We start from the raw sequence: 72089 nt of genomic DNA, 5'->3' as shown, positions 1-72089 counted from the left end.
TGTCTTAGAGATTCTAGTCAGAATGGTTACGAGGGATCCTATCATTCTTCTATCAAGAAGTTGTTTCACCCTTACTGGAGGTTTTTGATACACACGTTCTTTACTTGTGTGTCAGGACGAAAAAGTGGATCTGATGTGATTAGCCATATTCAGATGTCAGCTGTAGTTACTCTGATCATGGATTGGAACTACAACTATCCCAAGTTCGTGTTTGATGAGATGATGAGAAACCTGAAAGGAAAGAAGAAGGAAATGTTTCTTATGTATCCTCGGTTCTTACAGATGATCTTTGATTTGCATTACACTAATCTTGTTAAATATGTCGAGACATTGGATATGAAGTCGATGGGACCCAATACCTTTGAATTGATGAAGCAGTCCAGGAAGGGGTCAAAGGTCGCCTATCAAGGCCTTCACGAGCTAGTTAAGTTTGGTCAGTTTGCTAAAACTGAGACTTTACCAGTCATTGCTCAGTTTGCTGAAGAGCATGTGGCGCTGGTTCAGGGGCGTACTGCTACATTTGAAGTCATTTCAGATGACGAAGAAACAGAACATCATGAAATGGAAACTGCTCCGTCTGCTGAGAAATTACAAGATTTTGAGAAGTTCAAAGAATTACTTCAGTAAACTACTTTGAAGCCTCCTCAAACAGTTGCTGAAACTCAAGAGGAAAAAACTCCAGAAAATTAGATGCTGATCTTATTCCCCGCAAAAGGAGAAAGAAAGATCCAAGATCAGGCGATCTAATTCCTGAAACCACAACTGCAACAACACCAAGCCAACAAGAACGTGATTTGGACACTACTGAGACTCACGTTGATCCAAGCCCACCTATAACTTAGGGTCAAACTCAAGAACAGATTTTTGATGGCTTTGCTCAAGAATTTGACTTCGAGGCTGACATTCCTGATTTTGATGAGCCATCAGGATCATCAAACCCGACTTGTCAGTCAAGCTCCAGCGCCTCAGAGAATATTGCTCGAGTTCTTGCTATACAAGACACTTATGTGCATAGTAAAGGAAATGGGGTTGTACTTGAAAATGCTCATGTGGACGTGCAAGCTTTACAACGTCGAGTCTTTGAACTCGAACAAGATTCAGTAGTAAAAGATGTACGTATCCAAGAACTTGAAGCTGGAAACTCAGACAAAGATTCCAAGATTAAAGAGCTTCGGTCCAGTATGGGTGGCTTTACTGCTATGTATTTGGATCTCCAATAGAAACTCGTCCAAAAATTTGGAGACAAGTTCAAAAGCAGTGAAGACCCAATTATGAAGTCAACCTCTGTCGATCAAGGTGGGAGCTCCAGTGCACACACCTCTGCACATGTTGATGCATCCGAGTCACTGGAGCACTATCTCTCAATCCCACCTAAATCTGCTGAACAATCTGATCGACTACAAAAGAAGATCCTCGTTATTAAGAATTTTAACCAGAACGTTGAATCGTTTGATCATCCCGATAAGTTTATTGAAAGAACCGAGCCCCGACGCGGAAGCGTGAATAATCAATATTAAACAACGGTGTGGAGCTCGGATCTAGGGTTAGGATCGAATCTCACTCAGATTCACTCTTGAAAGATGTTTGGACGGATGAGGTGTATTGGGAGAGAGCCTGATTTGATTAACAATCAATAATAGGCTGAACAGTTGTAATCAAAACATAAAAGATAGAAATGGTAGTATGAAATATTAGCCGAATGATTCTCATTAAGATGAAACACTCATACATACATTTATACATACATTCGATTAAGAAATATCAGCCGCCACCAGGAGAGCTCATCCTGGAGGCGGAGACTCTCTCAAAGTGATAAAACCCTAGATCTCACACATCCACAATACAAACACTCATTCATACTAGACAAATGAATAAATACATCTATTTATACTAGTCTAGCATGACTTGGTCTTCAAGACATTCACCCTGTGTTGAGACCAAATAATATATTTTTCACCCACAAATTAATTCGATTCGTCGGTCTAAAACATAAGTTCCAACAATCTCCCACTTAGACTGATGCCATCGAATTTCTTCCATGATTACCTCATAACTCGTTGTCTTTCGCTGAAATTCTCCCCCTCACGTTAAGCCTCTCCCATTGTTCATTTCGAATTATCACTCTTATACCACTTCTGGATATAGTTGTATGGGCATATGAACAGGCTTTGAACTTCAAAGATCAACTGCAAGTAACAAGGTTATCACAAAAAGAAATAAACTCAATGTAATCATTTCTTCAAATTTGTCTATTCCCTTGTAAATCATCTTCAAAACATTCCAAATATGAACCATCTTTGAAAAACCTTGGATTATTGATCATGATCAACTTTTTGTTAACTTGAGTCTTTTACTTGATTTGAAGCATGCCATTTGCAATGAAATTCAAATATTTTTACTCCCCTAATTTCGTTGCAATTGTATTTAATAAATGTGTCTTCAAATCAAGTGTGGGTGAAGCAATCTTGACTATCCTTATCAAGATTGTAAAAATTTGAAAATAAACATATTCATATGTTGGTTGACACTAAAAGTGATTAAATCCTTAAGCTTGGTCAACACTTGTTCTTGTAAAGCTTTTGATGAAGTCGTGAAATTGGATAAGGTTTGAATCCATAAGCTTGTTGATGATTGGAGAAAAATTATCAAAATACCCGTGAATATATATCTTCCGTAGAGAACAGCTTGGTCAAACGGTCAACGGCACCAAAAATCTCAAAAGTTTCTTCAAAACTTTGAAATGTTTCAAAAACTCTGTTTCCTAGCACACAGTGTGCTTGGGATCACTTTCCTAGCACAAAGTGTGCTCGGAAACACTTTCCTAGCACAAAGTGTGCTCGGAAACACTTTCCTAGCACAAAGTGTGCCCGGAAAGCAAAATACTTGTGATTTTTTATTTTTTTCACTAGCACACAGTGTGCTCGGAAGCACTTTCACTAGCACTAAGTGTGCTATGGAACCTTACAAAAATAGTTTTCTTGAGAAGACAAAGATATGCAAGGGGTTACTTGACACTGGAACTTGATGTGACCGAGATAAGATGTGTTTTCGAGATAAAGTGTGCTCGAATCAAAAATTGTGCTTGGGCAAAACACAATCTGTGCTCGAAGCAACACTTAACCATTATCATTACTCGAGATCAATCATATATGTTCATTGTATGTCCGGTACATCAAAAATTCATTTCTGCATCATCAATCACTGATTTGCCCTTGCAGAACCTGCTTGAATATCACTTTGCATTTGCTACAACAAAAAATGATAATATTGCCTTTAGTACCTGTTCATTCTTCACTTGTACATTTTCCTTATCAGTTTGTACCAACGGCAACGTTTTCCAGCATACCATATCCTATTTGTGCAGCACACATATCAAAATCAGTATCGAGCAAACAAAACCCTAATTCTTTCAGATCGAAAAAGTAGTTCCGAAATCTGAAAAGAATCGTTGAGCAATATCCAGGTCATTTCGAAATAAATTAAAGAAATCTATCTTCAATCTTATCCACAGCCTTTTCAGATCTGGAAATCATCAAATGAACAGTGTTGCCACAAAACGAGCCAAATAACATCGTTACATCAGATCTGAACCATTCTGACCAAATAAACATTGAATTGATGTTGGATCTCCAAACGAGTCATCAACCCAAACATCAATCCATAAACTTTTCTCCAGATCATCAAATAATTTCAAAACCCCCAAAAATAATTTCAACGAACTTCATCGTTTAACATCCATGGTGGATTCAAGAGCGAAATGAATCTGTTCTGCGGTTAGTCTGAACGATTCGGTAACCCCGCTCTGATACCAATTGAAAGAACCGAGCCCCGGTGCGGAAGCGTGAATAATCGATATTAAACAACGGTGGGGAGCTCGGATCTAGGGTTAGGATTGAATCTCACTCAGATTCACTCATGAAAGATGTTTGGACGGATGAGGTGTATTGGGAGAGAGCCTGATTTGATTAACAATCAATAATAGGATGAACAGTTGTAATCAAAACACAAAAGATAGAAATGGTAATATGAAATATTAGCCGAATGATTCTCATTAAGATGAAACACTCATACATACATTTATACATACATTCGATTAAGAAATATCAGCCGCCACCAGGAGAGCTCTTTCTGGAGGTGGAGACTCTCTCAAAGGGATAAAACCCTAGATCTCACACATACACAATACAAACACTCATTCATACTAGACAAATGAATAAAAACATCTATTTATACTAGTCTAGCATGACTTGGTCTTCAAGCCATTCACCCTTGGTTGAGACCAAATAATATATTTTTCACACACAAATTAATTCGATGCGTAGGTCTAACACATAAGTTCCAACATTTATTCTAATTTTCAACATGGTTTTTCTAAGAAGTATGGTGACAGGTACGGGATCATGTCATGGGGATTTGATATTGACAAGTCTATGTGGTGGGTGAAATGAAATTTCGGGACCACTGAGTACTACTAGAAGATGAAGGACTTCGGATCCTGGACAAAGGTGGATCTCACAGATCTCATCAATGCTCCCTTTCATAATCCAAATCATGACAAAAAGGCCACAGACTTCTGGAACTTCTTGAAAAGACAAGTCGAAAAAGGATTTCCTAACATGACCACTGCTGAGTCGTTCTTAAAGAAAGCTAAAGGTGTTCGAGATCCAAAAACTGGGAAAACAATGGTGAATGTAGTAATGTGGCCCGCTACCAACAAAGCGACTCACATTCCACTATCTACTTCAATTCTTGAATGGTCACTGGATAAGATGCAATTTTGGGCATACGATAGTGAGACTGCGACTGTTGTCATTCGAATGAAGAAAGGGCGGTATCGTTATGTTGATCCATGAGATTTATTGAAGTTTCGTGAATGAGACATCAAGACGTTGAGCAATTTTCAGCTTATTACTGAACCACTATTTGAGGTTGCTGCCAAAGAATATACAAGAATTGTGGCTTCCATTATCAGAACGGGTCTGTGGTATGTGGATATAGACAGGCTGAAGCGAACATTTTGAAGCACGATTAAAGGAAAAAGCTACAAACCAAGGGGGAGATTGTTGGGTCTATATTTAGTGGTTTGTACTTAGTTTTTGTTATGGGTGTCGTGTTTAAGTGTTTGTGTATGTAAGCCGAGATCACATTGTGATCTTGGTGGGCTTGGGCTTGGTTGGGCTAGGTTGTTTTCTTTCCCTATATATAGATAACTTGTATAGGGTTTAAGGTTGGCGTTCATAGGGAGTATAGCCATGAACGAGTTTGTGTAACATTGTGCTTAAGCATTCAACGTTTATACAACGTGTGTTTTGAAGAAAGATCTCATGTTCGTATCATATTGTCTTTGCTTGTCTTGAATCACTTAACATTATATTCCGCAATATCATCAGGTTTGTTGATATCATATTGAAAGATCCTAGCTTCGGACTTACACATATATTGTTTTCATAATAGAACATGAAAAAAGAAACCGAAAAAATTAAGTTTTATCAAGTTTTAGTTTATGTATTTTGACTCGATTCCAGATTTAGAAAAAACATAAAGAACTGATTAATCAACATCACTCTGATGCCACATGTTGATCAGTTCTTCATGTGGATAATATAAAACATGATAAATGTTAAAACTATGAACCTGTTACAGCATAGAGAGTAGTAACCACAGCTGAGTATGATGTAGTCGACATGTTTGTCATCTTGATCGAGTTTCCCTTTAAGATGTATAGATAAGGATGGTGTTGGCGTTCTTGAGAGGAACCAGGTTTATGAGAGATGAGACACACAAAATTGTTAGGTGTGTGTGATTAGGTTATGATATTAATATTTCGTTCTCTTTATATGCACCTAACGGAAACCCTTATTAGTTAATTAAATGTAATATGGTCCATCAACAATTAACAACCTAATATATAATAAGGTATAACTAATATTTTGATCCAATATTATATACATGATAATAATGGCCATATATATATATATATATATATATATATATATATATATATATATGGGTAAAATTAAAATACAAAGTACAACAAATATAAGAAGGGTGAGAAGGAATCTAATCCATAATCTTAAATTTGGATGGTGGAGATTAATTTAAAAATAAAAATTGATGAAAAGTGCATGAAGATAGTAATCCACTTATGATTACTTTCTCTCTCCACATGCAAGGCACATGTCAATTCTCCCATCATTTTGAAACTTTATTGTTATATAAGAATATCATATTGTTATATAAGAATTTAAAAAAAAATTGTGAGTTTCTTCATATTGTGTTATTTGGTTGTTCATTGTGTTTTTTAATTAAGTTTTTCTATGTATTGTGTTATAAATTTTGGTCATTGTGTTTTTCAATTTTTACTCATATTAAAAATAAAAAATTAAAACAAAGATTACATCATCGTGTCTTTATGCTCAATATTTATCTTTTTACTTATCATTGTGTTTTAGTCATTGTGATTAACATTCACTTAAGTTGAGACAAATAGTATTATGTTCATTGTGTATTAAGTTCAAGTCATTGTGTAATATGTAGATTCCATTGTGTTTTAAGTATTTTCAATTGTGTCTTACATTTCAGGCCATTGTGTTATATGTATTCATTATTGTGTTTTACGTTTCAGGTTATTGTGTGATATGTATTTATCATTGTGTCTTATGTATTAGATAATTTGTTGGTATTTTCATTATATTTACATATTATTACACAATGGTGTTATTAGAGTTTAAAAAACACAATGATCAGTTGAAAGACACAATGGCGAAAAAAACACATTGACAAACAGAAAGACACGATGACGAAAAAAGACACAATGGTAAGAAAAAAACACAATGACGTAATTTTTTTTTTTACTTTTATATAACAAAATCATACTTATATTAAAGATAAAAAAACGCTTGTTATTATGGTGAATTTTAATTTTAAAAAAATATCATATGAAAAAGTTATATACGTTTAAAAATGACGAGAGAATTAACATGTGACTTGCATGTGGAGAGAGAATATGTGTACTACTACTTTTATACCCTTTTTTCTTTGTTCTCTACTTGACACATGTCAATTAATTATGGCTTCTCATACTTCTCCTTTTTGTTGCACTTTGTAGAATAACTCAACCTATATATATATATATATATATATATATATATATATATATATATATAGGGGTGGGATCTAGAGAGAACTCTTCTAAATGAGAGAACTAGATAACTCTATTATTTCCATTGATTTCACCTAATCAAAATTGAAAAAAAAAAAATGATAACAAAACCCGTTTTTATTAGGAAATGAGCAATTAAGGAATTACCAAAATATAACAAAAACCCGCCCAAAACCATCGCTTTCTATCTCTCCCCTCTCTCTCCAGATCTCACGCAGATCAATCGTTCATCCCAACCTAGGGTTTCTTCAAACCAGACAAACGCAATTAAAACCAGCCGATTAAACGCGAAGAACACAAAATCGAAGCCGAAGAACACTACCAGGTAATCATTCAATAGCCTATTCTCTGTTTTTCATGATTTATATGTCAAAGTCGGGTAACAATATGTTGTTAATAGCTCGTATACGTGTAATTGCACATATGTATTGCTTGAGTCATTAGTATATTACACATGATCGAAGCAAACATACGATATTATTGTGCGTTTTGGTTGCGAGTCAAATATTATTTTGTGTATACCACTACAAATACGCATTATTCTCTGTTTTTCGTGCTTTATATTTGTCGAGTAACAATATGTTGTTAATAGCTCGTATATGTGTGATTGCACATATGTATTAATGAGTAATTATTATATTACACATAATCGAAGCAAGCATATGATATTATTGTGCGTTTTTGGTTTTGAATCAAACATTATTTTGTCTATACCACTACACATACGCATTATACTTTGTTTTTCATGCTCTCTCTCTCTCTGAAAATCGGGTAACAATATGTTGTTAATCACTCGTATACTGTGATTGCACATATGTATTACATGAGTCATTGGTGTATTACACATAATCGAAGTAAAAACATATGATATTATTGTGCGTTTTTTGTTGTGAATCAAACATTATTTTGTGTATACCACTCCACATACGCATTATACTCTGTTTTTCATGCTTTAACTCTGAAAATCGAGTAACAATATGTTGATAATATATCGTATACATGTGATTGCACATATGTATTACATGAGTCATTGGTATATTACATATAATTTAATCAAACATATGATACTATTGTGCGTTTTGGTTGTAAATCAAGCATTATTTTGTGTATACCACTTCACATACGCATTATACGATGTTTTTCATGCTTTATTTTTGGTAAATCGAGTAACAATATGTTGATAATATATCGTATACATGTGATTGCACATATGTATTACATGGATCATTGGTATATTACACTTAAATCAAATCAAACATATGCCATTATTGTGCGTTTCGGTTGTAGATCGAACATTATTTTGCATATACCGCTGCACATAGGCATTATACTCTATCATATATGTATATATTTTTTTAACCAAGCAATAAAACGTTGAAGAAAATTTACTATTTTTTTTATTGCATATAGGCAGCATATAATTACTGTGACTTATTGAGTGTTTTATAGATAAGTTTGTAAAAATACTTTAATGTTGTCTTACATGGTCATAAAATGCATAGGTGTGTTACATTATAACATGAATAAAGTAAGGAATTGTATGGTGTTTGTTTAGGTATATGTACATGAAAATATATGAAACTTTTATCATGTTACTAACACGTGGACATACTTTATACAAGTATTATAAAGAAAAAGATGACAGTTTTAAAACTTACAAAGAAAGGCAAACGAAACGAAACAGAATCTGAAACCAGAAGGCCAATACAAGTACCTATAATGGATAACGACGAGCAGACGGATCATGTGGTAAAAAAGATAAGAGTTGTATATAGCAAAAAAAAAGTAAAACACAGTCGGCTGCTGATACAGAAACAGGTAAGTTATAATGTTTATTTATTTTTTTCGTTATTTTAAAAGCATGAAATGGTCAACTATATATTTTTTTTTTAATTTTATATGTTTATTTATTTCTTTCAAAAATATAGAAAAATCAAAGAAGTCACGGTCATCAGGGCATGAAAGGAGCAGGACATCGAATCAAGGAATATCGTCGGACGTTGAGGATGCAAGTCCAGGTAAAAAACTCTCAAACGCACACATACTTGTTAACACATATTATATACATATATGATATTTCATATATTTTACAGCAAAAGTTGTATCAGGACCATCAAAACGTGCATGCGTTTTGAGACGTGGAAAACTGGATGTTGACGTATCTAAAAGCAATGAAGGTGAGTATATGAGCATCATATGATGTATTACACCTATGCACTACCAATTTATGTAGACACAGTATTAATTCGTCTTTTACGTTTACGCATATAGCACATACGCAATATCGATGAGTCGAACGTTTACGCGTATATGGTGTATTAAACATTAATGTGGACTTCATGTAGTGCGCATATGCATTGTTTACACATTATTTGTATCGTTAGTGCAATACGTATATGCATTACATGATTTAATGTGTCTTATACGTTTACGCGTATAACACATACGCACTACAGATGTGTTAGACATTTACGCGTATATGGTGTATTAAATGTTGATGCAGATATCATGTATTGCGTGTATGCAATGCATATGTAATGTATGCATCATTATTGCAATACGTATATGCATTACAGTAAGAAATGCACATGTGTAGTACTGTTTTATTTCACGTTTAAGCGGATTCATTGTATTACGTGTACGAAAGCGCATGCATATTACGACATGTTAGATGTATGCCCTAATAATGTAAGACACGTGTTTTAGATATGTATACATATTTGCGTTATTAGTGTATTAAACATACGTGTTAATTGTGTTTTACCATGTAGAAAGAAAACCGCCAAGGGAAAGAGAATAGTGGCAAAACAGTATGAACGTGGTGGGTTACGGAATCGCTCATCACCAAAACAGCTATTTTCATGCATCGAAGGGCTGTCAAAGACACAATGCGATGCCGTTCAAATCATATGGTTTGGGAAAATGCAAAAATTTAAAGTAAATGGTATACCGGCTGGGCTAGGGCATTTTGTGGTTGACAAGTTCAACGCGGCTAATATGGAGATTGATTTGGGTGCCAATAAGCTCAACATAGACAACGACACAATCCACCAACTGCTCGGGATACCAAATAGCAGTATACAGTTATCGTCGATTGAGTGTACCAAGAAGTTTGTAGGAATACAAAATACTTGGAAAAAGAGGTATCCGGGAGTATATGTCACACCAACCAAGATAGCTGAAAAGATTGAAGATAATCGTGATGACGGTGGGATGATGTTCAAGCTTGACTTTTTGGCGATGTTCCTTAGCGTGATGGGGGAGATTCAACGGACAGGGAAGTGCAAGCTTGAATTCATTCATCACATACGAGACGACACAAATATCTGTGACATTGATCGGTGCTCCTTCATCGTCGATTCAATGAAAAAATGCAAGTCTGGTTGGAGAAGATGTGATCTGAAATCAATATTCACTAGCCCGTTGACGATACTCATGGTACGAATTTCATTAAATAAATAATTGTATTTTTTGTAGCATTATTAAACGTGCGTATATCTAACGGTTGTAAAAAAATAACAGTTAACCTATGTGGATAGAGTAGCATCTCCCGGGTTTAATGTGGAACGTAGCATGAGCCCGATAAAATTTTGGAGCATGGTAAATCTGGAAAAAAAAAAAGGAAAGGTTAGAAAAGAAACATCGAGGTTTTGGACAGGGTGAGATTAGGGACATGTATTTGGGCGTGGATGGAGATGAAAGCAAGGATGAAATAAAGATTACCACGTCTGCAAATTTGTATAGCCCGAATGATCTGACGGTACGAGTTACAACCGTCACACGTATATATATTTAGTATAATGGGACTATTAACATTAATAACTTATGATGTGCTTTTTTATTAACTGGGACATGTGACCAAGCTTGACAAGCTATTCGAATCTACCATCAAAGACAAAAAAAAAAATAATCGAATGAGCTCTGCGTGAAGCACATTCGGATTTTCCAAAAATTAGCGAGATAAAGACTTTTGTTGACAGGTATAGAAATTTCTACAAAGATGTTATGAACGTTGAGGGTGAAAATGCGAACATTGATGGTGAGAAGATTGAAGACGAGGCTGAAGAGGAGGAGGGTGACAATGCGAACGTTGATGGTGAGAAGATTGAAGACGATGCTGGAGAGGAGGAGGGTGGTTTGAAGCTGGATGACGTGATAAAGAATATCACAGCTAAAACAAAAGAAGTCGATTATGAAAAACCAAGTTTCAGTCTCGGTTTCAGCTCCCAAGAATCAGGTGGCATGGACAACGACACGATTGCTAATGATAACACGGGTATAGTGTCGTGCCAACCGGTTGACATAGAACAGGTGATGAGTGATGAAGAAATGATGGTTTGTCGGTATCTAAGAGGACTGATAGAGTTTAAAAAAATAAGGAAAGAAAGAGCACAAGGTTGAAATCTACAAAACTTTCGGAGAAGGAAGAAGACGGGATTGTTGAACATTCAGGTAAAAATGTTTTATTAAATTATTATACACGTATTATGTTTATAATTACATATGAAAACACAGTAGTGCGTGTATGTAGCAATATGCACATATATTAATGCATATACGTAATACGTTAATATGGCGGCAGCATGTATGTGTACGGTTCATGAAACATTATGTAAGTATTGAAGTTTCATGCATACACGTTATTAAGCTGGTGCATATATATATAGTTACTATATTACTGCATATACGCATTAAAGTGCGTATACGTGCTGTTATTATACATGCGTGAATAATACATATATATACTATATAAACATATATATAATGTTAGTATTTGTTATCAATTTAATATTATACAAAAAGGATATGTTTGACGCCGACTATGGTGTTTTCACGAGAGCTTATTTGTTGGAATCTCTGTTGCCGGGTAATCCAGTTCAGCGAAGCGTGGTTGACTGTTGGGTCACGGTTTTAAACTATCAAGAATAGTTTAGAAGCCCGGGATCAATAAACCGTTTATTTTGTCGCGCATCAACGATTGTAAGTTTACAGTATATATCGCCTTAAAATAATTTGAATAACACTTATTTAAATTAATGTTGAAGTGGCATTAATTAAATGTGCAAGATTGGATGGATGCTTACAGAAAAGAAATCAACATATGTACAAAGAGTAGACGCGTTTCAATAAAACTTGTTGTATGTGCTAAATAATGATAAAAGCAAGATGGGTTTAAGAGAATATGATGCGGTGTTGTTGCCAATTTTTGAAAAAAAAAATCACTTTTATGTAATCGCGTTCGACATGAGGGAAGCTGATGTTTATATTTTCGACAACATGGCGAAGACCATGGATGTAGATAGAAAAAACACCGTTTACGCAGAAAAAAGTACGCCGTACAAAGTGGTAAGTCAAAGCACAATATAAAAATATTATTAGCGATGAATATAAGTAGGCAGTCGGTGATACACATGCGTAGTATGTTAACAAATTGAACGTGTAATACATGATAAATATATACTGTTGTCATACACATTTGTTATAATGATTTTTTTTTTCATTTACACAGATTGGCATATTCAGCAGGTACCTGACATGGTTGGACACCCAAAGGCTAAAGAGATTAGGCGTACATGGTCGCCAAAAAGAGTGAAGTTACCATGGAAAACATCAAGAAACGTAACAGATTGTGTTGTATTCGCGATGCTACACATGGAGTGCTATAGAGGAGGAGATCTTGTCGAATGTGACTTCATCGTGGAAGAAGACAGAAAGGTAGAGCGATCGATATTCTTAGGATGAAGTACATAGCTCGCATATTGCTGTCGAGAGTAAACAATGTAAGGGATAGCATGTTGGCGGATGCTAGAGATTGGGAAAGCAAAAAACCAAAGCAGGTTGTGGTTAAAAGGTTCGTTTTAAGGAGGGTTGATGGATGAATATTGATACTTGGTAGTTAAGAATGAAATAAACGGTAATCGTATAAAACATATGGTGCCATGTAGTTTATGACATGCTTATTTTGTTTGTTTTGACACGCGTAATTGAATTAGACAGTCGGATGGTATGGTTTTAAGCATTTGTCTTGATTGTTTTGTTTGTTTTGATATTTTCAAGTGAATGGAACAGTTGAATGGTATGGATGCATGTGTTTGTGTTAGTTGAATGTGTGTAAAAATGCATTGGGAATGTGCAACTAATACGTAGAAGGCACGCATACGATGTTCGACATGTAAATAGAATGTGTGACTGGTACAATATACATGGAAAGTGAGATGCACACGTGTAATATGAAAACATAACAAGGATATATACAGGTACCAACGTTTGATGCACATGTGTAATATGAAAAAAGGATAGATAAGGACCAATGTGTGATGCACACATGTAACACGAAAACATAGTAAGGATAGATAGTGACCATACATTACATTATACATTTTGGAGATTAAAAAACACTTATAGTTATATTAAATAAGAGGTGCAAATAAAAAAGAATGAAAATGCGTATACGCATTATAATGCGTACACACAACCTGATAATCAGTGTAACATCAAAAAGCGTGTGTAAATGCGTATACGCAATACAGTATTCAGATTGTAGAATGTAAAAAAACACAGGTATATAAACCATACAACACACAAATGATAATGCACGGGTCAAAAAACATGCACAAACGATATATACCACGCAAGTGCACCCATCTAAAACGGTTTAAACACAAGTATAAAAATCAAAATATTAATCAGTATTACACAAACATAAGTTTCATTGGGCTGTACCAGCAGTCATTTCAAAAATTATTAAAAGGCATAATCGTCTAATACAAAAACGTGATATGTGCTTATTGAATATGTAACAATGCATTGTGCGTATGTAATAAAAATGCATAAAATAAAGCATGCATGTAATATAAAATGCATAAAATCAAGTAGAAGCAACGCGGTTGGACCGTGTTGCATAACGGTTGACAGATTGGTTGGTGGATGACCCGGCAACAGTAGTATCAGCTAAAACAGCGGCGGCGGCGGCTGCCGCGACGGCTTCTTTAGCAGCTTTGTCCTTTTAAGAGTTACGGGAGTCATGATCGGTCACGTATTTGTTGCATTTGTGACACAGCCTTGGGTTTTTGTTACAATTTTCTAGCAGTTTTTCAACTACGCCGACCTGACGTTTAGTACCCGACCCCTTATTTTTAATACCAGTCGGTGGCTTGATAGTCGAATCAACCGTGTCGAGCTGTCCAACAAGCTCACTTATAATCGAATGTGGATCAGTGTAAGGCCCTGTTACCGGTGCCCTACTTTGGAGTTGGATTTACTCATAAACACAGTTCTAAATATCAGAGTTAATTAAAACTTTCGCGGAATAATATAAAACATCAACCATTCATTACAAATATCCATAATTTGTCTTTTAAAACATAACATAAATTATAGCATTCAAAACATCATGACAATCTTCGGATGCCAGTCTCTTCAATCCTGCCATGTGTCCATCTCAAACCAGCTGTCTCAATCTGTTAACCTGCGTGCATACTAAAAGCCAGCTACGCTGAGTGAGTTCTAGTTAATCACATAACTTACTTTACATACACATATACATGTCCGAAGGTACGTATTACATACATAACCTGTACTTCATTCGTCCATACTCATTTATTGCTAGCCTTACATTATAAAGGGCATTTCACCCTACATACCTCGGATATTATTAGGGTCCGGTACCCTCCATCCTTGGATATTATTAGGGTCCGGTCTCCCTTCATCCTCGGATATTATTAAGGTCCGGTCTCCCTTCATCCTCGGATATTATTAGGGTCCGGTCTCCCTTTCTTCCATACCTTCATACCATACCTGTTCTTACATACTTTTCTTGAAAATACGTGCAATCTCCGAAGAGAGTTCACGTACCATCAACATATCATACATACATTATGCATACATCATATATATATTCATACATACATATTATCTTACATCATACATATCAATCACATCTTTAGCTACCACCTGACGGTACATGCAATATCCAAAGATCGTTCAAGCATCGTCAAGCAATCATCATACATAAATCATACAAGGAATACACTTACCACTTAAGGTAAGTGTATTAACTATCACGTCGAGTATGCACACAGCCCCGAAAACATAACAAGGAAGTGGCGCTAGAAACTCACCTGAACTCGATTACGTTCACCGTTAATAGTTATTCCCTTCTTTAGTTGTGCACGACTAACTGTATAACAATTACATGTATCAATTAACTATCACTACGCATATCGCATTTCTAGTCTAATTATAACCCAAAACGGACGGGGGGTCCGGGGGCAGCGCCCCTGGCAGCGGGGTCTAGGGGCGGCAGCCCCTAGCAGGGTCCAAGGGGCAGAGCCCTGGCTGGGGTCGAGCTGCCAGGTCAGCTTGGAAAAATTTTATTTCCATTAACTGTCATATCACATTTTCCATTAGGATTTTAAATCATTAATTAATTTACTAACTTAAAAGGTCAAGGGTTAATCTGTAAGTATTTCATTCTTTACCAAGTCCAGGGACTGTTCTTGTCATTTATTAGACTTCTAATTCGTTACTGGTTCATAACGAATTGGCTTATCCTAGCGAACTGGAATCTGTAACGAATTGAACCCTTTAACGAACTGGACTCCTTAACGAATCAATCCATAGTGAACCAATCTATATAATGAATTAGTCCATCTAATTCGTTATCTCTTCTAACGAACTGGCTATAAAGAATCAAGGGTGATTCGTCATCCTTTCCCCTTAACGACATGAACACGAACTGTAGCTAGTTCGTTATGCTCCCAAAGACGAATCAGCTAGCGAATCACCTTTAATTCGTTAAATCCCCGCTAACGAATCACCTCTAATTTGTTAACTTCCCGTTAACGAATTAGGGTTAGGTCAGAATGTCAGGGAACATTCCCTGACATCCTTACCTCGTACACCTTTTCCGGCGCCGCCTTTCCGGCGCCGTCGCCGGAAAACCGCGGTTTCGCCGGAAAAAACGAGTTTTGACTCGTTTTTCACCGTTTTTTGCCCCGTTCGATCCAGATCTGAGCTAGGGTGTTCCCTAAGCTCATATTAGATTCGGTTTATACCGAATCCACTCGGATCTAGTGACTTAAACTGTTTAACGGTGTCGGCTCGTCGTTTCACGAATATATCTAACGGGTTTAAGCTTATACAATATCATACTATCATTACTTTAGGTCGGAATCGGTTCTTCTTCTATCTTTCGGTTAGAGAGAGAGAGAGCGCTTAAGTGTGTGTTTTGGAAGGTGTATGGAATGTGTGTGAAATGAATTAAATGGGTGATTAATGGTTTATATAATTATGGATCATGGGCTTAAGCCCATGGTCTTTCCCTCTTTCCTTCATAGCCCAAGTCCATAACCCCATTCCATTTAACCCAACACTAGCCCGACTCATAATAACTCATACTTTCATTTATTAGCCAAAACCAGAAACGAGATGTTACAATCAAACGAGAACTCTTTAAACACCTTGTCTTTTATATCTTTAAGCTGGACAAAGAGGGAATTGAGGCTATCCGGTTTGTGTCTCAATCGGTCAGCACATTCGGTTAATAATTCAAACATGTTGCGTCTAATAACGGACTCCTCGTCATCTTCAGCCGAATATCTGTTCGAGATGTCATGAACCCTGTCCGGAAGCACGTTTCTCATCCATCGAGCAGGCAGGTATTTGTCAGGTATCATTTCGACCTCGTTGTACCTAAACACGCAAAAAGCATGTCTGTACATATATCCAACACCCGTGAAACCCATGCACGAGAAAGAAACAGTTGTATCGTGTGCATCAAAGTCTACCTACATATTTAACCAACAAAAAATATAAAATGAAAAAATAAGATGAATGCCGATGAATGTAAGCGTTAACATGTAAACATAAAATTAACCAAAAACGTAAACAAACGTACCACGTAACTGTTGACTACTTTGAATCTTTTGTTAGTATGTGCAATGTTGAATTTCTTAATGTCGTCTAATTCTGAAGAACTTGTAATATAACACTGCCTCATTCCTCTGTAAATTTCTTTTTGAACCTCCAGAAATATTTTGCGTGTATATATCTTGGACGCGTGTATTTCCAAAGGCAGTTTTTCGGGCATTTTTGGTGTTGTTGTACTAGTTTTAATGTCAAGCTCAAGTTGAGTTTTTCGTTGTCTATCAAGAGCAGTGCCAAAACACAATAGAAACTGTACAAGCGTGTGGCATGACTGGTGTTGACCTTAAAAAGAGAATTGGAGCTCTCACATCTTGATGTGGTTTTCATAAGGCAACACCATTGTATTTCTCTGATATAACAAGGGACCCACTGCTCCCTAATTGCATAAATCTCGGTAAGCCAATGATGATCACTCAAGTTAAGGTCATCAATAAGCAATTTCCACTACTCTTCAAATGTAGAAGGTGTTATAAAAAATTTCCACACCAATTTATGTATGGAAACTCGCAAATCCGTATTTGCTAATAAGTAACCTGAAATCTGTTAGAAAATGTACGAGCGTTACATACGTGCATCGTATATAACAAAAAATAAAAAATTAAAACAAAAATTAAAATAATCGTACCTTTAATGGTATCTTGATCGGTTAAAACGAGTTTGGGCTGTTTTCACCGCAACATCTTGATCAGTTAAAACGAGTTTGGGCTGTTTTTTATGTGTTTTGAGAAACTTGTCGACTAACCACTTGTAGGACTCGATAGTCTCGCCATATATTAGACCAGCACCAAATGTCACACACTTCTTATGATGATCCAATCCAGTAAATGGTAAAAATATCATGCCGTATCTATCATATAATTATAAAAAAAGATGTTACACAAAATGCATACAAGAAACACGTATAAAAACATGTGAGTGGAATGTTGGTATCAAACAGGTGTGACGGTAGTACAATGTGCAGTTAAAAATGGTTAACATCATAAATATATACGTGTAATGCATTTGTGTATTGATCACTTACTTGTTGGTACGGTATGTTGCATCAAAACCTAAAACCTCCCCGAACGCATCATAGTTGAATTTTGAAACATCGTCAACCCAAAATATATACCGGAGTTCACCTCCAACAACTTTGTACTCAAACGAAAAATTTGGCAAGTTAACCGAACGACACGTCAACGTGTCCACAATCATTTGGGCATCTCTGTCAGCGTTAAAGAGGCGGACATCCCTGGTAGCATTTTGCAAATCAGTTTTAGTACCATGAACGTTGTGAGATCCGCCCTTTAACGAACATTGCAAGTTATGCGCAATGTTTGGACCAATTTTGTTTAAACTTAGTTTGTGAATAAAATTGCGTTCAGAATACCCAATTTTTCGTCGTTTCTTTGTAAACTCCATAGCGTTCGCTCCAATCAGCTCATGGGTATGAATATCAACAAAATCATAAATCTTGAATCTCATGGTGTTTGGAACGAGTTTCGATCTTAGGCGTGCATTGCAACACACGGCCTTGGAGCTGCTGCGACGTGAGGTTGAAGCAGAGTTTGAGTTAGTTGAATAAAAATCTTGAAATTTCGGTTTGTCGGCTCGGGTACAAAGCATGTATCTGTGTGTTACCGAACCCTTGACTCGTTTAATGGTGCTTAAACGTATTGAAAACCCAGATTTGTCAGCATATGTGTTATACATATTGACAGCATCGTCCCACGTTTCAAACTCCATGTCTTTGACAGACACAAATTCTTCGGGCACGTTAGGTTTCCAGTATGTTGTTCCGTTTGATGTATGGTAAACAATGCTCGACACACGTCCTGTATAAGGTTGAATACATTATCACAAAATGCATAAAAGTTTATGGTAGGATCGCATAATGTACTCATTAAGGATATAAGTGTGTTATGTTAAATGTAATATGCACCGTGTGATCGTAATAAACAGGAAATACATGCGGGACATATGACTTATTGGAAATCATAATGCATTGCGTGTATGTGGTACACACGTATAATGTACTGTTAACGTATATGACTTAAACACTCATAACACATATGTATCACACGTGTCAAAGGCATATATAATAAATACATTAACATTTAAGATGTGTTACGTGATTGTAACAGGTGTGACATAGTGTTGACATTTAGATAACACGACATGTAATACAGAGTGTTAACAGGTATAGTACACATGTGTATTGCATAATATGGGGAAAAGGTGATATAATACATATATGTAATATAAAACACATACGTAATATGTATCATTTACGCATTGAATATCATGTGTGTATGCAGATCCATAAAGTCAATATGCAAGTCAATATGTTACCTCGATGTTCAACACCAACAGATTGCATATTATTCCCGGTTTGGACACAATAGCTTGAAGCATCATCGCCGGATGACACTGAATGTGAAATACTTGATTGTTTACACGAGATTCTGATACAGAGTCGGTTATTTCAGCATAGTCATCACCGTTTATTGAAGTAACAAATGTATTTGACATAGAATCGTTCAATTGAACCGATATTGCACCATTAATTGCAACAATGCTTCCAGACAAGTCAAATTTTGGTTAAACAAAAGCAAAACACGATTATAATTGAATCTAAAATAGTAAAACGAATTTAACCTAACACTACCTTCGATCAACTTGTTAGGAAAAACGGGATGAACAGCGTGCGTGATCAATGGAGCTCGATTTCAATTATATTAGGACGATTCAAGCAATTGATATGGGTATCGGTGGATTGGATTGAACATGGGATCATGACATGGAAGGAGATTTTGATAAGGGAAGAAAATCGTGATAAGGGAAACAAGATTTGGGTAAAAATATAGTTTGAGTTGTTTTACATATTTATGTAAGGCCCCGTTACCGGTAGCCCTACTTTAACGTTGGATTTACTCATAAATGCAGTTCTAAATATCAGAGTTAACAAAAACTTTCGCGGAATAATAAAAACTTCATCCATAACATTTTACATAACCATCAAGTCATGTCTTATAAAACATTCGTAGTCAATTAAAACAAAACATAGTCTTTAAAACATCACAACATTTCTTCGAGATGCCAGTATCTTCGATTTCCATGCCATGTGTCTTCAGTCACGCGAGCTGCCTCAACCTATTTGCCTGCGTGCATACTAAAAGTCAGCTATGCTGAGTGAGTTCTAGTTAATCACGTAACTTAATTTTCATACACATATACGTGCCCAAAGATACGCATTACAACATATCAAGATCAGCATTCGTCCATACACATTCATATCAAACCATACATTATAAAGGGCGTTTCACCCTACATACCTCGGATATTTTTAGGGTCCGGTACCCTTCATCCTCGGATATTATTAGGGTCCGGTCACCCTTCATCCTCGGATATTATTAGGGTCCGATCACCCTTCATCCTCGGATATTATTAGGGTCCGGTCACCCTTCGTCCTCGGGTATTATTAGGGTCCGGTACCCTTTCTTCCATAGCTTCACACTATACATGTCCTTAAATATTTTTCCTAACAATACGTGCAATCTCCGAAGAGCGTTCACGTACCATTAACTTATCATACGTACATTATGCATACATCATAAATATTCATACATACATCTTATCTTACATCATACATAGCAATCACGTCTTTAGCTACCACCTGACGGTACATGCAATATCCGAAGATCGTTCACGCACCGTCAAGCAATCATCATACATCCATCATACAAGGCATACACTTACTACGTAAGGTAAGTGTATTAACTATAACATCGAGTATGCACACAGCCCCGAAAACATAACAAGGAAGTGGGGCTAGAAACTCACCTCAATGCGGTTGCATTCACCGTTTATGGTTATTCCCTTCTTGAGCTGTGGCCGACTAACTGTATAATAATTATACGTTTCAGTAAATTATCACTACACATATCGTCTTTCTAGTTTAATTATTACCCTCAACGAACGGGGGTCCGGGGCAGCGCCCCTGGCAGCGGGGTTCTAGGGGCGGCAGCCCCTAGCGGGGTCCAAGGGGCTGAGCCCCTGGCTGGGGTTAAGCTGCCTTAACACATTTTCCATTAGGGTTTTGAATCCTTAAATAATTTGCTACTTAAAGTCCAAGGGCTTCTTTGTAATTAAATCGTTCTTTTCTAAGTCCAGGGACTGTTAATGTCATTCAGTTAAACTTCTAATTCGTTATTGGTTCATAGCGAATTGGATTATCCTAGCGAACTGGTTCTTATAATGAATTGAACCCTTAACGAACTGGACTCCTTAATGAATCAGTCCATATAGCGAATTGGACCTTCTAATTCGTTATTTCTTTTAACGAACTAATCATAATGAATCAAGGGTAATTCGTTACCCTTTTCCCTTAACGAATCAAAGACGAATCATAGACGAACTAGAGCAAGTTCGTTGTGCTCCCTTAAGCGAATCAACTAATGAATCACCTTCAATTCGTTAAGTCCCCATAGCGAACTAGGGTTAGGTCAGGGAATGTTAGAACATTCCCTGACATTCCTTATCCTCGTACCACTATTCCGGCGCCGCCTTTCCGGCGCCGCCTTTGCCGGAAAGCCGCCGGAAAACCGCGAACACGTTTAACTCGTTTTTCACGTTTTTCGTCCCGTTCGATCCAGATCTGAGCTAGGGTGACGCCTAAGCTCATCATAGGTTCGGTTTATACCCGATTCCACCCGGATCTCGTGACTTAAACGGTTTAACGGTGTCGGCTCGTCGTTTAGTGACCATAACTAACGGATTTAAGCTCATACAACAAAATACTATCATACCTTGGGTCGGGATCCGATTCTTCTTCTATATTTCGGCTAGAGAGAGGCTAGAGAGAGAGAGAGAGCTTAAGTGTGTGTGTTTGAGAGGTGTAAGGGATATGTGTAAACGAATTAAATGGAGGATTAAGGGTATATATATTTTTAATCATGGGCTTAAGCCCATGGTCTTTCCTTCATTTCTCCATAACCCAAGTCCATAACCCATATTCATTTACCCAACACAAGTCCATCTCGTATTCTATTCAACTAAACCGATAACGACCCGCTAAAAAGTAAACGAACTTTATTTTATTAATATAACCGAAAGTAGGATGTTACAATTTACCCCCTTAACTTAGTAGTTCTCTCCATAAAATGGAGTTCTCTCATGATCCTCTCCCTATATCTATAATATATATAAACGAAGACATAAAAATCCTATGTGTCGCGATATGGTCGCTTCCTCTTTTTTCGGAGTCACCAGATTTGCTTAATTTTTAAATGGAGGCTTCTCATGCATTTGACCCGAATTCATGGGTATGGGTCTTACCAAACCCGGATATTTCTTAAACGGGTTATAACATCTCATTGAATTAAAAATATTCTCATCAAATTATTTATGCAAAAATCCTATAAAATAGAATATAATAAAAAATAATATCTTATTTATTTTAAAAAAGATATATATATATATATATATATATATATATATATATTATTTAAATTAAAAAACCAATTTGATAGTAAAAAAAATAAACGGGTCTTGGGTCTCATCAAACTATAAGTATATTATTAACTTTCATAAATATTATTTATAATTAAAAAACCAATTTCATAGTAAAAAAAATAAACGGGTCTTGGGTCTCATTAAAACCATATAGCTTTTAGCCGGGTTATAACATCTCATTTATTTGTTAAACAATTTATTATCAAACCATAAGTATATTATTAACTTTCATCCAATAAAAAATATAAATTAAAAAAAATAAATAAATATTAGAACAACAATATAAAACAACCCCCATAATACGAGGGATAAAAAGTAGTATATATATATATATATATATATATATATATATATATTCTTACATAATTGTGATTGGTGCCGCAAAGCCCTTACCATGCCACATAGTGGTACCAGCATGTGCCACATCATTCTATTTTAGTTGTGCCACTCGCTACTGCTACACCCGTGTTATACTAATCGAGTAAACATGGTTATAAATATATTATTCTTTTGTATTATAAGCTATGTCGGTATATAGGCGTTTACTAATATAATTTTTGAGTTTAGTGTCATTATCATGGTGAAGTTAACCAAGACCTGCCGACTTCGTATGACTTTGATAATAAGCTGCATTTTTTTTGTTATCCGTAGGACCGTAACTCCCAGTAAAAACGTATAGGTTTCGTTTTCATTTGGTCATTAAATAACTGCATTTAACTACCTAGACTTTCGTCATGTTATTATTAGCTACATTCTTATTTACATAAAGAAAACAAAAAGAAAATAAAAAATATAATAATAATGATAATAAAGGAATAGATTGAATAGTTAAATCAAAACCACCGAATGGCAATCTTTCCGAAACACTCTAGAAGTAAACGACAGTGAAACTTGTATTTCATGCAAAACCTCATAATCACGTCATCCCACACGTGTCATCCTTACACGTCCTCTCCACCTCTTTATTAACCTCATTCCCACCACCACAATCGGCAGATCAATATCACATATCAAAATGGCTACTGGTGTCGCTTACGATCGTCCTCATCTCACCACCCAAACCCACTATCGCCCTGAGTACACCACCGTTGTCGGCGATCGAACCGGTGGGTACTACAACACTCAGCACCAAGGCCAAAGCCAGTCAACCAGCAAGACACTCGCCATAGTGGCCTTGCTCCCCGTGGGCGGGATCTTGCTCGGCTTAGCCGGTCTCACTTTCATCGGGACGCTCATCGGGCTGGCTGTCGCCACTCCGCTTTTCATAATATTCAGCCCGATTATCGTCCCGGCTGTTCTAACCATCGGGCTGGCCGTTGCGGGTTTTCTGACGTCCGGGACCTTAGGGCTGACGGGTCTAAGCTCGCTATCGTACTTGTTCAACATGGTGAGGCAAACCGCCGGGTCGGTGCCCGAGGCGATACATGATGTGGGTGATTATGCTGGGCAGAAGACCAAGGAGTTCGGGCAGAAGATTCAGAACACGGCTCATGATGTGGGTGAGTACACCGGGCAGAAGACCAAGGAGTTCGGGCAGAAGATGCAGAGCGCGGGTCATGAAATAGGAGAGCACGGGCAGGCACATGGTCAGGCGGGTATGGGTGTTAATGTTCAAGTTGGCGGTGGGAAGAAAGATAGGGCTTGAGTATTTGGAGTTGAAAGAGGGTGGGTGTTGAATAATAATGTAAGCTTTGTGTTGATGCGTGTTTCTACTTTTGTTCATCAAGTCTTCGTATGTAATGGTCTTCGTTTATGTTTTTATGTGTCTCTTTCAAGTTTTTACTCATTCCAATGTTATAAATAAAAGCTCAATTTTCATTTGATGTTGGTGAACTCTTTTTTAACTCCAAACTAATTGGTACTTTTATCTAACTATAAAATTGGTCCTCGGGTGTTTCGGATTTTTTATTTTACCTTTTATAATTCATTAACTTAATTATACTTTTTATTTAGAAACTTTTTTTCTCATAATATAAGCAATCTCAAATATCTTATTACTTTTTTAAACAACTTATAACTTTTTTAAACTTAACTTATAAATATAAGTTATAACTTATAAATATAAGTTATAAGTTGGTAACAATAAATAATTTTAAACACTCTCTAAACAGGTCCCATCTAACTATATAACATCATAACTTATGAAACTTTTTTTCTTATAATATAAACAATCTCAAACGCATTACTTTTTTAAAATTACAATTATTACCTTTTTAAAATTACTTAACTTATAAGTCTACTTTATAAGTAGGTAAAAATAAATAATTTTCAACACCCTCTAATCTAACTATACTATTAAAAGCCTTTTTCTATCTATTGATGTATTTTAACATTTATACCTGTATTTTTAACATTTATATCTGTATTTAGCGTTTCTTTAATTTCCATGTTAATAAAATAATTCTATACTAATTAAAAAACTATACAATCAATTCTATTAAATTATATTCAACAATTATTAATATTTTAATTTACATTCTTACATCATATGTATTTTAATTTGTTTTACATTAACAAACATTCTTTTAGCATATAGATCAATTAACTGAATTGTGTATTAAATCAAATATTCAGAGATTGAAAATATGATACAACATAATAAAATATATTGTATATCTTAAACTAAATCTTATATTTTTATTTGTCTATTATTATCTTATATTATATGTTATACATGAATATTATATTATCCAGTCTTTAGTAAACCATTTTAAAGACCATAAGGTCAAAGTATATAATGAATACAATCTAAAGAGATTATAAGATAACATATTTTTGTCAATAAAATTGTATAATAAATTATCGATAATGAGAACATTCATTTATAATGGCTGTAATATTGGATGATTGTATAATAAATTATCGATAGTCATTATTTTTTAAAATTTTATAATAAATTATCGATAATTATCACTAAATTTAGCATATATATCTTACTAATAAAATAAGTCAAAAACTAAAATGACTTATCAACTTATGTAATCAATGTTTCAAATTTTAACCCTAATTTTTAGCTCTTTCTCTCACTCTAAATTTATTTATGCATTTGTGAAACATCACTAGATGTTATAGAGTACTAAATTGTCGATAATGATTAAGCATTCCATAAATTTTAAACTTTTAAATTAACCATCAAGATTGATTATATACTAAAATTACCATGATTAAAAATTTATTATTTCTAAGAAATTAAGATTTTCAAATTTAAAATTTTAAATTTAGAATCTAACTATACTATTAAAGCAATAGGCTTTAAGTCCATTTCCTTCCTTCATATTGGTTGTTGATTATAGTTTCCATGTATATGAATCACTTCTCTAATTTTCATCTTAATAAATAAATCAATAATAAATTTAAATAAGATACAATTAACTCTATTTAATTATTCTCTTTCATTTTTTATTTAATCTTTAATCTCCAATCTTTTATAATTATCTTTCAACTTACTAATTTTAATTCATAATTAATTACAAATCATAGTTATCTTTTAAAATTAATATTACTTTTTTAATTTTGTTGATTTCATTCACAAATTTCATAATGAATTAATTTTCCAATTTTTTATTTTAAATAATAGATAATTTAGATAGTTAATTGATATTTCGTTAATAGGATTAAATATATATAGAATATGGATTTCAATATAATTTGTTCTAATATTATATTTTTAAAAATTTATGAAATTTTTTAATTTTGATTGATTTCATTCACATAATTATGCTTCCCACCATCTTTAATGTAATTTAGATAATACATAATTAGATAATTAATTGATAATTCATCAATAGGATTCAATATACAGAGGTTACAAGATTCAATATACAAAGATTATCAATTTCACTTTAGTATAATTGGTTCTAATATTATATTTATGAAAATTTATGAATTTCACAAATTGACTTATACAAATATTAAATTTTAGGAATTTAGGAATGAATTACCCATTTGATTCAAGAAATCTTTAATTATGGAATTTCTATATTTTATTTAATTATTGTTTATTATTTGATTAACTATTTGATTAACCATACTTAAGGTTTACTATAAATATGGATCTTTAACTACGGATGTTGACCCATTTACTATAAATACAGAATTCCTCTATTTAGCATCATCAAATTATTTAACTACGGAAGTTGTATATTTTAATTAATTTTGTAATTCATTTGATTAAGGATTTGATGATTAAGGAATTGATTAAGCCCTTTTAAGGTTTACTAAAAATAAGCAGTTGACCCGTTGATTGATGCTAAATAGAGGAATTCTGAGTTGTAAACAATTTACTTTAAATATTCTAATTGATGATATTGTAATTGATAATTGATGTTCAATTATATTAAAATTGTGTTATTAGTAATAAATAAAAACCAATTTGTGTTAAATTGATAAAATTGTGTTAAAATTAATAATATAATTTTATATATTAGATATACGGTATTATAATTGATGATTAATTATATTATTGTAAATTAAACCTAATTGACTAAAATTTTCAAATAACAATATAGATATACCCTAAAATTTTCAAAATTCATTAATCCTAATTGCCTAATTTTCGACCTTAATTTAGGTTTAATTTGAATTCCCTAACTTTTTGTTTCTAATTAATTCTCTATATACATTCCTTCTATAATCCATTCTACCAAAGTTCAATCCATATAAATAGTTGTCTTTCATAGGGTAATTCGTACACTATCAAACCCGCTTTAGCAAAAACGATTATCTTTGTTTATAAGGTTTATAGTTTTTCTTCTGTTAATATCCTCCATGTTTAATTTTATTTTTTGGCTTAAAATTGTTATTGTTCAGATATTAATGTTTTGTTTATTTTTTATTTATCACCATACCAAGATGGAGCCAACAAATATCACCATGTTGAACCAACTTGATGTTCTTAACAGTGAGTGTATCCTTAAAGTGTATTGGTGTCTGAAGGAAAATTCAAAGCCCAAGGAGGATTGGTCAATCGAAATGATTGTGCAAGACGAAATGGTATTCTTACACATTCTTAATTTTTCTATATCATTCATATAATTTTTTACTAATGTTAATATTAATGTTTCAGGGTAATAGAATTCAACCCTATGTACGGAAGTCTTGCATTCCCAAGCATGATGTTTTATATCAATTACAATTATTTTTGTTTTATGTTTTTGTTTGTATTTATATTAATAATTATATGATTTTTTCTTATAAACTCTTTAGGTTATATATCAAAATCGAAGATTTAATGGAGATCTTCACTATTTCATTTTTCCGGTAACGCGATTCAAATTTTTCGGTTGTAAATGCTAGCATCAATTTTACATTTTTTCACATGATTCAAATCTTCCATAATTTGGAATTTATAATTATGTGATATTAATATTTAATTTTATCATTTCAAGTTATTATCCCCAACTTGATATAGATAATTAATTTCATGGATTGAGAATTGTTTGATAAGATGCCTTTTATTTTTGTTTAATATTAATATATATTTCAGTTAATATTCATGTATTTATTTATTTTTCAAAATTTATCTAATTCAATTGATTATTATATAATCCGGAAATGAAATTTAGTTGATTATTCTATAAGACATTAAATTATCTATAGTAAAATAATCAATCTTATATTGTTGTTGGTCAAAGTCCAATTAATTTACCAATATCAACGCAATTTAAAACGTTATTATACTTTCCAATATTATCTTATGTTACATTTTTAGATTTATACACATTTAATATGGCATTTTAGAAACCGATTTTCCCCATTCAAATATATATATATATATATATATATATATATATATATATATATATATATATATATATATATATATATATATATATATATATATATATATATATATATATATATATATGTTACATTTTTAGATTTATACACATTTAATATGGCATTTTAGAAACCGATTTTCCCCATTCAAATATATATATATATATATATATATATATATATATATATATATCAAAATTCAATTATCATCGTTTATATGAAATTTACAAAAATATGTTACAGAGTTTGAATTTTACCATTTGTTAAAAAATATCTTTGCCAAATCCAATTTAATATATTTTCATGATTTTCATTATTAGTCAAATTTTATTTAATATATTTTCATGATTTTAATTACGTAAATACAATAAAAAACTTTCTATGATTTTCATTTATTTTCACATTTCCATGATTTTTATTATAGGTCAAATTCTACTTAAAAGTTTCTTGTATTAAGTGAAGTTCTTATGGTGTTTTAAAATTTTATATTATCTACATACTATTTCCTATTAATATTAAATGTATTTTATTAATATAACCATATTAAGCATAACAAATTTATACCATATTAAATACACAATTTGAAAATTTTAAAAGATGTTTATGGTTTTCAATCTCATTAAACTTTACATTTACCTTTATTTATTTTAACTATATATTATTTATTTAGTCAACTTAAAAAAATGGAAAGTTTTTTGAATTTTGATTTCTAAAAAAATATTTAATACAATTGATTATGGAAATTAATTCAGATTCCTTAATAAGTTACGAAATTTGACCATCAATTTAGTCTCAAGTATAACAAATTTAGATCATATTAAATACGAAAATTGATAAATTTAAAATATTTTTTTATAGTTTCTAATCGCAACTATCAATATTAATGTATTCAATCTCAACAAACTTTTAATCTTATACCATTTGACCAAAATGATATAATCATAACTAATGATACTATATTTTGCCAACTTCAAAACCATTTATACTTTCTATATATGTAAATCGTTTGATTTTAAGCCTTTACAATATATGTTGATCAATAATTTATTTATTAGTTATGAGTTATGACGTTTCTTTAAAATCAATTTTGGAAGAAATTTATGACACGATTAGACGTTTTACTTTTTCAAAAATTCTTAAAACGGACTTTTTTTTTTCAGATTTTTCAAACGTTTACGTACTACATATAATAATTTTTAACTTTTATTATATTTTTCATTCGTAGAGAAAGTTTATGTCTCAAATTCCTATGACTCAGTTGTCAGTCGTGTGTTTATCAATGATTATTTGTTTGAAATTGAAGATTACAAAAACCGGTATTATAAAAAAAATATGATACTCATTAATTATACACACACACACATATTGTTTATATTTGTTGTCAAATTAGTTATGCAAAATGTGTATAAGACAATACATTTTTATGTTGATTTCATTAGAGTATTATGTTTTAATTAACATGTGTTATTTGTAATTAATGTAAAATGTTTATAAATGTTACATCTTGTAATTAATGTAAAATGCTCTTTTTTTTAATTTGACATCTACATTTCTTTAAAATTATAATAGATACATATATATGATTTTATAGTTTCCAATATCATCAAACTTTACATTTATTTGTGTGTAAATGTAAATAATGTCTAAATTCAAGATTTATGCCTTAAATAAAACCCACATATTTTCGATAACCAATTCTAAATATTCTAAACACATGTATATATATATATATATGTTTGAATCCAGCAAAATAAACTTTAGTTATGTTTATTTTGTGTCACCATATTATAACTATAGTCCTCAAAGTTTTATGTCATTTTAATAATTTTATAAACTTTAAAACTTTAAAATTGTAACTCAAAGGTAAATTTTGTAAATCAATGGTCAAACATTTCATAATGTGTAACATTACTACAATTGAAACTTATTATTTTTAAAAGGATTTTCAATTTTAAACTTTTAAATTGAACTGGTCAAACATTCCATAATGTCTAAATGTACTATAATTAAAAATTCGTTATTACTAAAAAGATATCCAATTTTAAATTTTAAAATTTACAATAACTTAAATATTTTTATGTAACATCCTACTTTCAGTTATTATAATAAAAATAAATTTCGTTATTTCATAGTGGGTCGTTATCGGTTTAGATAAATAGAATACGAGTTGGGCCAGTGCTGGGTAAATGAATATGGGTTATGGACTTGGGTTAGGAAAGAAAGAAGGAAAGACCATGGGCTTAAGCCCATGATCCATAAATATATAAACCCTTAATATCCATTTAATCCTCATTCACACATATTCCATACACCACCCAAAACACACACTTAAGATTTCTCTCTAGTTCTTCCTTATCTCTATCCGAAATCAAGAAGGAAACCAAGCACCGATCCGAGGTAACGATAGTTTAATATTGTATGAGCTTAACCCGTTAGATAAAGTTGCGAAACAACGAGCCGACACCATTAAACCGTTTAAATCACGAGATCCGGGTGGAATCGGGTATAAACCGAACCTATGATGAGCTTAGGGATCACCCTAGCTCAGATCTGGATCGAACGGGGCGAAAAACGGTGAAAAACGAGTTAAGAATCGTTTTTCCGGTGAGTTCGCGTTTTTTCGGCGGCTTTCCGTCAATGACGGCGCCGGAAAGGCAGCGCCGGAAAAGTAATACGAGGTTAAGGGTAAGTCAGAGAATGTTCTGACATTCCCTGACCTAACCCTAGTTCGCTAACGGGAATTTAGCGAATTAAGGGTGATTCGTTAAGTAGATTCGCTGAGGAAAGATAACGAACTAGCCTTAGTTCGTGTACTGATTCGTTAAGTAGATTCGCTGAGGAAAGATAACGAACTAGCCTTAGTTCGTGTCCTGATTCGTTAAGGAAAAGATAACGAATTAACCCCCCCTCCCATTTCGTTATAGCCATTCGTTAAAGGAGATAACGAATTAGAAGGTCCAATTCGTTACTTGAACTGATTCGCTATGTGGACTGGTTCGTACAAGGACGGATTCGTCAGAGATCCAGTTCGTTAGAGGGTTCAGTTCGTTACAAATGACCAGTTCGCTAAGATAAGTCAATTCGTTACAGACTGATTAACGAACTAGAAAGTTTAATAAAATGTCAGAAACAGTCCCTAGATTTAGAAAAGAATGATTTAATTACAAATAAGCCCTTGAACTTTTAAGTAACATATTATTCAATGATCCAAAATGCTAATGGAAAATGTGTTAAGACAGTTAATGGAAATAAAATTTTTCCAAGCTGACCTGGCAGCTCGACCCTAGCCAGGGGCTCTGCCCCTTGGACCCTGCTAGGGGCTGCCGCCCCTAGACCCCGCTGCCAATGGCGCTGCCCCCGGAACCCGTTCGTTGTGGGTTATATAAAGATAGAAATACAACATGAGTAGTAGTAGTTAATTGATACATGTAAATATTATACACTTAGCCGTGCACAGCTCAAGAAGGGAATAACGATTAACGGAGAGCGTAACCGGATTCAGGTGAGTTTCTAGCCCCATTTATGTGTTATATTTTCGGGGCTGTGTGCATACTCAATATGTTTGTTAATACGCTTATCCTAAGAGATAAGTGTATGTCTTATGTGAATAATGTGAAATGCATGAATGATTGCTTGATGGTACGTGAACGATCTTCGGATATTGCACGTACTGTCGAGTTGTAACGCTATGTATGAGGTAAGTATGATATGTATGCTTATATGTATGAACGTGATAAAGTTAATAAAAGAAGGAAATGATGGCTGTATGGTTACGAAAAGGGTACCGAGCCCTAATAATGCTCGAGGTATGATGTATGGTTGTATGGTAACGAAGAAGGAATCGAACCCTACTAATATTCGAGAACTAGGGAACCGAACCCTACTAATATTCGAGGAAAGAGGGTACCGAGCCCTAATAATACTCGAGGAAAGAGGGTACCGAGCCCTAATAATACTCGAGGAAGAAGGGTACCGAGCCCTAATAATACTCGAGGAATGTAGGGCGTAATGCTCTTTATAACGTAAGATATGAAAGTAAGTTAATATAAATGAAAGTATGAAAGTATGAATGAAAGAATATAAGTTTATGTGTATTGTATAATGTATGATTAACTAGAACTCACTCAGCGTAGCTGACTTTTAGTATGCACGCAGGTGAGTAGGATGAGGCAGCTCGCTTGAGGAGACACGTGGCATTGAATAAGAGGCTGAAATCGGAAGACTCAAGACGTTTAAGTTTAATGTTTTGTTTATTTTGAAAGACAAGATGACGTTTTAAGACAAGATGTGTTTTGTTATGAAATGTTTTATGAAAGCTTTTATATTCCGCGAATGTTTTAATTAACTCTGATATTTAGAACTGCGTTTATGAGTAAATCCAACAGGAAAGTAGGGCTACCGGTAACGGGGCCTTACATTTTACAATCTGGTTAAACAATCCATAATAAACCTATTAATGTAATTATGATATTAATTATTTTAATTATTATTAGAATTCAAAAACATACTAAGTCATCTCATTTACATTATATAAATCTTAACGTTGAAAACCCTAACCATTATAATCTCTCTCTCTCTCTCTCTCTCTCTCTCTCTCTCTCTCTCTCTCTGTTTCGGATTACTATCTCCATCATCGCCAATTCCGGTAAGGGAGATTAATTATTTTCCGGTAATGTTTAATTTGATACTCTAATAGTTGATTCTCATATTATTCATTATTTCATTAACAATTTTTTATCCTTTTTGTTTGTATTGATTTTACTTATTATATAATTTTCTTATAATCTCTCTAGGTTCCATATCAAAATAAAAAATTCAACGGAGATGTTGAACTATTACGGTTTTCCGGTAAGATATTATGAAAAATACTATAATACCAGATGGGTTATTAGCATCTTGAGTTGAAGTCATAACAAGTTCAAGTCAATATTATAGTGCATACAAGTTATGGCTTTATGAATCGTTAAACAAGTCATATAAGCCAATTGATGTTTTTAAGTGTTTAGTTATTAGCTATTAAAGAAACCAATTTGTTCTGTTTTATATTAATCTTTGACAACAACAAAATGCTACAAATTAAAGTACAAACATTGTACAAAAGAAAGTATTTAGGGAGTTGTAAATATTAAATTTATGATACTTTTGTTAAATAAATAGTTAGATTGTATAGACTTTTGTTCGTGTTTATTTTAAATTACACTTCAATAAGTTCTTCCTACATCTTGTCAAAGTGAGAGATACTTAAACTATAAAAAAACACGAGGCTCACAGTTGGATGTCAATCCTTACATGTTGAAGAGGTAAAATAATTTGCGAATTAATTAACAAATGAATGTACAAATTACCGATGGTTTTCTAATTAACAATTCATTATATCCAGTATATGGTTTAATAGACTTTGTGTATCCTTCGATTTTAGACAAGTTCAATGAACTTACTTTCAAGAACGGGCGATATTGTGAGTTAAAATTATTTGTGTTTATTAGACGAATAATATAATATTCAAATATATAATCAAATTTCTTTATGTGACGAATTTTCTCTTTTCCACCCGTGTACTACACGGGTTAGTAACCTAGTAACTTATATATCTTAAAATCTGGTCAAACATTCCATAATTAACCTCTTCAAATTTAAAATAACTTGAATATTCATTATCTTATAACGTAAGTATTATAGTTTATTTGACATTAGTAATTTTTTTTAATATATATGCTTAATTACCTGAATTGTCTATTAAATCAAATATTCGGAGATTCAAAATTAAAAATATGGTATAACATAAATTTAAAAATTAATATTTTTAATATCTGGTCATAACTTCCATATTTAACCTCTTCAAATTTAAAATGACTTGAATATTCTCTAATTTCAAAATCCCTAATTATATGATGTAAATAAATTATTTCCATATCCCTTTTTTATTAGTATTATTTAATTGATTAATTGGTATTTGATCCATCAGATTTAATATAAAACAGCATAACCAGTCCTTACGGATTTAAATCGATCATAATTGGCTCTAATTTTAGATTTATAAGATTTGACCGATTGACTAATTAACAATATAACCAATGGAGTATAACTTGAAATCCGTAATCAATTGCAAGTAAATTTGTCTATATTAGGAATCAAATCAACCATATGATTTAGGAGGTACAAAAACACACACATACACACACACACACACATATATATAAACTAGTTTTAGAGCCCGTGTAACACACGGATTATCCACATTATAAAAAAAATACATAACGGGTATGAAAAATGTATTACATCTATACTTGTATCTATACTATTTGTATATAAATTGATTTTATTTATATCATACAATGATTTTTTTTTAAATTAACTTAATAAAAAAATGCACGTGCAAAAACGTACCCAAGAACGCTTCTTTTATTGAAACTTTCATTATCAGTATCATATGTGTATAATTGAAAGAATTTAGGAAGAAGACTTCTCGTACAATAGTCATACAATAGTAGTTCTAATCACTCAGTCTAAATACTGAAGGAACGTTACCTTTATTGATATATTAATCAATTTACAACCCATAAAAGGAAATGAGAACATTAAATTATAACGACGAATGTTTTTCAGAAATTACGTTTTTCTGAGCTAAACCATGAAAAATATTTTAATAAGTTTGACAACATAAAAACATGTTAACTCTCTCCATTTTGTGAATATTATGCTTCATTTGATTATAGTTTTTCATGACATGTTTCCCATACAATTTCTGATCACCACTGAAGGAAAAGTTAATAATGACACAAATATTTCAAATTTGATACAAATTAGAAGCATTGATAGGTCTTGGGGTGACATGTCGTAAATGTTCATTATCTATTCTCAAATTTTAACAGTCAATGAAAAAATGTCAATTTACCAAATCCTCAACCTTTTGAGTTTTTTCAAAGATGTCCTTGAAAATAAATTTGAAACTCAAATCATGTTTAAAATTCTAACTTTCATCTATTTGACATTTTCAAGTCAACACCTTGAACCCGCAACAAATTTAACGATAAATCTATTTGCATTCTAAAACTGTTAAAAATACTCAGATTTCTCATTTCTGACCCATAACTGAAAGTTTGTACAAAACAATCTATTTACCAATTTTTTACTATAAAAAACAAATTTAAGTTCCACAAAACCCGAAACAATCCTTGATAAGAAAAAATCAAGAAATTAAATATGATAAACTTTGTTATATATGAAACCAAAAAATATATAGTTTACTAAATTAACCAAAAATATATAGTTTACTAAATTAACCGAAAGAATAAATTGATAGATTTAAAGCATATATCTATAATTTATAAACTTGTATGAGAATATACAATAATAGTAATAACAACAACAACAACAATAATAATAATATAATCTGTTAATATTTATTTTTATAAACATGTATAAAAATGTTTAAACATAATATATATATATATATATATATATATATATAATAAAATGTAAAAGAAAAGTGAATATGGATATATATTATGGTCAATTAAGATTTGGAGGGAAAAAAGTTGTGAGGTTTAACCATAAACTGACATGTGTCACAATTATTTTACTTTATTAGAATAGATATATATATATATATATATATATATATATATATATATCAAAATTGATTCTTTGATTACGTATTTTCAAAATTAGAATCCATTACGATATATATATATATATATATATATATATATATATATATATATATCATATCATGTAAACACAGATTTTGAAATATAGTGTAGATTTAAAGATATCAATTTAAATTATATTGTAATTATAATATAATTTAAAAACATTATATTCAACAATTTCTAAATTTTAAAATCCCTAATGTAGACCTCCTAATTTTCGTCCATATTTTAAGCAATTTCAAAATTCCTAATTTTATGATTTTAATTAATTACATTTATACCTTCTTTCTTTACTCATCTTTCAAAATTCAAACATGTACTTCTTATGTATAAATACTCTGATATTCACATAATTATTCTTACACCATCACACTGGATTTAGCAAAATCAAATTTGTTGGTTCGTAAGGTATATATTTTTGGTTGTGCTTATATAATTCATTTTGTTGTTTAGTTGTTCGGTTCAAAGTATAATTGTTCAAAAGTTAGTAATTTGTTTATTTTTAATTTTTCACCACTAAGAAGATGGAGCCAACAAACATTACAATGTTGAACCAATTGGATGTGCTTAACAACGACTATGTCCTCAAGGGTCGTATTTTGAAACTATGGCGTCTCAAGGACAATAACAAGCCCATAGAAGATTGGTCGATAGAGATGATTTTGCAAGATGAAATGGTATTGTTAAATAAAAATAAAAATAGCTTACCATGATCCAGACTTTTACTTTTATTCCAAATTACACATTCATTAATTTTAGTATATTATTCACACAATTTTGTACTAATTATTGGATGGTGAATGTTTTTATATTTATTGGTTAGGTTTTCATCGACTTTGTACTAATACACATTTATATGTTTTTCCGGTAAGGTTATATCGTTTTCCGGTAAGGTTTACATTTGTTCACATAATTCAAATATTCCATAATTGGCAATTTATTTATTATGCGATATTAATATTAATATTTAATTTTAACATTTCAGGTTATTGTCCCCAACTTGATATAATGGATTGAGGATTTGTTGACAAGATGTCATATTTTTTGTTTAATGTTAATGTATATTTTTGTTATTATCATGAATTTATTTATTTTTCACAATTCATGTAATTTAATTGATTATTATATAATCCGGAAATAAAATTTAATTGATCATTCTATAAGACATGAAATTAGTTATAGTAAGATGATCAATCTTATATTGTTGTTGGTCAAATTTCAATTAAATCACCAATGTCAACGCAAATTAAAACATTATAAAATAATACACATTATTATGACATTTTAGAAAACGATTTTCACAATTCAAATTCGGATTTTCACTATTTTTATGAAGTCTACAAAAATGTGTTTATATAGTTTGACTTTCACTGGTTATTCAAAAACCGAAATATAACGAATTTGACCATTTCATAAATTTCAATATTAATGCCTTAAATAAAAAAATAATTTTAATAACCATTTCTAAATATTTCAAGTTATTATGATTATAATGTCAATTTCAACTAAATCTATGAATATATTTATTCCTACACATCAAAAATAAAATATATAATAAATGTACATTTATTTAATTCGGTTTTTATATAATACATTTAATTTATGGTTAATATTCATAACATGTTTAAACCCTTATTTCTATTTTTTATATTTGACCATTTTTTAATTATGTCTAAATTTCAAGATTCATACCTTTAGTAAACCCACATATTTTCTATAACTGATTAAATACAGAATTTTACAAATTAAATACAAACTTTTACAAATTGAATGTCAAAATTAATGTACAAAATAAACCCCTATTTTAATATTACAAAAATTAAAAAAAATCATTTTTTACATATTAATGTCAAAAGTTGACTAATTAACGAATTTGATATTAAATGCAATTATGTCAAAATTATTTATTATAATACAACTATACTAAATATTTTTTTTGAAGTTTCCTAATAATTTTTTTATTCATTAAAGTGAACTCTAGCATTGATTTAATTGGTCTACAAAAAAGTTATTGAATGTTTCTTATACAAAAGTTAAACTAAAAATTCTTTTATAACAATTTGTATATTTATTGATTACAGTTTTTATATAATTATATGTTTTTCTTCATATACAAAGCATGCCTAGTATGGTTTAAAGATGTTTGGTATGCCTAATCGTAAATTGATTCTAAAAGTTGATGTGCCAATAATGTTAGTAAGGAATATTGATCAGAAGAACGGTTTATGCAACGGAACCAGATTACAAGTAATTAACTTAGGAAGATGTTTTATCGAAGTAAATGTTATTTCAGGTACTAACATTGGCTTTCACACTTATATAACTCGTATTGGCTTAACTCTTTCAGATAAGAAACTGCCATTCAAATCGAAGTGAAGACAGTTTCATGTTGCAGTTTATTTTGCAATGACCATTAACAAAAGTCAAGGCCAATCACTAGCCAGAGTTGGAATATACCTGCGAGAACCAGTGTTTACACATGGTCAACTATATGTAACTTTATCACGAGTGAAAAATAGAGACGATTTTAAAATGCTTATATTAGACAATGAAGGTACAGTTACAAATAAAACTACAAATATGGTTTATAAGCAACTATATAGTAATTTATGAAATTCTCATTTTGAAGTTTTAATTATATATTGAATAATTATAAAATGGATGTTATTTTTGTTGAAAGTTATGTTTAATAATCTTTTATTTTGTTACTAGAATTATTAACAATTATATATCATGTTGTCGTCTCCACAACTATATATGAAATTATGGTTTCCACATTCATATTACGTGTGGATGTTACATGATTTATATTTTCCACCAGTGGCGCCCACGGGTTAATAAACTAGTTTAATATAAACTGAAAAAGAACTTTCATTATTTATCTTTGCAACATTGTAACTTATGAAACTTTTCCCCACACAATATAAGCAATCTCAAACACCTTATTGCTTTTCAAAAACTTAATACGTTATAAGTTGGTAAAAATAACCAATCCTAAACACCCCATAAATGGGTCCCATTTAATACAAAACTGAAAAAGAACTTTCATGACCATTTAATATAATCCGGAAAAAAACTTTCAATATTTATCTATGCATGCCAAAATCGAAGAGTAAAACGCCAATGGTCAATTATGCAACTTTAATTAAAAATAAATAAAAAAATATCCAACCTTTTTTTAATTCAAAAAAATTATGCGAGCTAAAAAAATTAAAATTTTTGAGGACTTTCATTTAAAAATTTAAAATTTTTGAGGTTTCGATTAAGTTAAAATTTTTGATGTTTCGATTTAAACTTAAATCCGTTGACGCCGTTAACGTTATCGAGGTTTCGTTTAAGGTTAAATCCGCCGTTAACGTAGGCGTTAACGTTATCAAGGTTTTGTTTAAGTTTAAATCCCCCGTTAACGTTATTGAGGTTTCGTTGACGTTATTGGGATTTCTTATTTCTTGTCAATTAATTATGCTGTAACATCCCGTTTTCTCGTTTCGTTTAATAAAATAAAATATGAGTTATTATGAGTCGGAATAGTGTTGGGTTAAATAGATATGTGTAACATCCCAAAATTTCAAAAAATAAAATTAATTATATTATTTAATTGTGGTGGGAAAGTTTACTCGAGATATTGGAGAAATAATAAAATAAAATAAGAGTTATTATGAGTCAGGCTTGTGTTGGTTTAAGTAATATGGGTAATTGGACTTGGGTTAATAAGGGAAGGGGATAGGCCATGGGCTCAAGCCCATGACCCATAATATATAAACCATAATAACCCATTAATCCATTCATTTACACATATTCCATACACCACCTAAAACACACACTTAAGCTCTCTCTCATAATTCTCTCTCTCTCTCTAGCCGAAATCAAGAAGAAGAACCGATCCTGACCCGAGGTAATGATAGTATATTATGGTACGAACCCAAAACCGCTAGATCTAGTCGCGAAATGACGAGCCGACACCTTAAACCGTTAAAGTCATGAGATCCAGGTGGAATCGGGGATAAATCGGTCAAAATATGAGCTTAGGGGTTACCCTAGCTCAGATCTGGATCGAACGGGACGAAAAACGGTGGGAAACAAGTGAGATCTCTCTTTTCCGGCAAGATCCCGGTTTTCCGGCGACGACGGCGTCGGAAAGGCGGCGCCGGAGAATGTGGTATGAGGTTAAGGTCTTGTCAGTGAATGTTCTGACCTAACCCTAGTTCGTTAGCAGGAACATAACGAACTAACCCTGATTCGTTAACGGAGACATAACGAATTAGCAAGTAATTCGTTATGCCCTTTCATTAAGCCGAGATGACGAATTAGAAATAGCTCATTATGTCAATTCGTTAAGGAATGAATGACTAACTAACCCCAATTCGTTAAGTAGTTCGAATGAACCCCCAGTTCGTTAAAGGTTCAGTTCGTTATAAGGTTCAGTTTGTTATAAAGGCTAATTCGTTAATAAATAACGAAGGAGCCTCCTTCGTTAACGAAGTGGACTTTGAAGAATGACAGTAATGGTCCCTAGACTTAGAATAAAGGGTTTAATTATGTAATAGCCCTTGATCTTTATTAATTTATAGATGATATCTTAAAGGATTGAGAGGTTAACAATAAAATATTATCATGAAATCCTAATGGAAGATATGTTAAGACGGTTAATGGAAATAAAATTTTTCCAAGCTGACCTGGCAGATCGACCCCAGCCAGGGGCTCTTCCCCTTAGACCCTGCTAGGGGCTGCCGCCCCTAGACCCTGCTGCTAGGGGCGCTGCCCCCGGACCCCTGTTCGTTGAGGGTTATAATTAGACTAGAAACGCGATATGGGTAGTGATAGTTAATTGATATGTGTAATTGTTATACAGTTAGTCGCGCACAGCTAAAGAAGGGAATAACTATTAACGGTGAACGTAACTGCATTCAGGTGAGTTTCTAGCCCCATTCCTTGTTGTGTTTTCGGGGCTGTGTGCATACTCCATGTGATAGTTAATAAACTTGCCTTAAATGGTAAGTGTATGCTATATGTGATATATGTGATAGATACAAATGATTGCTTGTCGATTCGTGAAAGAACTTCGGATATTGCACATACTGTCAGGTTATAAATAAAGATATGAATATTGTATGTAATGTAAGGATGATTTCTTGTAGATACGTGAATGATCTTCGGATATTGCACGTACTGTCAGGTTATTAATAAAGATATGAATATTGTACGACATGTAAGGATGATTGCTTGTCGACACGTGAACGATCTTCGGATATTTCATGTATTGCCAAGAATAGAGATTATCTCCTTATGTGGATATGATTTAATAACTTATGTATAGAGTTCCCTCTACGGATAATATATAGAGTGTTCCAAAAATGGAATGCATAACGTTCCTTTAATGGACAACATAGTGTTCCTTTAATGGAAAGAACAATGTTCCTTTAATGGAAAGCACGGTGTTCCTTCTATGGGAAGTATATAGCATAGTGTTTCTTCTATGGGAAGTATACAACATAGCGTTCCTTCTATGGAGAATATATAGCATGGGCAATAGTAATAGTTCTTTTAATAGACATTTCTTGACGTTCCTCTTATGGATATTTATACAAGGTTAAGATATGTATGTACGTACGATATGTGTATGTATTGTATGTCGCCTGATTTACTAGAACTCACTCAGCGTAGCTAACTTTTAGTATGAAGGCATGTATATATGTATAACGAGATGGCACGAGGATGGCATATGGCATGTATTGAACCGCTTCCTGGGGCACTACCCTCGGACTCCCCATTCGTTGAGGGTTATAATTAAACTAGAAACGCGATATGGGTAGTGATAGTTAATTGATACTTGTAATTGTTATACTGTTAGTCGCGCACAGCTAAAGAAAAAAATAACCATTAACGATGAACGTAACTGCATTCAGATGAGTTTCTAGCCCTATTTCCTTGTTATGTTTTCAGGGCAGTGTGCATACTCGATGTGATAGTTAATACACTTACCTTAAATGGTAAGTGTATGTCATGTATGATTTATATGATAATTAATATATGTCTAGAGTGTGAACGAAAGCTTGTCGGTATGTGAACGATCTTCGAATATTGCATGTATTGACAAGGAAGGTATGTATATGAAATATGAGTGTGTATGAAGGAGATATAAATGACATGTGAGTATGTATGAATGTTAAAGGAAGTATGTATATATATATATATATATATATATATGTTATAGGTATGTAAAGACAGTGTGTATGAGTGTGGAAGAAGAAAGGGACCAGACCCTAATAATATTTGAGATAGAGAAGGAAGGGACCAGACCCTAAAAATATTTGAGATAGAGAAAGAAGGGACCAGACCCTAAAAATATCTGAGATACAGAAGGAGGGGACCAGACCCTAAAAATATCTAAGGTAGAGAAAGGAGAGGGACCATACCATAATAATATTTGAGATAGAAAAGGAAGGGATCAGACCCTAATAATATCTGAGATAGAAAGGACAGTAAGTATATAGTATAGAAGTAATAAAGTATGAACATATGTACGAATGTATGAAATGAAAGTAACAAGTAAAGTATTTAATGTGTATCTTCGGATGCACAAATGAAGGTAAGTGTATGTATTGTATGATGTAAGATTGACTAGAACTCACTCAGTATAGCTGACTTTTAGTATGCACGTAGGTGAGTAGAATGAGGCAGCTGGCTTGAGAAAGGCACATGGCAGGTGAATAAGAGGCTGGCATCTGAAGACTCAAGATGTTTTATGTTTATTGATGTTTAATTTGAAAGACGAAATGTTTGTTTAAGACAAGTTAAGAATTATTATGTAATGTTTAATGAAAGTTTTAATATTCCGTGAAAGTTTTAATTAACTCTGATATATTGATCTGTGTTTACGAGTAAATTCAAAGTCCAATGTAGGGAACCGGGAACGGGGCCTTACATATGTGTTGTACGTGTTGTCAATTAGTTTAAATCGGTAATTCCGTTCTTGTCAATTAATTATGTGTAACAATTAGTTTAAATCAATAATTTCGTTAACGTTATTACGTTATTGAGGTTTCTCACTTCAATTAATTATGTGCTATTGAGTTTCACTATTGAAGTTTCTTACTTCAATTAATTATGTGTTTAAATCGGTAACTTATTGTCAATTATGTGTTTAAATCGGCAACTCCGTTAACCCACTTTGTCACAGCAACCCACATCACCAATACTACTTGTACCATCGCCCCTACACCAGCGGTAACCCAGGCCATCACTACTACTTGTACCATCATCTGTACCACCATGGCACCGCCCCTCCACCCGCGCCACCGCTGCTCATATCATCGCCTGTACGCCCCTGTACCAACACCATGTAAATAATTATATATTATTAAGAGAATATATCACCAAATCCTGTATCCGTCTCAAATTCATGAAAAATTTTGAAAGTAATTTCATACTCGACCGTCCCATATGTTTCGAGTTTTAGTGAAAATTTTCAAAGGTAATTTCATATTCTAACTGTCCCATATGTTTCGGGTTAACAACATTGCAATCGCCAAAAACGTGATACACTGTCTCAACCACCAAGGAGCATAACTAACACAAAATAGATAGGATATCAAAACCTTTCTTTCTTAAATTAAATCTCGTTTGAAGTCGATCCAGAAAAAGCCTCCACACATGAATATTCACCTTTTTAGGTATCATCAAGTTCCATCTAGTTGGTTGAGTAGCATCCGGTAAAAGGACCTGCATTAACTTTCCTCACTCCATTACCGAATCTCATCTCCGCAATCACATACCCATTCCTATTTGTCTTCCGACTTAGTAATCTGGAATACTCCCGAAAGCCCATGTAACTCATATAAATGCGAAGCCTCCGCCCCTCCCCTAAGAACATGTCTCCAATACCAAATGAAACTTGAGTTGTTGTAAGGCCACGATCCCCCTGCCCTACGGACCTTGGATTTACTCATAAACACAGTTCTAAATATTAGAGTTAATTAAAAAGAGTTAATTAAAACTTTTTGCGGAATAATAAACTTCAAACATAATCGTTCGAATCTTTTCAAATTAAACATCTTTTGTCTTTCAAATTAGAATATAAACCATAATAACATCATAACATTTTTTTCAAGATGCCAGTATCTTCAGTCCAATGCCATGTGTCCTTATTCAAGTGAGCTGCCTCAACCTATTCACCTGCGTGCATACTAAAAGTCAGCTACGCTGAGTGAGTTCTAGTTAATCAGCCAACATATAATACATACACATACTTACTTATAAATACGTATCCTAAGATACATATCACATTCTTAACATGTTACCTTTCTTTATACATACTTTCATTCTTTCTTTCATACATAACTAACTATTCGTTTTAAAGAACATTTCGCCCTATAACCTTCGCATATATTATTAGGGTCTGCAACCTTTAACCTTCACAGATATTATTAGGGTCTGCAACCCTTTAACCTTCATAGATATTGTTAGGGTCTGCAACCCTTTAACCATACATTCCATTCATACTTTAATAATGCAAACCTTTTTCCTTATATAGCATACTTCCGTATATACTCATTTCATTACTTACCTTCATACATACATATTTCATTCTAGACATACTACACATTTGTTAGGGCATAGATTTTTATGCCGAGGATACGCTATCCTTATGCAGCTTCTGCATCAAGTATCCTTGGGATATGTTCCAGGTTGTGCAGAATCAAGGATCCTCGGTATTATTTGTTTACTAACGATTGTTTTATTTGAGTGGTGTTGTGATTAACAGATGTAACGGCTATGTGACCTAGTCCACCTATTTATCCGCAAGTGCATGAGGTTATGTACTGGTCAACAACCTGCAACGGGTAATGGAGAAGTGGCAAAATAATAGGACTTATTGTTAGTTTTCATTTTGTATATAATCGAGATTATAATCAATTAGGGAAACACATCACGTTCATTAGGAAAAACACAGAGATCTTTCTAGAGATATTCACACACACTTAGCAACTTCCGTACACACTGATCATAATCTCTAACCTTTGTAACACCCTTTTTATTAATAAACTGGTGATAGACGATTTGTCATCACCTGGGTTTTTTGTGTCGGTGATCCGACCAAGATGAAGGGCTTTTCCTCGCAACAAATATCTGTGTTATTGTTTATCTTCGTTATTGTCATACAAGTATTCCTCACTTAACAAATTTGGTTACATTATCCTTAAACCAATTTTTGACCAAAACAATTTGGCGCCCACCGTGGGGCAATTTGTGATTTAATCTAGAATATTTCTCCTTGATTTTCAACCTTTTCTACCCATACTATTACCAATGGCCTCTAAAAAAACCTTTGGTTCAACCACCATGCCTTCATCAGTTTCTCTCTCATCGAAGGCCTCGTTGTCGATGCCTCCCCCACCCGCAGGATCACAGAGGACCACCGCTGCTAGAAACAAGACACAAACTCCAGTCTTCCAGAGCTAAAAGACCACTACTGCCACTCCTATGGTAAATTCTAACAATGATGTTTCTACTATGTTTTCGCAAGTTAAGACGTATATGGAGCAGCAGAACAGGACTAACCAGAAGATCCTACGTGAGATAGAGGATCTCAAGAAGACTAAGAGGCTAGTGGAGGATTAGACTCCCTTGATGCCTATGATGCTGGATTTCATTACTCTAGTATCCATGGCTCAACTTGCTGAAGGATCATCTACCCTTCAACCAGGGTCCATGGGTCAGCAAGCTCAAGGATCCTTGTTCCTTCAGCAAGGATCATCTATCCTTCAACCAGGGTCGACAAGCTCAAGGATACTCGTTCCTTCAGCAAGGATCATCTATCCTTCAACCAAGATCCGTTGGTCAGCAAGCTCAAGGATCCTCGTTCCTTCAGCAAGGATCCTCATTTCTTCAACAAGGATCATCCACCCTTCAGCCAGGATCTTCTGGATTATTTCATCAAGGATCCTTCAACTTTCAACCCCAAGGATCCTTAATGCAAAGTCAAGGATCCTTAGGACTTCAACATCGGAGGTCGTCGTAGGTCCATGAGGGAGACATCATCCCTATGCAGACCATTGCCTATGGTGGACCAACTACCTTAGCAGATGCTTCCTATCATGGCTACTCTTCTGGGATGCCGATGTTCAATCAATAAAGAGGTAACATTTACAATCACATATCCTTAGATACTAACCATCATTCCATGCAGGATACATGTATCAATCAGGCCATGGCTAAGATAACTCCCGAAGCTGAAAGACATGATATCAGGCGTTACAGGAGTGGTTCGACCCATTCCTGAAATTCTAAAAGGAAGCCACAAGCTATCAAGGTTTGCTCCACCAATATGTGATGTTGAAATCCCGAAGCACTTCCAAACCCCCCAATATGAAGGTGTACGATGGCACAAATGATGCAGAAGAACATGCGGCTCAGTATAGGGAGAGAATGGAAATCAACCCCATTCCGGAAAGGCTTAAGGAGGCCTGCATGTGCAAATGCTTTGGATCCATTACAAGATTCGCACTCAAATGGCTGTTAAGTCTTCCTCCTTACTCTGCTACTTCTTTTTCGCACTTAGTTAATTTATTTAATAAGTGATTTATATAGAGTTATCCAACTTCGTGATGAATCCCTAATGGATTTTGTTACAAAGTTTGGAAGGGAAGCCCTAGAAATCCCGAATCTTGATATGGCTACGGCTATTGAGGCATTCAAGATAGGGTTACATAAGGGCTCCCCATTTTATGAAGATCTTGTTATGACCCCATGCCGGACGTTAGATGAAGTTAGAAACAGGGTACTCATGTTTATAAGGCTTGAGGATGATAAGAATATCGAAGAACGGTTGGGAAATTCAATAACACAGGAGTCACCTTCCAAGAAACAAGGATCCTCATTCAGAAACAACAACCTCAATCCTTATTCAAAGTTCAACAACCAATCAGTCTGCGTGGTCGAAGAAGAAGACGATGATAATGAGGATTTTCCAAGAATTTCCGAGTATTGCTTCTCTATTGATACTCAGGGATTAATATATGCTATGAAGGATCTTTGAGAAAGAGCTAGGTGGCCTCAAAAAAAATGAAAAGACAACGTTCTTCAAGGATAAGTCTAATTGGTGTGTATTCCACGAAGATTTTGGCCATGTGACCGATGATTGTATTGGCCTGAGGAGAGAAATTGGGTATCTTCTAAGCAAGGGCCACTTCATGGAGCTCCTAGGAAGAAAGAAGTCAAGGATCCAGGATCTGAAGATGTTCCACAGAAGGCAGCTCCTCCCCCACCTAATGCACAGATCGTCAATTTTATCTCCGGGGGTTCAGACATTGTGGGACCTCATTCTCCTCGGAAAAGAGACATGCTAAAGAAACAAAGTTGGAGAATGGAGAGCGACTTGTGCGAACCACAAGCCTAACCAATCAAACAATAATCTCCTTCGACGAAGAAGATTGAATGAGCATCCAGGATCCTCATCACGATGGTTTGGTTATAACTTTATTTATTGCTAATCATTATGTGCACATGATCCTATTTGATGGAGGAAGTTCGGTTAACATCATTCAGTCTGATGTACTCAAGAAGATGAATACCCCAAAATCAGAGATTGTTCCCCGATCATCCGTACTCGTTGGTTTCAGTGGTGAAACTAAGAACACACTGGGGGACATCAAGCTTCCTATATACATATAGGGAGTAAACTCTTTTAAAAAAATTTGTGTTATAGATAACTTGTCTTCTTGAAATGTAATTCTTGACAGGCCGTGGATACACGAAATGAAAGCTGTAGCATCTACTTATCATCAGTGTATCAAACTACCAACTCCTGGTGGGGGGGGGGGTAGTGAGAATAGACAGCGACCAAGTGGAAGCTAAGAACTACTATTTTTTCTTCCATGAAACCGACGACTAAGAAAACAGTAGCATAGCAACTACAACAACATCCTAGGAACATACTGGAGGCTCGAGAACAAGACCTGAAAGAAGTATCCTTGGACCCCGAGGATCCAGACGTAAACGTTTTCCTAAGATCCAGTATCTCTACTAATATTGAAGAGGATCTAGTATTCTTCCTCAAACAACGAAAATCTACATTTGCCTACAAGCACTCCGACATGAAAGGTATATCAAAAGAGGTAATTACTCATAAACTAGGCCTTGATAATTCTATCAAACCCATTCACCAGAAGCGAAGAAAGTTCACTTCTTAGAGGAATTTTATCATACAAGAAGAAGTTGAAAATCTTCTTAAGGCCGGTATGATCATAGAGGTTAAGTATCCTCGATGGTTGGCTAATGTTGTGGTTGTTTCAAAAAAGAATGGAAAGTGGAGGGTATGTGTCGATTTCACAGATTTAAACAAGGCATGCCTCAAGGATCCTTCCACACATTGACTCCATGGTGGATGCAACAGCAGGACATGAGATGCTTACTTTTATGGATGCTTCTTCTGGATTTCAACAAATTCAGATACATCTGATCAAGAAGAGACAACATTCATGACTCCTACCGAAATATATTGCTATGTTGCTATGCCTTTTGGACTAAGAAATGCAGGTGCGACCTATCAACGCTTAGTAAACATGATGTTCAAAGATCAACTAGGGAAGACCATGGAAGTCTATATAGATGATATGGTAGTCAAATACAAGAAGGCTGAAGATCACCTCAAAGATTTGGAAGTAGCCTTCAACATCCTCGACCAGTATAACATGAAACTCAACCCATCCAAATGCCATTTTGGTGTTTATGCGGGAAAGTTTCTTGGTTATATGGTCACTAAAAGGGGTATAGAGGCTAGCCCAGAACAAATAAAGGCCATCATCAACTTGAAGTCACCCGCGAATGCATAAGACGTGCAAATGTTGACCGGCAGGATCGCAGCCCTGAATAGATTCATCTCCCGATCATCGGAAAAATGTAAAGACTTCTACGATATCCTCAGAAAGAATAAAAAGTTCAAGTGGACGGAGAAACATGAGGTTGCACATAAAGCCTTGAAAGACTACTTATCTTCAACACCAGCTTTGATGAAGCCAGTAGATGGGGAACCCCTATCTCTATACCTAGCTGTCTCCGGTAGTGCGGTAAGTGATGTTCTGGTAAAGGATCATGAAGGACAACAACTTCTTGTTTATTATGTAAGTAAAATCCTTCTAGATGCTTAAGCCAGGTTCTCTCATTAAGAAAAATTAATTCTTGCTCTAATTATGGCTTCTACTAAGTTAAGACATTACTTTGAAACTCATACTATAATTGTAAAGACTAACTATCCTATCAAGAATGTTCTTAGAAAACCAGAGATGCCAGGTAGGATGGCTAAGTGGGATGTGAAGCCAAGTGCATACGGCATCCAATATGTGCCAAGGACAACTATCAAAACTCAAGCACTAGCTGACTTTGTGGATGAGTTCAGTAGTGATTTGCAAAAGGAAGCCGACTTGGAGGTCCAACAATTAGAGGAAACCAAGGATCCTTGGATCTTATTCATGGATGGAGAATCTAACCTTAGAGGAATGGGATTAGTCATTCTACTGAAATCTCCACACGGGGACATAATACCCCAGTTTATAATTTCAAGCCACAATAATGAAGCAGAATACAAAGCTTTAATTGCAAGTTTGCTACTAGCTAAACACATGAGAATCATGTATCTTCAGGTGTATATAGATTTGCTGTTAATAGCTAACCACTTTAATGGCTCATATGCTGTAAAAGGAGAAAAACTAATTAAATATCTAGACATTGTGAAAGGACTGTCAAAGTTCTTTGATTCTTTTAGTATTATACAGGTACCAAGGGAAGAGAATGCTAGGGCAGATGCCTTAGCGAATCTAGCATAATCTTTGGAGGTCCTGGAAGCTACGAAAATCACGATCATCCATATACTCTCACCAATAGGAGAACAAGAAGTTGTGGAGATAACAACTAACAAAGAGATTGTTCTTTGGGATCCATTATCGTCAAATAATCAAGGATCTTGGATCCTCTCGATCAAGAAATTCCTTCCAGATGGAGAGATCCCCGTAGAAGAAAATCCTAAAGTATTCAAACTTAAGGTATCAAAATACATCTTATTACATGATATTCTGTATAGAAAATCTCTTGAAGGTCAATACTTGAGGTGTATTGAGTAACCTGAAATCCAAGAGGTTCTCCAAGACTTCCACGAAGGAGATTGTGGTAACCACACTGGAGGCAGAACCCTGTTCTCTAGGATATGATACTTCTGGCCAACCATGAAGAGAGATTCCATGGAGTACTCAAAGAAGTGCGATACTTGTCAAAGACACGACAATATTCTACACCAACCAGCAGAACCTATGTATCCTATATCCTCATCATGGCCTTTCATGAAGTGGGGCATGGATATTGTGGGTAAGTTACCTAAAGAACCAGGCGGAAGAGTGTTCATGCTTGCCATGACAGATTACTTCTTAATAAAAGAAACATTATTACTATAGTCAGAAATTAATTGTTAAGAATATATTATCCTATAGTTAGTAATGTAAATCTGAAATAAACAAATAATAGGATAAAATTTTACCAACTTGAGGATCCTTGATCTTATAAGGATTCGTGATCCTGGTTAGACAAAGTACTTCTTAAGATGGATAGCATTCCATGATCTTGGAAGTTGGTCACCTTCCATGGTAAGTAGATGATATGCCCTATTTCCTGCCTCTGAGTCGATCAGGTAGGGGCCTTTCCACTTAGATGCTAGCTTTCCATCTGCGGGATTATTTGTATTTTGGAAAGCCTTCCTTAAAACCAAATCTCCTTCATGAAATCTTTAAATTCTTATGTTCTTGTTGTATGCCCCAGTTATACTTTGTTGGTATGCTGCCATTCTCATCTTTTCTAGGTCTCTGAGCTCATCAATAGTATCTAGATATTGGATAAGAATTTCATCATTGGCCTGAGGATCACGAATGCATGTCATAGCAGTAGGAACCACCATTTCTATAGGGATTACAGCTTCTGATCCAAACACCAATGTGAAGGGTGTTTGACCTGTTGCATTCTTTGGTGTTGATCTATCAGCCCAAAAACATAAGGAAGTTCCTCAGCCCACTTGCCTTTCTTGGATTCTAGTTTCTTCTTCAAGTAGTTGATGATAATCTTGTTGCTTGATTCTGCTTGACCATTGGCTTGAGGGTGAACTGGTGTAGAAGTGATCATCTTAATTCCCCAAATATCACGAAAGTTAGTGGTTCTTTGCACGATAAACTGGGAACCATTGTCACAGATAATTTATGAAAGAATACCAAATCTAGTAATAATGTTTCTTTTAATGAAGGATATCACCTCTTTCTCGCGGACTTGTACAAAATCTTTTGCTTCTATCCATTTCGAGAATTAATCATTCATGGCATGCATGAACACTTTTCCTTTCTAGTACTTTGGGTAGCTTACCCACAATATCCATGCCCCACTTCTTGAAATTCCATGATGAGGATATAGGATACATAGGTTCCGCTGGTTGGTGCAGAATGTTGTCGTCTCTTTGACAAGCATCATACTTTTTCGAATACTCCATGGCATCTTTCTTCATTGTTGGCCAGAAGTATCCTGTTCTTAGAATCCTTGAGAATAGGGCTCTGCCTCCAGTGTGATTACCACAATCACCTTCATGAAAGTCTTTGAGCACCTCTTGGATTTCAGGTTCCTCAATACACCTCAATTATGGACCTGCAAGAGATTTCCTATACAGAATATCATGTAATAAGATGTATTGTGATACCTTAAGTTTGAAGGTTTTAGGATTTTCTATGACGGGAATATCTCCATCTTGAATGAATATCTTGATCGGGAGGATCTAAGATCCTTGGTTATTTGACGATAATGGATCCCAAAGCACAATCTCTTTGTTAGTTGTTATTACCCCAACTTCTTGTTCTCCTATTGCCGTTGAGAGTATATGGCTAATCGGAATTTTCATAGCTTCCGGGACCTTCAAAGATGATGCTATATTTGCTAAGAGGTCTGCCCCAACATTCTCTTCCCTTGTTACCTGTATAATATAAAAAGAACTGAAGAACTTTGACTGTTCTTTCACAATATCTAGATAATTAATTAGTTTTTCTCCTTTAACAGTATATGAGCCATTAAAGTGGTTAGCCATTAATAATGAATCTATATACACCTGACGATACCTGATCCTCATGTGTTTAGCTAGTTGCAAACCTGCAATTGCAGCTTCGTATTCCGCTTCATTATTTGTGGCTTGAAACTCACAGGCTATAGACTGGGGTATTATATCCCCCTTTGGCGATTTCAGTAGAATGCCTAAACATGTTCCTCTAAGGTTGGATGCTCCATCCATGAATAAGATCCAAGGATCCTTTGTTTCCTCTAATTGTTGGACCTCCAAGTCGGTTTCCTTTTGCAAATCACTACTAAAATTAGCCACAAAGTCAGCTAGTGCATGAGATTTGATAGCTGTCCTTGGATCATATTGGATGTCGTATGCACTTAGCTTCACAAACCACTTAGCCATCTTACCTGATATCTCTGGTTTTCTAAGAACATTCTTGATAGGATAGTTAGTCTTTACAATTATAGTATGAGTTTCAAAGTAATGTTTTAACTTGGTAGAAGCAATAATTAGAGCAAGAATTAATTTTTTTAAATGAGAGTACCTGGCTTCAGCATCTAGAAGAATTTTACTTACATAACAAACATGATGTTGTTCCCCTTCATGATCCTTTTGAAGGACATCACTTACAACATTACCGGAGATGGCTAAGTACAAGGATATGGGTTCGCCATCTGTTGGTTTCATTAATGCTGGCGCCGAGGATAAGTAATCCTTCAAGGCTTTGAGTGCAGCCTCATGTTTCTCCATCCGCTCGAACTTTTTATTCTTTCTAAGGATATCATAAAAATCCTTACACTTCTCTGAAGATCGGGAGATGAATCTCTTCAAGGCTGCGATCCTGCTGGTCAACCTTTGCACATCTTTTGCATTCATGGGTGACTTCAAGTTGACGATTGTAACACCTCCGCTAAAGCGGAATACGCTCGGGTGTGAAGTACAAATTGGTCAAAACACATGTGACACTATTATGTGAGAATATTATAATTAATTCATTAAAAGGCACCAAGTACACAAGTTGTTTCAAATAAGGATATTACAAGGAAAATAAACGTTCCATTCGTATTTAAAATATCCTAGGTCTAGTGTCTTCATCCGTTTCATCCTCTAATAATTGTACTTGTAACAAATATATAAAATAATGCCAACTAACTTAATAGTTGGTGAGTTCACACAGTTTAAATATTACATAAAAACCATACAGTTCCCTGAAAACTTGTGAAAAACAAGTAAGGGTTCTTTACACTCGAATCAAAGGTCCTGAGTGTAAAGAATAAATAAAGGTCTTTTCCAGTTGGGATTGTGCACCAACGTACTCAGATCGGGGACCCTTTTCCACTCGAAACATGGTCCTAAGTGGAAAGGAGGGCGTATGTTCATACTTATCGAAGAAATCCATCCACGTAATATTTGAGCAAGAAACAAGTAAACACACAAGTCCATGATGAAAATTTTAGTTTGTAAATAATAAATAAACGAAAATGAATTTTTGTAAATAATAATAATAAATAAACGAGAATTACTAACTAATTAATGTAAATAACATGTCGATTTTAAAGTTCTTATATTATCGTTTGTATGTATACTTTGCACATTTTAACATATTTATCGTTATAGTTGTTTTGGTCAAAAATCAACTAAGGATAATGTAACCAAATTCGTTAGGTGAGGTTTAGTGCTAAGTTGATAATAATGATTAAGATTCGGTTGCAAACATAAACACAAGGATTTATACGAGGAAAAGCCCTAGATCTTTAGAGGATCACCGGCATAAAAACCTCGGGTGATGACAATTTTCTATCACCACTATATTAATCAAGAAATATGTTACAAGTGGTGGAGTTTATGATCAAAGATTACACAGTAGCTAAGTGTGTGTGAACTTATTAGAGAGAGTTCTTGAGAGAATGTTTATAAAAGTGAGCAACTAGTGAGTGTGTTCGTGACCTAATTTGATCATAAACTCGGTATACAACAAAAATAACAACTATCAAAAATCTCCTACTACTCAGCCACCTTCCCATTGTGTAAGGCCTCGTTACCGGTGCCTCACTTTAACATTGGATTTACTCATAAACGCAGTTCATAATATCAGAGTTAATAAAAACATTCGCGGAATATTAAAACATTCAAACCATTATATTACATAACCATCCTTTCTTGTCTTAATGGGCATTCAAATTATTTAAACGTAAAACATTGTCTTTTAAAACATCATAACATAACACTTCATTGAGATGCCAGTGTCTTCAAATCCATGCCATGTGCTTCCCCTCAAGCAAGTTGCCTCATTCTACTCACCTGCGTGCATACTAAAAGTCACCTACGCTGAGTGAGTTCTAGTTAATCAGACGACATACAATACATTCACATACTAGCATATGCACCCGGAGGTACATACCTTCATATCTTCTTACACACTTACTTACATACTTACTTTCATTCTTTCTTTCGTACTTACTTACATACTTTCATTCATACATATATGTTTTAAAGAGCATTCCGCCCTATAACCTTCGCCGATATTATTAGGGTCGGTTCCCTACGTTCGCCGATATTATTAGGGTCGGTTCCCTACATTCGCCGATACTATTAAGGTCGGTTCCCTTCATTTGCCAACATTATTAGGGTCGGTTCCCTACATTCGTGCGACATACCTGTCATTTACATACTTTCCTTGACAATATGTGCAATCTCCGAAGAGCGTTCACGTACCATCAACATTTCATACATACATTGTTCATACATCATACATATTCATACATACGTCAATCATACATCATACATATCAATCATACCTTTAACTAACACTTGACGGCACATACAATATCCGAAGGTCCTTCACGCACCGTCAAGCAATCGTCATACATAAATCATACAAGGCATACACTTACTATTAGGATTTTGAATCACTAAATAATTTGCTACGTAAAGTGCAAGGGCTTCTTTGTAATTAAATCATTCTTTTCTAAGTCTAGGGACTATTATTGTCATTTCGTTAAACTTCTAATTCGTTACTGGTTCATAACGAATTGGCTTATCTTAGCGAACTGGTTCCTATAACGAATTGAACCCTTTAATGAATTGGACTCCTTAACGAATCATTCCATATAGCGAACCGGTCCAAGTAGCGAATTGGACTTTCTAATTCGTTATTTCTTTTAATGAACTAACTATCACGAATCAAGGGTAATTCATTACCCTTTCCCTTAACGAATCAGACACGAACTAGAGCTAGTTCGTTATGCCCCCTTATACGAATCAACTAACGAATCACCTTTTAATTCGTTAGGTTTCCATAGCGAACTAGGTTTAGGTCAGGGAATGTCAGAACATTCCCTGACATTCGTACCTCGTATTCCCCTTTTCCGGGGCCGCCTTTCCGGCACCGTCGCCGGAAAACCGCGGATTCGCCGGAAAAACGAGATTTAACTCGTTTTTCACCGTTTTTTGTCCCGTTTGATCCAGATCTGAGCTAGGGTGATCCCTAAGCTCATCTTAGGTTCGGTTTATACCCGATTCCACCCGGATCTCGTGACGTAAATGGTTTAACGGAGTCGGCTCGTCGTTTCGCGTTTATATCTAACGGTTTTAAGCTCATACAATATCATACTATCATTACCTTTGATCGGGATCGGATTCCTTGGTGATTTCAGCTAAAGAGAGACTAGAGAGAGAGAGCTTAAGTGTGTGTTTTTGGGAGGTGTAAGGGATATGTGTAAATGAGGGATTAAATGGTGACTATGGTTTATATATTTAGGGATCATGGGCTTAAGCCCATGGTCTTTCCTTCTTTCTTTTCATAACCCAAGTCCGTAACCCATATCCATTCACCCAACACTAGCCCAACTCATATTCTATTCATCTAAACCGAGAAAGACCCACTATGAAATAAACGAAATTTATTTTATTATTATAACCAAAAGTAGGATGTTACACATTGTATTTATCCACGCCATTTGACCACGTGCTGAACAAGTCCAGTACCGAAATATCTGGTAGACTAGGTCTTGGAGCTGTTACATTTATTAAATACCAACCTACACATAAGAAACAATTATTAGTAATACCAATTACTAAGCATCCTTGATCCTGACACAACTCCGGAACTCTTCAGAAGGATAATTGATCCAGGCTCGTCTCCAAGAATAACATATCCTTAGTACTTAATTATTTGTGTCCTAACAATTGCCCCAATTTGGCGGTTAATGATAAATTCACAGCTGTCAAATTGAATTCAAATTTCAAAAAGCTGTCAAAATAGATCAAAAGAAAAGACACAAATCGGAGTTAAAATGAAAAATAATTAATAAACTTAGGGATCAAAGATAAAACCCGGCTCCCTTTTTATTCTCTTCATTCCAGAACCTTCTCATCTTCAATCCTCTATATTACAGGTAATCCTTTATCCCTTTCTTTCTTTTATATTCCGTATCATTCAATGTCTATCGATAGTTGTTTCTCGAATTCGTCCAGCCATATGGAAGAAGATATGAAAAGTCAAGGTCTATTGCAAAACCCTTCGTCGGAAATTTGCAGATTCACCAACCCTGAAATAAACCAAATATCATCCATGTTTCCTTGTAGTACCGTATTCAGACCTTATGACCCTTCTACCCCAAGCGACATATCATCAATAGTGTGGGTTTGCTTTCCGGCCTGTACTTTCTTACTCGGCTACTCGTATCCATTCCCAGACTTTACCCAACGATTCTACACCCTCACCGACATTAGCTACATCCAAGCCATGCCAACGATTTGGCGAACCTTGTTGACCCTTAAGGAAATCATAGTTGACCACGACCTAGATTTTGGACTCTCCGAGCTCTCGTATCTGTATTCTCTGTACACCCACGGTTAGAGCCATTTTTTGTTCAAATCCAAGCCTCATCAACTGATACCACTCGACAAAGTGACCCAAAATGGCTCTTTTTGGAGAAGCCAGTACTTCTTCATTTGACGGGATTCAATTCTGAATGGGAATACACTTCTGAGTAGATGGATTAGGCGGGGTAGGGTTATTGTAATTTCAGTACTCTTTTATTGATATTGAAACTTTAATGCTGACTTGCATTTCTTTTCTGCAGTTGAGAACTTCACGAAATTGGCTGAGCTTCCAAGAATTAAGAAGAGAGTAGCTACATTCCTTGCTTTGAGCCCTACAAGCTGGACTTTCAAAATCAGGATCCTTGATTCTGATTCAGAAACTGAACCGTCAAACGCCTCACTTAATAATAATATGTCAAGTATGTAAAATTGTATAGATAAGTATATTGATTTTGTAAATAAAAAATGAAAACTTATCTGTTTTGTTGTTTATGTAGATATGCCCAAGTATGCTAGCAAGCCTATGCCTAATTCTCGTTTGATGGCATCGATCATTTGATCTCCCCCAAGACAGTCAAGAAGGAACTATCCAAGTCTACCCAGGCCCCTAGCCCTCACACCGTGACCACCAAAGCTAAGGCTCAGTCGGGGAAAAAGAGGAAGCTACCAGAACCTCAAGTAGAAGTCCAGGAAGTTGAGAAGCAGCTTCAAGAAACGGTCATTCAGGTAAGGATCCTTTATTCTTTTTGCCAGTATTGTTAGATAATTGTTGTTGATCCCAGGCTTGTGGCTTGTAGGGCATCCAAGGTTTCCACTCTTACTACGGGGTAGTCATCAAGAACCTCTAGACACTTTGACAGGAATGAGGACTCTTGCTGCCGCCAAGGATAAGCTGGTTGCTAAGCTTACAAAGGAGAAGAAACAAGTTGATTCCCAAGTTCTCGCCATCGAAATGAAGATGAAGGATGGGATTAAGGCGAAGACCGATGAAGCAAAGATGTTCGCGGAAAAGATTATCTTTCAGGTAAGGATCCAGTTCATGTCTGAGGCGAATGATCCTTCTTCTGACAGGGCTAACTGGGAAGTGGAATTATGGAAGAAGTCTCTGGCTAGGTTGGGCGTGGTAGAGGAAGAGGAATATGCTGGCGAAGAGCACAAGGCTGCAGAGGAAGGTGAAGCTGGAATCAGTGGTGTGAAGGATGCAGGTGATATGGGTGAAGGAAAGGAAGCAACAGTAGATGATGAAGCTGCTAAGGCGGGCAATGAAGGATAATATAGACAAGTCCTGAGCCCATTTTTTTTATTTGCTTGGTTGTGTTTTCAAGGATATTATAGTTGTGGTATGTAATAGACAATAGTAATCTAGGGTAAAGGATCTATGATCCTTAAGACAATTGTCAGGGTAACAAAGGTGGAGGGATCCTCTGTTTGTGGGGATGAAGCCTTTGATGCCCCTATCTTTATTTTCCTGCACTTGGTTGAACTATTAGTAACAACTTACCTTAACCCGGGTGGATGGTCCATGTTTAAATGGTGAAGTCTGGGTTAAAACTTTTGGTAATTTTAAGTAAGTTTAATAAATAATATCTTTTAACTATCTGTTGACTGTCTATATTTTGAAAATATTTCTGTTGTCGTTGTAGTCTTAGATTTTTTAATAGTTTTAAAATAAAGTTTTAAGGATATATTATCTTTATGAAAACAAATTAAGAATACTAGATCCTTATAAAGATATAAATCATAATTGAATAAGTATAAATTGATAAGTTGAAACCAAACCATAAGATCTAATCTTGAATCCATAGATGTTGATCCTTCTGTGATCCTTGTAATCGAACTTAGGATACCTAATGCAAACAACTTATGATATTAATTGGGATTAAACCCAACAAACTGGGGACAAGCCCAAATAAACCCCAAGCCCAAAACTAGGGACAAGCCTAAAACTGGTGTTAAACATGGGACAAGCCCAAACTGGGACTAGCCCAAATATACGGATGTCAACCGGGGATTTTCCCAAACGTAAGTGAAGTGAAAACGCCAAAACCTTAGCTAACATGAAAATTTTAGAAACCTTTGTCTTGAGATACCATGAAAATGTTATAAACCGGTGGTATGGTACGTCTACCATAAATCGTAGGATCCTCCATATAGCCGAAAGCAACGAAATTGTCAGCCACTAATCATGTACTGGTCCCGCTGCCCTGGACTATACGTTGGATAACGTGCGCTCCAGGCGAGAGTGTAGATACTCTAATTTATAAGAAAGGTGAAAACCTTTAAAGCTTGGAAGGTATGACCATCAGGGGTCACACCTTAATCGTAGGCTAGGCCAAAGGAAACATTGATGTACCTTATGCTTGAGGGAGAGGTGGCAAACCTCTTGAACATTGAACCTCTTACTGAAATCTGCATTTTTACTTAAAACTTGGAAAATGTAAACGTTAAGAATATATTATCTTTAGGTTAATAATAAGAATATGATATGAACGAGAGATTAGATAGATATTACTAATTTTAAGATCCTTGATCCTTTAAGGATACTTGATCCTTATCAGAAAAAGTACTTCTTGAGATAGATAGCATTCCATTCTCTTGGTAACCTGTTGCCTTCCATAGTCAGCAGATGATATGCCCCCTTTCCAGCTTCTGGCTCGATTAGGTAGGGACCTTTCCACTTAGGTGCTAGCTTTCCATCTGCCGGATTAGTTGTATTTTGGAAGGCTTTCCTCAAGACTAGATCTCCTTCTTGGAATCTTCGAATCCTGATACTCTTGTTGTATGCCCAAGATATCCTTTGTTGATACGCTGCCATTCTGATCTTGGCTAGGTCTCTAAGTTCTTCAAGAGTATCTAGGTCTTCAAGAAGGATTTCATTATTGGGTTCAGGATCACTGATGCTTGTTCTAGCAGTAGGAACCACCATTTCTGTAGGGAATACAGCTTCTGATCCAAACACCAATGAGTAGGGTGTTTGACCTATCGCATTCTTTGGTGTTGTTCTATCAGCCCAAAGAACATAAGGAAGTTCCTCAGCCCACTTGCCTTTCTTGGATCCAAGTGTCTTCTTCAAGTTGTTGATAATAATCTTGTTACTTGATTATGTTTGGCCATTGGCTTGAGGGTGAACTAGTGTAGAAGTGATCATCTTGATTCCCCAACTGTCACAATAGTTAGTGGTTCTTTTTCCGATAAACTGGGAACCATTGTCACAAATAATTTCTGAAGGGATACCGAATCTAGTAATAATATTTCTTTTAATGAAAGATATCACCTCTTTTTCGCGGACTTGAATAAAATCTTCTGCTTTTATCCATTTTGAAAAGTAATCAGTCATTGCGAGCATGAATACTTTTCCTCTTGGCGCTTTACTTATCTTACCCACAATATCCATGCCCCACTTCATGAAAGGCCATGATGAGGATATAGGATACATAGGTTCCGCTGGCTAATGTAGTATGTGGCCATGTCTTTGACAAGCATCACACTTCTTTAAATATCCTATAGCATCTCTCTTCATGGTTGGCCAGAAGTACATGTTCTAAGAATCCTAGAGAATAGGGCTCTGCCTCCAATGTGGTTTCCACAATCACCTTCGTGAAAATCTTTAAGCACCTCTTGGATTTTAGGTTCCTTAATACACCTCAAGTATGGACCGGCAAGAGATTTTCTATACAGAATATCATGTAATAAAATGTATTGTGATACCTTAAGTTTGAAGGATTTGGGATTCTCTGTCGCGGGAATCTCTCCATCTTGAATGAACTTCTTGATTGGGAGATCCAAGATCCTTGACTATTTAAGGATAATGGATCCCAAAGCACAATCTCTTTGTTATTTGTTATCTCCCCAACTTCTTGTTCTCCTATTGCTGGTGAGAGTATGTGGATGATTGGAATCTTCGTGGCTTCCGAAATCTTCAAAGATGAAGCTAGATTTGCTAAGGCATCTGCCCCAACATTTTCTTCCCTTGGTACCTGTATAATACTAAACAAATCGAAGAACTTTGACAGGTCTTTCACAATATCTAGATATTTGATTAGTTTTTTACCTTTAACATCATATGAGCCATTAAAATGGTTAGATATTAATAATGAATCTATATACACTTGAAGATAACTGATCCTCATGTGTTTATCTAGTTGCAAACATTCAATTAGAGCCTCATATTTTGCTTTGTCGTTAGTAGCTTGAAACTCATAGGCAATAGAATAGGGTATTATATCCCCCTGTGGCGATTGTAGCAGGATACCCAATTTTGTTCCTCTTACGTTAGATGCTCCATCTGTGAACAAGATCCAAGGATCCTTGGTTTCTTCCAGATGTTGGAGCTCCAAGTCGGCTTCCTATTGTAGATCACTACTGAAATCAGCCACAAAGTCAGCCAATGCTTGAGACTTTATAGCAGTCCTTGGCTCGTATTGGATATCATATGCACTCCGCTTCATAGCCCATTTAACCATCCTACCTGACATCTCTGGTTTTCTAACAACATTCTTGATAGGATAGTTAGTTTTAAAAATTATAGTATGAGTTTCAAAGTAATGTCCTAACTTAGTAGAAACCATAATAAGTGCAAGAATTAAGTTTTCTAAATGAGAATACAAGGCTTTGAGTGCAGCCTCATGCTTCTTCGTCCATTTGAACTTTTTATTCTTTCTAAGGATATCATAGAAATCCTTACACTTCTTCGAAGATCGGGATATGATCCTATTCAAGGCTGCAATTCTTCCCGTCAACCTTTGTATATCCTTTGCATTCACGGGTGACTTCAGGTTGATGATGGCTTGTATTTGTTCTTGGCTAGCCTCTATACCCCTTTTAGTGACCATATAACCAAGGAACTTTCCCGCCTTAACACAAAAATGGCATTTAGATGGATTGAGTTTCATGTTATACTGATCAAAGATATTGAAGGCTTCTTCCAAGTCTCTAAGATGATCCTCAACCTTCTTTCATTTGACTACCATGTCGTCTATAAGACTTCCATGGTCTTCCATAGCTGGTCTTTAAACATCATGTTGACTAAGGGTTGATAAGTTGCACCTGCATTTCTTACTCCGAAAGACATGGAAACGTAGCAATATATTCCAGTAGGAGTCATGAATGTTGTGTCTTCTTGATCAGATTGTTCCATCCGAATTTGTTGGAATCTAGAGGAAGCATCCATAAAATTAAGCATCTCATGTCCTGCTGTTGCATCCTCCATGGAGTCTATATGTGGTAATGGGAAATGATCCTTGGGGCATGCCTTGTTTAAATCGGTGAAATCGACACACACCCTCCACTTTCCATTCTTTTTTGAAACAACGACCACATTAGCCAACCATCGAGGATACTTAACCTCTCTGATCATACAGGCCTTAAGAAATTTTTCTACTTTTCTTGTATAATCGCGTTCCTCTTAGGAGTGAATTTTCTTCGATTCTGATGGACGGGTTTAATAGAATTATCAAGGCCTAACTTATGAGTAATTACCTCTTTTGAAATACCTGTCATGTCTGAGTGCTTGATGAAGGATACTATATTCTCTTCAATCTCATTAGGGATATTGGATCCTAGGAAAACTTTTTCGTCTGGATCCTAGAGATTCAAGGATACTTCTTTTAGGTCCTACTCTCGAGCTTCCAGCACGTTCCTAGGATGTTGCTGTAGTTGCTATGCTATCGATTGTTTAGATGTCGGCTTCATGGACGAAAAATAATAGTTCTATCCTTACTACTCACCAATGAGTTGGTAGTTTGATGCACTGATGATAAGTAGAGGCTACAACCTTCATTCCATGCAACCACGGCATGCCAAGAATAACATTGCAACAAGACAAATTACTTATAACACAAATTTTTTGGTAAGAGTTTAACCCTTCAATCTATATAGGGAGTTTGATGTCCCCCATTGTTTTCTTTGTTTCGCCACTGAAGCCAACTAGCATGGATGTTCTCGGGATGATTTCCGAGTAAAGTATATTCATCTTCTGGAGTACATCATTTTGGATGATGTTGACTGAACTTCCACCATCGACTAGGATCATGCGCACATAATGACTAGCAATAAATAAAGCTACAATCAAACCATCGTGATGAGGATCCTGGATGCTTGTTTTATCCTCCTCATCAAAGAAGATTCTTTTATCGGTCGTCAAAGTAGTGCATATGACTGGTCGCTCTCCGTTATCCAACTTAGTCTTCTTAGCATGTCTCTTGGCCGAGGAGAAGGATGTTCCACATATATCCGAGCCACCGGAGATGAAATTGATGACTTGTGCATCTGGCGGGGGGTGGAGCTGCTTTCTGTGGGACATCTTCAGGATCCTGGATCCTTGACTTCTTTCTTCTCAGGAGCTCCTTGAAGTGGCCTTTACTTAGAAGATAAGCAATTTCTCTTCTTAGACCAATGCAGTCATTGGTCTGATGGTGAAAATCCTCATGGAATGCAGACCATTTGGATTTGTCTTTGAAGGACGTCGAATTCCCATTTCTCCGAGGCCACCTTGCTATATCTCCAAGAGCCTTCATGGCCCAAATTAAACCATGAGTATCAACAGAGAAGCAATACTAGGGAATACTTGGATAATCCTCATTGTCTTTATATCCTTCTTCGACTGCTTGGACATTTTGATTGTTGAATTTTGAATAAGGCCTCGAGTTGTTGTTCTTGAATGAGGATCCTTGTTTCTTGTCAGGTGACTCTTGTTTTGCTAGAGTTCCTAACCGTTCTTGGATCTTATTTTCATCCTCTAACCTTATAAACCTGACTGACCTGTTTCTAACTTCATCTAAAGTCCTGCATGGGGTCATCACAAGATCGTCATAAAATGCGAAGCCCATATGTAACCCCATCTTGAATGCCTCAACAGCCGTAGTCATATCAAGATTAGGAATCTCTAGAGCTTCCCTGCCAAACTTTGTAACAAAATCCCTTAAGGACTCATCACTAAGTTGGACTACACTATATGAATCACTAGTTAACTTTTCAAATTTCCTACTACAAGAAAACTGGTTGTTGAACAAGTTAACTAAATGTGAATAGAAGTAACAGAAAAGGGAGGAAGACATAGCAGCCATTTAAGTGCAGATCCTGTTAGTGTGGATCTGAAACCCTTGCATAGACAAGCTTCCTTGAGTTTTTCAGGAATTGGAGTGATCTCCATCCTCTCCCTATGCTGAGCCACATGCTCTTCTGGATCAGTGGTCCCATCATACACTTTCATGTTGGGGGTGTGAAAGCGTTTTGGGATCTCAAAATCACATATTGGTGGAGCAAATATGGATAACTTGTGGCTCCCTTCTGGTATGTTAGGGATTGGACGGGCCACTCCTGGCACGCTGGATATCATATCCTTAAGCTTCTGCAGTTCCTTAGCCATAGCCTGATTGATACATGTATCCAGCATGGAACCAAGATTAGTGTCTAAGGATATGTGAATATAGGTGTTACCTCTTTGTTGAGTGAACGTTGGCATCCCAGAAGGGTAGCCTAGATAAGAAGCATCTACTACGGCCGCTGGTCCACTAGAGGCAATAGTTTGCATGGGGATAATGTCTCCTTCATGGACCTCTGAGGACCTTTGATGCTAAAGTCCTGAGGATCCATGATTCTGGAAGAAGGATCCTTGAGGCTAGAAGTTTTAGGATCCTTGGTGATACAACCCAAAGGTTCCTAGTTAAAGGATTCATGATCCTTGTTGAAGGTACGAGGATCCTTGAGCTTGCTCACCCATGGACCCTGGTTGAAGGATAGATGATCCTTGCGGGAAAATTGAGGATCCCTGAATCTACTGACCCATAGATCCAAGTTAGAGGATAGATGATCCTTGAGCAGGTTGAGCCAAGGATCCTAGAGTGGTAAAATCCAGCATCCTAAGCATCAGGGGAGTCTGATCCTATGTTGGCCTTGTAGTCCTCTTGAGATCTTCTATCTCGCGAAGGATCTTCTGGTTGGTCCTAGTTTGCTGCTCCATATATGCTTTAACCTACGAAAACATAGCAGAAACATTATTGTTATAGTTAACTACCGAAGTGGAAGCAGTGGTCTTTGAGCTCTGGAAAACTGGTAGTTGTGTCTTGTTTCCAGCAGCAGTAGTCCTTGGCACTCCTGTTAATGGAGGAGGCATAAGTGGTAGAGTTCTTGATGGGTGAGAAACTGATGAAGATATGGTTGATGAATCAAAATATTGTTGAGAGGCCTATGTTGGTGGTATTGATTGAAAATGTTGAATTTTGATAGGGTATTTTCTGGATTATAGCATAATTCCCCACGGTGGCCGCCAAATTGTTTTTTGTCAAAAATCAACTAAGGATAATGTAAACAAATTCGTTAGGTGAGGTTTAGTGCTAAGCTGATAATAACGATTAAGATTCGGTTGCAAACACAAACACAAGGATTTATACGAGGAAAATCCATTGACCTTTAGAGGAGTCATAAAAACCTCAGGTGATGACAATTGTCTATCACCACTATATTAATCAAGAAATAGGGTTACAAGTGGTGGAGTTTATGATCAAAGATTACACAGTAGCTAAGTGTGTGTGAACTGATTAGAGAGAGTTCTTGAGAGAATGTTTATAAAAGTGAGCAGCTAGTGAGTGTGTGCGTGACCTAATTTGATCATAAACTCGGTATATAACAAAAATAACAACTGACAAAAATCTCCTACTACTCCGCCACTTTCCCATTATCTTCATCCACACCATTTGACCACGTGCTGAACAGGTCCAGTAGCGAAATATCTTGTAGACTAGGTCTTGGAGCCGTTACACTTATTAAATATCAACATACACATAAGAAACAATTATTAGGAATACAAATTAATGAGTATCCTTGATCCTGACACAACTCCGGAACTCTTCAGAAGGATAATTAATCCAGGCTCGTCTGCAAGAATAACATATCCTAAGTACTTAATTATTTGTGGCCTAATAATAATATTAATTATAATTTGAACATTAAATTTGAATATAATACAGTTTACAGGATTTTGGCGTTACTGGTATATTTTAGTAATACATTTGACGGTTTAGTTTGAATAAAGTTATACCAATATTATATTATATGTATTTTACGAGCTTTAACGATGTTTAGGGTTTTTTTATTGAAAAGGTTAAAAATAATCTAAAACAATTTTTATTTAATTTAAAATAATTTTATTTGATTTATAATGATTTATAAACATTTATTTGATTTATTAAAACTATTAAAATGGTTTGTAAAAATACAAAAATGGATCTACAGGACCCAGGTTCGATCCCGGGTCTTCATGACCACAACAAACCCACTCAACCACTGGACTAAACTGATTTGTGTTATAATGTTATAAAATTAGAAACAGAAAATATAAATATAAAAACATCAAGTTCATCATCTTCTTGAGCAAACCCTTGATTCGATTCTCCTAATCTGTTGATTGTTTGCTTGACTTATGTTAGGGGTTTTTTTATACGCTTGAAACTAATACGATTTAATATAACACTTACTTAGTTTGGTGCCGTAAACATGATGAACTACACTTGGCCGGAACCGATCTTGGATGAACTAATTAGCAACTGAGGACAGTTTTTTTTTAAATGTAATGTTTGAAAAACGTTTATGAGAAGTTTATCGTTCTATTTATAGCCTCAATTGCGTCTTTTGGTGTTTAATTCGAGTTATTAGGGTTTTTATTATTATCCGACAAGTTAGTGATTAATACGTGTTAAATGTTTGTTAAATGATGGAATTAATCAAAAATTAATGTTTATAAATACTGGGGACGACGTTTGGGGTGATTAACAGATTAAAACGAGGTGTAAAAGGGTATTTTAGGGGTTGCCGGCGCCGGAAATCCGGCGACCGGACTTGGGTTCGGAAAACCGAAGTGGAAAGAAGGGCGGGGGTGGGGGGGGTTGGGCTGATTGATTATTATTATTTTTATTATAATTTAAATCAAATTTACATTCTAGCCCCTAGACTTTAAATATCTTAATAGTTTGTTATTAAACTTTAATTACACTATGCACCTTGAACTTTATGATTATATACAACTTAACAAAACTTGATATATTTTATTATTTTTGGATTGTTTACTTTTTAATCGTACAGTTTTTAACTTTGATTATTTTATAAACTTTTATAGCTCGAAGATGAACACTACGAATAAATAATGAACGAAAACAAACTTTAATCATTGAAATTAATATAAATCGATAACTTTCAAATACGAATATATTGAAAGGACTAAATGGGTCGGTTTAACAAATACAAATACAAATATGTCAGGTCCCCGATTTCAGCTGGATCTTACTCAAATCATGTCATAACTCACACAAATAAATGTGCCGACAAGAGAGTTAATGACGGGTTGCTATATTTAGAAAGACTACTGTTTGTTAAAGACGAAATCAATAACAAGCATGTTAGTTGCAATTAATAATCAGAGTTAGAAAACACAAAACAAGATTCACTCAAAAGATTTCCATTTATATAATATTCATCATACAAAACATCATCGATTTAGGGTTTCTTTTAGGAAAACGGTAGTAGCTCAATAAAGATTATCGTATTCAGCTGCCTATTTTTCCGTATTGTGTCTCTGTCTTCAGGTGTGCCCTAATTATTCCTTTATAGGCCTGACACATGTGGACAGCTGTCATTCCTTCTAGAAACCCTAAATGATAAGACATATTCAAGTTACATATTCAGAAATAATCCTAAGTGTAAAACAAGTCTTCTGGGTAGGCTTTGCATCAATCTTGTCTTTCCGAGTATGCTCTGCCATCCTTTAGGACTTGGTAATATAGAAGTGTGCTTGGAATAATTTTCCGGGTAGACTTTACTTGAAGAGTATTTTACCAAGTAAAATACTCACCAGGTAGACTTCAATCTTCTTGACTTTGCCAGACTTTGCCCGACAAATCCTTACGAGCAACCTTATTCTTCAATGGTTCCTTCAAACCTTTGCTAGAGAATAGCTAATTAGCAAAGTGTGCTTGGTAGCACTGTTCCTTGCTTGATTTGAACCTTGCTCGATGATACTTGATATATATCATTAAATCATCAAGCCTACTTGGATCATACTTATTAATGAATACATTGCCCGGTCTTCCAATTACTTGGCTTCATGAGCTTGGTTAGCCTAAAGCTTACTCGGAAGTGAACTTTACTTGGCTATGAAGAACAAACCTGCTTGAAACAGTGCACCATGCCCGGACTTGCATAAACTAGTGAACCTTGCCCGGTAATACACTAATTTGCAAACCCTTCTCGGATTTCCACTAAAGAAGACTTCAAGAAGATAACCCTGCCCGATAGACAAAATATCGTACCCGGGTAAGTAAAAGCTTGCTCAGAAGTTTAAGGTGTGCCCGGATCCATACTTAGAAAATTCTGAGGAGGTTGAGAAGATTCCAATCTTCCATATGCTCCATAGAACAAGTCTTTGACTTAACAATCTCCCCCTTAGGTCAATTTCTTGACTCAACAATCTCCCCCTAGATTGGAACACCTCAGCTGTCCCAAAACACATCTATAGTTACTTACACAGGATTAAAATACACATCAAATTAAAGTCAAAGTTACATAATCAAATTACATAAACAGTTACATATTCAAAGCTGTCAAACGACATTACAAATCAAATCCTACTCTATGAATCTTGTCTTCTTCTTTCATTGTAGGTAGCTTGTTTTTTGTTTGTTATCACTGAAGCAGCTCTCATTTTAAAGATATCAAGGGGTCGGTAATGAGTATGACCTTCTGGCATGACTAAGTCCCTTATATCCATTAGATCTTCATTATTCAAGCAATTCAAGTCTTCATCCTTCTTGATTATCCCCAGTACTTTTCCATCAGAGTTTTTTAGCAAGTAATGGTCAACATTTTCTTTGTATTCAACTTCAGTAATGATGCCATTTCTTTGAACTGTATAGTTGGGGCGTGTCATTCTTCTTCCAAGGCTTAAGCATGCATTCAAGTTTGACACTGGATTCCTGTCTCTGACATTCATTTGGTAGTACAGTTCAGCTTTGTCCATTTTCAATAACTTCTCTGACCTTTTCGATCTATGAAGTTGAATCATTCTCCAACTTCTCTTTTCTTTTAAGAAACGGAATCCTTGGTCAGCTTCTTTCTTCAAAAACTTTGAGAGATCATTCATTTGCCTTCCTGCCATCTTGTTTCTGTCTCTATAATCATACAAGTCAAGTGTGGCCATTCTTTCTAGTTGTTCTTGAGTATACTCATAAAAGTCACTTCTCACAACTATCTCTCTTAGCTTTCTGCTTTCCATAATCACTTTTAAGCATTCAGATACAGAATCATAGTAGAGTTCTCTGGAAAGATCCAAATCTGATTGTGGTCTTGATGTTCTTTGTAGTGCAGACCTACTTGATTCACCTCTTCCACCTTCACCTCTTCCACCTTGCGGATGTCTTCTTGAAATTGGAGGCCTAAATGGAATAGTCTTCAGGGGTTTTCTCGGCCCCAGATTGAAAGTTTTGATGTAGATTGCCTCTACCATCTCGGGTGGAAGGTTAGCTAGTTCAACTACATCTTGTCCAACTAGTTCTTTAAGATTGAGCAACATTTTCGCCATACCAGGTCTGTTTGACAGACCAGCATGTACAAATTTTCCATCCACAAAGCTTCTATGGTTTTCTCCTTCCCTTAGAGCTTTCTCCCAATCAGCCTTTTGAATGTAGAAAAGATTTTTCAAATCTCCCTTTTCTAATGCATCAAAATAGGCTTCATCCATTCCCCTTTGGTTTATCATTATTCCCCTTAGAATATTTATCATTTCTTCATTCTCCCAAGGAACAATTAGTTCATCTTCAGGATCAGGTTTATCTTCTTGAGGAGTTGGGGTTTCAACAATAGGTACTTCCTTTGACTTTTCCTTTTCACCATGAATTCTCTGTTTCTCCCCTAGAGTCATTATCTTTTTTTTTCTTTATTGGAGGCTCAACAGATGTTTCAGATTGTTTAGCTGAGCTCTCAGTTTGGACCCTCTTCAGTTTTTCTTTTCTTTTCAGTTTGTTGTATTGGTCCAACACTCATTTTCTAGATAGGTTCTCAACTATGTCAGGCTTCAAACCTTTCTCCAGCAGGTATCCACACATACCTCCAAACTTCTCTTTCAAAGTTTCCATCTTTTTAATCCTCTCATTCTCCTTTACACATATCTCAATCACCTTTTCTCTTTCACTGTTGTAAAGGTCTTGGAGTTTAACATATTGAAATGGCTCAAATCTTTTTCAGAATATTCATGCCTTCTCAGATATTCTTTGTGTTTCTGAGCATTTTTATTCTTTTGTTGCATGGCTCTTTTGATCTTTTCATTTTCTTCCTCAAGCCTCTGATTCAGCTCACTTTCATTCATATGAGCCACACTTTCAAAGTTCACACCAAGTGCCCTTAGCTTCTTAATCAAAGGATTGTTCATTTTAGCATTCAACAAACTCTGCTCAATGTTTACTCTCTGCTCATCAGTCATTACTACTTGTGGAGTCTTAACATTTGCAGTCTTGGCACTCTTTCCTTGATCATCATCAGGAATATCATCATCATCCGAATCCTCAGATTAATCCTCCTCTTTAGTTAAGTCATTTACAACATCAATCTTGGGTTCATCAGAGGCTGGATGCTCTGTATTTGGTTCAGTTCTAATGGGCACATAGGGAACATTTGGAACACCTGGAATTCTTTGATCTGGTTGTAGTGTCTGTAGTGGAATTGCCCTGATTGGACTAGCATCTTCATCTGGAGTTTCAACAAAGTACTTGTTCTTGTCATCCCATCTTCCTTTCTTTGCAGACTCAGTACCTTCAGCTGGCATAAATGTTTCTGGTCTATCCCTTTTTCTAGAGTATCTCTTTCCATACTTGGGATCATCCACATACTCCCATTCATCAGGATTTTGTCTAATGTCATCTTTAATCTGTTGAGCCCATTTCTTTGCAGCCATTGAGGCCATGGACTCACCAATTTCCTCTTCAACCATCATATCAGTATTCAGATTGATTGGTTCAGCAGTCTCATTTGACTTTGTTTCTTGTTGACATTGAGTTTGAAACATGCAAACCACCATAGCTAAGGACTTGTCAGCTTCCTCTTTCTCTTTTAACTTAATCAAGGCTTCAATAACGTCTTGATCAGCCACTTCTTCAATAACTTCTTTTGCAAATGTGGCTTGGTTGATCAAGGTTTTCTGCTCTGCCAACTCTACAGGGTCCATGGTTTGGGCCAGTATCTCTCTGTCCCTTGTTTCTCTTAAAATATTTTCTTGTTCCCTTAAAGCAGCAGCAGCATCTTCTGTAAACAAAACATCTTTTTCAGGATAGGCCTTAACAGGCTCTTCTTCTGTGACTTTTTCTTTGCCTTTATCCATCCTTTTAGGCACTACTTCCTCCTCATCATCAGATTGTCTATAGTCATCAATCTCCTTCTCAAGTGCTTCTAATTCAGGGTCATACTCTACCCTCTTGGAGCTTTCATGTTGTTCACCTTCAGTTATGATTGGCTCCTCAGTAGCAGTCATCCATTGAATAATTTCATCAGTTTGAGTTTCTTTCAGCACATCAGTGACCATATCAGTGGTAGTCACTATTTCTTCATCATTTATCTTTTCACTCTCATCCACTGTCTCAACATTCTCTTCAACATCCTCTTTATCTCTTTCCACATTCACTATTTCATCATTGTAATCATAATCTTGTTCTCCAACATTTGATCTATCACCTTCATACTCATCATCTTCAGCTCTCCTCTCCTCACTACTCTCCTCTCTATCATCATATGCATTCATAATTAGTTTCAAACTGTCTACAGTCTCTACACCTGTTCCAGTTACAGTTTCAACATTCACACCAGAGTCAATTGGTATTATATCATTCTCCCCCTGTTTTGGGGCAGCTGAGGTCTTCTCAACCTCCTGCCCCAGGGATTTGATTCTCATTTCAGCTCGTACCAACTTCTCAATCAACATAACATTCTCCATTGTCTCATCCTCATTCCTTCTTTTCAGTTCAGCATTTTCTTTTAACAATGTCAACAAGTCTATGTCAGTATGTGGTTTTGTAGGTGGTGATGTAGAAAATTGTTCATATTGTGGGGTTGTGGTGTGGGTTTGGAAAATGGATTGTGGTGGTGATTGTGTATGAGGTGGGCTTGGAATAAATGGATCAGAATGAATTGGGCTAGA

General features: G+C 35.0%; 1 protein-coding gene and 1 pseudogene across 1 annotated transcript; one reads left to right on the top strand and one right to left on the bottom strand.

The window, feature by feature from the left end:
• Nucleotides 1–16563: 16563 nt before the first annotated feature.
• LOC143624099 (protein FAR1-RELATED SEQUENCE 5-like) lies at nucleotides 16564–19448 on the bottom strand. Its single transcript, XM_077094839.1, has 5 exons — nucleotides 19421–19448; nucleotides 18111–18903; nucleotides 17820–17936; nucleotides 17061–17307; nucleotides 16564–16950 (listed from the first exon to the last, which is right to left on the bottom strand). Exons 1-5 carry the CDS (start codon nucleotides 19446–19448, stop codon nucleotides 16564–16566), a joined length of 1572 nt encoding a protein of 523 aa, XP_076950954.1.
• Nucleotides 19449–23568: 4120 nt separating this feature from the next.
• On the top strand, nucleotides 23569–24405 carry LOC143624116 (oleosin pseudogene; annotated as a pseudogene).
• Nucleotides 24406–72089: the final 47684 nt, after the last annotated feature.

This window comes from Bidens hawaiensis, unplaced genomic scaffold (assembly GCF_021521415.1).
Source record: "Bidens hawaiensis isolate Kalapana, Puna unplaced genomic scaffold, B.hawaiensis_p1.1 tig00003654_1, whole genome shotgun sequence".
In the NCBI taxonomy this organism is placed as follows: Eukaryota; Viridiplantae; Streptophyta; class Magnoliopsida; order Asterales; family Asteraceae; genus Bidens; species Bidens hawaiensis.
This window is presented reverse-complemented; position numbering and strand designations above follow the sequence as displayed.

What these genes read in the sequence shown, in the direction of transcription:
- LOC143624099 (XM_077094839.1), bottom strand. Translation starts at nt 19,448, where the DNA reads ATGCAATCTGTTGGTGTTGAACATCGAG. An exon ending in TACAAGTGGTTAGTCGACAA is followed by an intron (nt 17,308 to 17,819) that starts GTTTCTCAAAAC and finishes TGCTCTTGATAG; the next exon opens with ACAACGAAAAACTCAACTTG. An exon ending in AAGTAGTCAACAGTTACGTG is followed by an intron (nt 16,951 to 17,060) that starts GTACGTTTGTTT and finishes TTAAATATGTAG; the next exon opens with GTAGACTTTGATGCACACGA.